Genomic DNA, 72089 nt, shown 5'->3' with positions numbered 1-72089 from the left:
AATATAGTAATTCCTGACCTCTGAAAATGTCAAATCCTAGAAAACGTAGCTTTGTTTTTCTTTTCTTTTCTTTTCTTTTTTTAGATGTAGTCTCTCTCTGTTGCCAGGCTGGAGTGCAGTGGCATGATCTCAGCTCACTGCAACCTCTGCCTCTTGGGTTCAAGCGATTCCCTGGCCTCAGCCTTCCAAGTAGCTGGGACTATAGGCATGCAACACCACGCCTGGCTAATTTTGTTTTTCTATTTTAGTAGAGACAGTGTTTCACCATATTGGCCAGGATGGTCTCCAGGAGAACCGGGAGATGGATCTCCTGACCTCGCGATCCATCCGCCTCGGCCTCCCAAAGTGCTAGTATTACACGCATGAGCCACCGTGCCCGGCTGAAAATGTAGCATTGCTATGAGTGATGTTAACATTGTTTTTGAACAGTTGTTGACCAAAGATTCATTTGATGAATTAGATTTTTTCTGAAATAGATGATTCTAATGATTCAGATGATCCTGATGTTAGTTCTGTTTAGAAATAACTGCAAGAATGGCTTTTGTATTTTATTTTCACATTGAAAATCAGTAGGATTTGCTTCAGCCTCAAAGAGTGTGTTTATGTAAAATTAAATGAGCGCTGGCAGCCAGCTGCACTTTTTTTTTTCCTAAATGGCAAAAGGGTTAAGTGCTGTGACCCTTCCTTTCTTCCTATTTAGCAGGTATCACCAATTGATCTTGACAGTCTCTCCTACTGAACTCAGACAAAACCTCAGAATCCTTCTCAACGCTGCATTCTAGGTCAGAGGTCAGTAGATTATGGCCCATCAGGCTAAATAGTGCTCGCTCCCTGTTTTCATAAATAAAGTTTTATTGGAACACTGCCCATGGTTTATTTGTTTATGGGGCTCTGGCTTTTCACTGGCAGAGTTGAGTAGTTGTGATAGAGATCATATCTCACAAAGCCTAAAATATTTGCCATCTGGCCTTCAGAACAAATTTTGCTGACCTCTACTCTAGGTGGTTATTGAATCTAGAAGAGTTGGCACATATCTATGTTTTATGCTTAGGTTAGGGAGTAATTATTCTTATGATAAAATGATTCTTTCTTTTAGGAAATGATTGTATCCCCAAGAAGGGAGCTCCTTTAGTATATCTGTTATTCATTTAGAAATAATTAACTGTTTCTTTAATTTATTCTTAGCAACAAGCATGGCATAGGATGTTGGGAAACTTTAGGTCAGTATTTACAGAGCTATGGCTTCTAAAAGAAATGAGAAGTTTTACAAGACTTAATTTTTATGAGTCTTTAGAAGTCTTAGAAGTTGTTCATTGAGTTCTGCTAATTGCCAACTTATCTACTCATATTTTATTAAGGAAAGAAACATCTGCTGAAAAAAATATGGAAGCATGTATCATACTGAAGAAAAATTAGTTTCTCCATTTTATATGTAAAGGGTGGCAATTCTTATTTATTTGGATTTCACATTTTCAATGTTTCTTTCAAGTACTCCCCATAAAGCCAAAAGTTCTGTGTGAACTTTTGGCTGGAGGTTCTCCATTCATACTTTCTTCACTGTGCCTTTGAAAAGCCATACTATTTGATTGAACATTGCTCTGCATAATTTCTAGTTAATTGAAAAGTCCCCAAAGAGGTTGAGCTTAGGTGCCTAGGGCAAAGAAAAAAAATCATGTTCAAAATTCAACATCTTTAAAAGAAATTTTCTTACAGAGACACAATCTTGCTCTGTCTCCCAGGCTGGAGTACAGTGGTGCAATCATAGCTCACTGCAGCCCTGAACTTCTGGGGCCAGATGATCCTCTTGCCTCAGCCTCCTGAGTAGCTAGGACTATGGGTGTGTGCCACCACATCCAACTATTTAAAACATCCTTTTTTTGTAGAGACGGTCTTCCTATGTTATCCAGGCTGGTCTCAGATTTCTGGCCTCTAGCAATCCTTCTGCGTCAGCCTTCCAAAGTTCTGGGATTATGCATATGAGCCACATGCCTGGGCCCAAAATCACTTTTTTTATGAAACCCTAACAGCTGTGGGTTGTGGGGTCTGTGTTTTGATTTGCAAATGGGCTAGAAATAAATTGGATGGGGAGCAGAACAATGACTTGAAAACAGATGAGTCAGGACAACTAATAAAGTGGCTCTGTTTTGTCTATCTATGAGTAACCATTTGCTCTTGGCCTTCATGGAAGCTTTAATTGCTTCCCAGACACCGCCCCCCCGCCACACCTTTTTTCTTTTTAGTTATTTCAATAGCTTTTAGGGTACAAGTGGTTTTTTTGTTACAAGGATGAATTACAGAGCAGTAAATTCTGAGATTTTAGTACACTTCTTATCCAAATAGTGTACACTGTACCTAATGTGTAGCTTTTTTTATCCCTAGTCCTTCTCCCACCCTCTTCCTTCTGAATCTCTAAAGTCGATTACATCACTCTATATGCCTTTGCCTACTCATCGCTTCGCTCTTATAAGTGAGAATATACAGTTTTTGGTTTTCCACTCCTGTGTGATTTCACTTAGAATAATGGCCTCCAGCTCCATACAAGTTGCTGCAAGAGACATCACTTTGTTCTTTTTAATGGCCAGGTAGTATTTCATGGTGTATATACCATATTTTTTTACCCACTCACTAGTCGATGGGCACTTAGATTGGTTCCACACCTTTGCAATTGTGAATATGCTGTATAAACATATGTGTGTAAAAGTGTCTTTTTCATATAATGAGTTCTTTTCCTTTGAAAAGATACCAAGTTAGAGGGATTGCTGGATCAAATGGTAGATCTACTTTTAGCTCTTTCAAGACCCCTCAATAGCCTCTTTTTGTGGGCTATGAAGACACACTGTTTTTCATCTTCTTATAGTAGCATTTCACATTTCTTTTGAGAAACCAGCCTCTCCCCTACTAAAATGAACTCTTTTCTCCAAAGGTAGCCAATCAGCGACTCAAACTCCTCTGGCCATGGTGGCCAATTCAGGAGAGACACATGTTCCAGCTTGATATATTTAGAGAGAATCTCAACACTTGTATGGTACCAGCAAGGCAGTCTATTTCCAACTATCTTGAACCTGGATGATGCCAATCTGGGGCCATGGCAGGCCACAGTATGAGGCCTGAGGATAAAACCAATCCATAGAAGCAGAGCTGAAAAGAAGAGGGAAAACCAAGTCCAGATGACAGCTGAATTCTTGATACAGGCACACCTGCAGCCTAGCTTGGATTCTTCAGTTACAAAAACCAGAAAATTATCTTAATTTCTTTTGTACTTAAGTCAGTTGGAACTGACGTTTTTGCTACTTACACTTATAGCAATTCTGAATTCTCCAAGCAAGGAGGGCCAACTTTTTAAAAGTCATGGAAATAAGCCAGGATCTTGGAAAATGTTTTCAGTACCATTTATCTTAGATTTGCACTCTTTACTGAGTTTCCAGGGTATTTTATTAAGTCCATCAGCTCTTTGGTGTCCCCCGTGACAAGATCAAACTGAAAAATATGTGAAAATCCAATACACTAATCAACACTATATAGTTTTTTAACTTGCTGGAAATTTTCTGTGGATCATTAAATTCCTCAAATATGCAACTTCTTCATTGATATGTGGATCATGTAAAATAACCTTGAATACAATTGCTATTTCCATGGTTTCCAGATCCCTGAGGTCCCAGAGAGCATTTGTGCTGGTCATGATAATTTTTCTGTTTCTACCTTTTGCTTAACTCTTTAGCATTGAGTGGTCTACTGCATTTAACTGAATGATTTCTGCAAATCTGTGTGTGAATGTGCATGCAAACACATAGATTTTTTTTGCATTTATAGACTGAATTTCTTTAATACATCAAGTGGCAATCAGAAAAGTGTTTTGCTACAGTTTTTCAGTACCAGAGAAAACATTGATATTCCCCTAGGTTGCTAGGGAGGATACCTCATTCACAGAAGTAATTGCTCTTTGGGGTCTCGGAGAAACCTAAAAAATCCATGATAAAGATAAATCGCTTTTGTAGTAACTTAGGAAATTTTATTATCTTCCAGTATCCACAGAGAAATAGGGAAGGTAGGCAGAATCACACCTTCATTCTGCCTCAAAGTCTGTATCATTTTGAACTAGGAGCAGTCATAAGAAACCCTTTTCCCAATCATCAGCCTGCATTCCTCCACCATTTTAAAGCTCTTTTATGCTCACCATAAGAACCATATTATAGCATTGGAAATAATCATCGGGAAAGATGGAATAAACCTTTTCACAATTGCATCTCTAACTCCTTAACTCTGCAGCTTCCTCTAATCCTTTTGGGATTTCTTGGTATCTTGTGAGATTATCTGTAAGCACCATGGTGGCTTTCTAATATTTTCCTCTCCTAACATTTGCTTTCTCTTATATGGGCAACAGCATCTTTGTAGAGCACCTTTTCCCACACCCTATCCTCCTGGTTGCTGGATAACCCTGCCCCACCGTGGCTTAGATGCCGTCACATGATCAAGGCCTGGCCAATCAGCATATTTCATTCCCTTAGCCAAGATGATTGGTTTAAGGATAGACCCGTGTCCCAAATCACTGCATCAGAGAAAATCCCAGGACTTCTCCTGAAACTACAGGGAAGAATATATACATTCTGGTAGAAATGTAAGCATTAAGTTACCGTAGGCCATTTTGCCACCATCAAAAATATCTGAGAAGTCACCGCAAAGAAAGCAGAACTGAGAGATGGAGATACTAGGTCCTGATTACGTTGTTTGAACCCCTGGTCTTGCTGTTTCTGAAGCCAGACCTATCCCCAGACTTCTTAGGTAGGTGAGTCACCAAATAACTTTTCTTTTTCTGAAGTTAGTCTGAACTGGATTTCTGTAATTTGTGGCAAATAGAGCCCTGAGTTATACAAGCATTCAAAGAACAGAGCTTTATTTGCTAGGTCTCTCACCTGTGTCCAGCATCGATAAGTCAGCAAATGAAATACTCAGGATTACATAGGCATGAACTAGAGGAAAAGTAAAAAGCAATTTAGTACAAAAGGAGTGGAATAACTCCATGAAGGTGGCTCCATTTAATAGATAAGGAAATTCAAGCAGAAGACGTTCATATTGCTTACGTCTAGAGCAATTAGGCTATTAAAGAAATAACTGGGAGATCAGCATATATAAAGATTCTTCCTGACAACATAACAATGCTGAGGTTTTTATTGAAAACCCATGTAAGAAGATGCTTCATTGATAAGACTTTCCAATTCTTTTAGAATAATTGAAATGGCTTTGTCTGTTGGAAGCATATCTTAAATTACCCTCAGCTAGCCTCCACTGGGGACTGAGAGCTCCGGTAAGGTAGGAACCACACCTCACTCACCTTAGTCTACCAGCTGTGCACTCAAGGCCATTATTTAAGAACAACAGCTTGGAAGCCAATAAGACCCAAGTTCAAGTCCTCATTTTGTCACTTGTGGGCTGTAAAACTTAGGGTAAGTCACTTAATAATCCTGAACCTGCTCCCTTCTCTGTGAAATGCAGGTGGTGATACCATCTACTTGATGGCTCATGGTAATAGCTAAATGAGCCAATTTACTCTTTCAGTTTTGGGGGGATACAGGAGTCCAATCTCATCTGAGGTTTCACTTTCCTTGGTTTCAGTTATTGTGATCCACAGAGGTTCAAAAACATTAAGATATTTTGAGGAAGGTAGAGAGAGAGCACGCCCACGAGTCACATAACTTTCATTACAATACATGGTTATACAAGTTCTATTACTAATTGTTGTTAATCTTTTACATACATATGTATCATATGACAAAGTTAAACCTTATCATAAGCATGTATGTATTAAATAACATAGTGTATATAAGGTTTAGAGCTATCCATGGTTTCAGATGTCTACTGGGGGTCTTGGAACATATCCCTTATGTATTGGGGGGGCTACTATACATACAAGATTCTCAAACCATGGCTGGCACAGAAAGACGCCCAATAAATGAATGAAAGAAACTCATTTGATGGCTTTTGGGATTCCATTAACATTTTCAACTTCATCTCTAGCATCCCTTCCTAGTTTGTTTCAATCACTTTAGCTAATAATAATAATTAATATAATGTAAATAATATGAATTAGTACTAATATGGCTTCTGATAATTGAATTCCTACTTTTTTACACACTGCACAACTAATTACATTCCACTCTTACAACAATCTTATGTGGCTCTGCCTTATCAAGTACCATTGCACAGATGAGGAAACAGAAGTTTGGACAGGATAAACGTTTGCTCAAAGTCATATAGCCAAGAAGTGGCAGAAATGGGGTTCAGCCCCAGATCTTCTTGACTTCAGAGCCTGTGACATTTTCAGGATCTAAGCCGTATATTTAAAATGTGACCCCTGGAACAGCAGCATTGGCATTACCTGGCAACTTGTGTGGAATGCAAAATCTTAGGCTCCAACCTGCTGAATTAGGTATTTATTTTAACAAGAACTGTCCCCCATCCCAACCTCTAGGTGATTCCTGTGCACTCTAAGTTTGTGAGGTAGTTTTCTACTCAACCTTTCAACTCTGTGTCAAAATACCTATAAAATGTAGACCATTACAGTATTGCTTTTCACCATGATGTGGGAGTTTGTTGGCAATTTCCGATTATTTTCAAATGGTAGTGACACTGTGCTTGAAAACATATTTAAAAGACATGAGTTTGATGGTTCATTTCTTGATCCTTAAAGGGCTTTTGTTCTAATTGTTTCCACAAATGAGTTGTGTTACTTGGGGGGTGTTCACTGCTTACTGCCCAGTTGGTGACACATCTAGAAACGTAAGATTTTTGACTGTTCTGGGGTTGATCTGGTTCCAACATATAGATGTGGTTTATGGGTCCGAATTTTTGACAGGTTTAGAATTACTTTCATCATGTGAAATCTGAGGCTATTAACTTAATCCAAATCCCCCACAAATGTAAAAATCTTGTTGTTTGGAGAACTCCACACCATTTGGAAATGCCCATATGAAGAGAAAACCCTCTTGATTTATGGAAACCGTTTTTCTTTCCTACTCCCTTATTATTTTTTACTGTTGTAAGTTCTAAAGAGTATTCATGGCTTAGAGACTCCTAGCACAGTCTATCCCTTGAGATATTTAGATGAAAAAAAGGGAAAAAGATAAAAAGTCACCATGAAGTTTGCATCTTAACAAGAAGCTTCAATCTATTAAAGATAAGGCAGTGGGTGAAGGGATGGCTTTTGGTTTTGAAGCAAGCTACCAGGGTCTGACTCTTGTCTTCCCTTTTTAGCAGCTGGGCAAACTGGGGCAGAGGATCTAGACTTTTTTTTTTTTTTGCCTCTGTCTCCCTAAAAGTAAAATGAGCATAACATGCCTCTTAGGGTTGATGGGGAGATCAAAAGATGTTATGAAATGTGTAAGCACTTAGAGAAGCATTGAGTAAATATTAAACCTCATTATTAGGACAAATTCAGGAGGCATCTAACATCGACTCCTGGCGCATCAGACTTCTGATTCTGTCAGCTCGACTCTAGCTCCATTAACAGTCCCTGGAGGATGATCATACTGAATCGGGGAAAGGAAAACTGGTAGCAGCTCCCAAATGTACCTGCAATAGTCAGCTACAAAGCAGCTAAGAGGGCATGCTTTAGATCGAAATGCCTGAGTTTAAATCCTGCCTCTGCCACTCAATTGTCAATTAGTTTTCCAACTGCTGGGCTTCAGTCTCCTCATCCGTCCCTGATGGTAATAGTGCTTATGTGGTAGGGTATTATAAGTGACCTTGACTGTAGCGAGCGTTCACGAAGTGCCAGCTATCATCCTGATTGCTGTTTTTGTTATTAATTACATCCTTTGTGAAATTTTCATCACAGCTAAACTCGTGTCCCCACACTCTGTCAATTCTCATTGGATACAAACTTAAGTGCCAAAAGATTTTACTAGCAAGAACATAAAGATGATAAATGAAAACAAGGCTTAGGAAACACATTACATTTTAATCTTTTTTTGTGGGTTAATTTTTAGTTAACTTTTTCTGTGGATGGAAACTCGTGCGTATAGCAATAAAAGAAGAAACAGGAAATGATAAATGCCCACAAATCAAAGGGAATACAATAAAACGTTCCACAGGGATGGTGATGCTGCTCACCTGCCTTCAGTTTGGCTCCTTCTATTATATGCTTAAACCACATGCATTGGTAAATGGTAAAACTACTAATTACAAACACAAAATAAATTGAGGGAAACCCAATAACTACAAAAGTAAGTCATCTGCAGCCAGTCTCCAAATGTTTTAAGTTCTAAAAGTTTAGGAAATAGTTGAACTCAAGTTGTATCACATAATGTAAGATAACCATAGATGAGTTAAGGTTTTGTGCTATAAACAGACAAAAAAATACAAAACAGAGCAGTGGCCATTGGAAAGGAAGGGTTCCATTTTGGAGAGTGTGGTCTGCCACAGCCTCTCTGAGGAAATGATATTAAGGCGTGGATGATATGAGGAAGTGAGTGGTATAAATGGCTGAGACATCAAGTGCAAAGCCCCTGAGGTAGGACTGTACTTGGAGTGCCTGATAGACATTTAAGAGGCCAAGTCAGCATTAGCAGAGTGGCCAATAGAATCAGTATGGGGTAGTTGAAAGAGCAGGAGTGTGGCAGTCGGACAAACCTTCTTGAATGTTGAGTAATCTGGGCAAGTCACTGAATTCCTCAAAGCCTCTGTTTCTTCATCAGCAAAATGGCGACAATCATGCCAGCATGATTCCCATGAGGAATCAATGAGGTGATTTGTGGAACATGCTTCATAAAGTACCTGCAGGACAGCAGATGCTAAAATATTGTAGATGAAACACAAAACCAAAAGCACGCAGATTTTGAATTCATGAAGCTAGGTAGCCAAAACAAGTTTATTGTTCATTTCATATTTACAATGTGCAAAGTGTGTGGTCAGAAAGGTAGGTTTATGGATGCCTTTATCCTCAAGGGGCTCCCTGTCTAGTAGAGGTGATAAATGGATCAGAGGCTTATCTTTAAAAAATAGGATGTGAGTTCCATTGGGGGGAACTGCAAAGACACTGAAGCCTCTCTTTGTTTCAGGGGTTCCCTTTAATTTCCAGATAACCAAATTATGTAGAAGCTGCTACCGTCATAGGAAACTGAATTTAGGTCTACATGGATTTTGTATCGATGGTTCAGTGATCTGACAAATAACCTTTTTCTTTTCCTATCAGCAACGTGGGAGGAGGAGCACCTACTAATGCTTTCCATTTCCAAGTTTATCATGGAATTAGGTAGAAAAGTCAGAGGCATTGTAATATGACTTGGTGAATAAACAAAAGGATGTTTGAGTGACACCAGAGGAGAACCAGCAAAAAACATTCTGCAGAGCAATATTTAGTATTCATGAATTTCTCCAGTGATCGACGAATGTTCTTAAAAAAGTGCACGTTATCGAGGCTAGGAAATACATTGAGTTCTTCAAAATACCATTGCCTGGGAACATGCAAAGGATGGGAATGTGCTTTGAAAATAAACATTCTCAAAAGGTTTAAGCAGAGAAATCATGCTGTTTCAAATGTCTTCAAATGTATTGCCATTATAGCAATAAGGTGAGATGGTGAAGCAATAGTGCTGATTTTAACAAATATTTCAAAATTCATACATGAAAAATGTGTTGTGCCTATCAGTATAATCTTTGGGGAAAAGAACATCTGCTAACCACCTCTCTCATGGTGTGGTGACTGCATTTAGGGGACCGGTGAGCTCTTGGGTTAGGGTGAATTAAACCATAGGTGAAAGTGCATTTTCTCAGAGGAAATGCCTATAGGTTTTCTTTTTCTTTCTTTCTTTCTTTTTTTTTTGAGACAGACTCTCACTCTGTCACCTAGGCTGGAGTGCAGTGCTGTGATCTGGGCTCACTGCAACCTCCACCTCTTAGGTTCAAGTGATTCTCCTGTCTCAGCCTCCCGAGTAGCTGGGATTACAGGCATGTACCACCAAATTCAGCTAATTTTTTTTGTTTGTTTTGTATTTTTAGTAGAGATGGGGTTTCACCATGTAGGCCAGGCTGGTCTCAAATTCCTGACCTCAAGTGATCCACCTGCCTTGGGCTCTAAAAGTGTGGGGATTACAGGCGTGAGCCACCGTGCCCGGCTAGGTCAAAGATAATGTAAAAATATCAAGAGCTACCAATTTGGAAGCTGAATACTGTCAATGATAGAATTGTTTTCTTTGAAAGTAAATTTGATATCTGGAGAGATTCAGAAGCCATTTAGAATCTTGTTTGATAATCTGAATGCCACTCCAAACTCCACATATCCAAATGGAACTCCAATCCTTCCCACAACACTTGTTTCTCATCTCCATAAAATGGGTCTCTGTCTACCTGGTGGTTACAGTACAAAGCAGGGAGCAGGAAAATACAGGCTTTGAGGGGCCTGAGGTTTATGTAATTTGAGGACTTTCCATTTAGAATATGTGCACAGATACCCCAAGAACTTATTGGTAAGACCTTCACTAAAGCCTTGGTTGGGGTTTCTCTGTAAGGAAGAACCCAAAGCTGAAGCTCCGTGGCTTCATCAGTGATCCACCTTCCCTAGGAGTTATCCTGGCTTCCTCCTTTTCCACTCCCCACCTTCAGCATCCAATTCTGCCTTTTCTAATTCAAAAATCCCTCTCAGATGCATATACTTCTCTCTATGGCTACTACTAGGGTTCTCATCTGAAGGGCAACCGTTTCTTTCCTGGATATCTACTCTTTACTGGTTTCCTCACGTACACTTTTGCCTTTCATTCCTTTTTCTACAGAGCAGCCTTAGTGCCTGTTTGAAATTGTAAGTCCAGGTTTGTCACTCTCCAGCCTAAAACCCTTCAATGGTTTCCCTGTGTACTTAAGAGATTATCATTCTTCACTGACTAAATAGGTGCATCCCTACGGTTATCCTCCATTACTGTACCATGTCCATTTCCTTTGTAGCATTTGTCCCAATGTATGATGATATGTTTATCTACTTTATTTGTTTATTGGTTGTCTTTTTACTACATTGTAAGTGTCAAGATGTCAAGGATCCTGTCTATTTTACTGGAATACATACACAGGCAAGCATAGTTCTTCATACATCACGTGTTTCATTGAATATTGGTTGGAAAAAGAAGGGATTTGGGTGCTCTTGTTGGTAAAAACCAGAGATGCTCACAAGACAATGAGAGGTTTTCCCGAAAGAATGGTTGAAATGAACTGAACTGAAGGCAATCCCCAGACTGAAGTTTCAAGAGTGATTTGATGAATGGTCCTCCCATTTGGAGTAAGTGTGCACTTTCACATGCGACTGCATGGAGGAAAAAAATAATCCAAGTCATATGCTGGTTGGTAGAGAGGTTTTGGTGTAGTTAAAAATTCAGTTTCATGTTTTTGCAGTCACACCATGCATCTTTTGAAGGGTGTTGAAAGGGGTGTGAAACAGGAGACCTAGGACAGGGCAGGTGTTGGGGAGTAGGAGAGGGTTTGTGAGGGGTGATGAATCATAGTTGCAATAAGAATGTTGTATGTTTGAATGCCAACTACATGGTAGGCACTATATTAAGTGCTTTGTCTAATCTTTCCACCAATCCTAGGAAGTAAATATTATTTTCTCCATTTTATGAGGATGCTGAGGCTCAGAAAGCTCAAAGACCTTGTTTAAGGTTACATATGTAGTGAGACACGGAGCCAGAATTTGATCTGCAATCTCCTACAAATACTTTTACTTCCTATAAAGAAATTTACATGAGTTCAGTTAAAAAATATGAACACATAATAAGAATGACTTATCTTGGCTCCATTCAAGTTTTTGAAGAGTTCAGACAAGGCTTTCTCCCTGGGGCAGGATAGGTACAAATGGCTGATGAACCTAATTTCTGAAGTCTACAATTTCCTAGTTATCTTCTTGGCAACTTGTTATTTACATAAAAATATCATGCTCACCAAAACACTGCTGCTCTCTCATTTCCAATGCTGTTAACAAGAAAAATTGGTGCTATTTTAAGAATTTTCTTATAATATTGTCAAGAATTACTGCCTTCCCCTTCGAGATGTAATTTTCTCATTATAAACATCCTTTGATTTTTCTCTCTCTTTCAAACATTCTTCCTTTCAGTCTTGGAATGACAGACACATCATTAATGCTGATGGTAATTATGACATAAGCAGATTGTATCATTGCCTTTAAAAAAGTACAAATGCAGCTAAAACAAAATCAGATATATCCAGGTTTACACTGGCCTTATAACCTTTGTCATCTTAACTCAAGACACTCCAAGTGACCACATCTCTGTTCATGCCAGCGGTCCAAGGAACCCTTGGTCTCTGAAGCAGTTGAAGTTTCTTTTAAGATTGCTTTATGTGAGTGATCACACTGTGAGTTGGATATAGCTTAATTTCTCATTTGGCTATCTGAATTTTTAAAAAGACCCAAATAGAGACAAGAAAGCAAACAAACAAGTTTCCTTTTTATTCCAGAACTTCCATTTCTGGAGTTTCTTTATCAAAAGAGAGACTAGGCATATTATTTTTGTTCAACTTTAGCAGATATAACGGTCAAGGAAGTCTCAACACAGTGGTTTGGCCAGTACAAAGGGAGTGTCAGGCCAATTGGCACCTCGAGAGGTTCTCTCAAAGGTCTTAGCTCTATTTTTTACTGAGGGCTGTAGGCTAAGGACTGTGTCAAAGGTGGTGACCACAATGGTTTGTACTAAATACACACCATAATGTTTTTAGTAAAGTTGACCTTCAACCTACCTTTGATTGGTACTCTTAATCACTTTAAGAACTTTATTTTCGTTTTATTTCTAATTACACCAATAGAAAATAAACATATTTTTCTTGTAAAAGATTCACACAATTCTAAAGTGCCTAGAGAAATACTCTCCTGTACTCCACCTTGGTAGACAGAATAATGGCCCCTCACCCCTAAAGATGTTCACATCCTAATCCCTGAAGCTTGTGACTATATTACTTAAATTGCAGTTTTGTTGATGTCATTAAGTCAAGGATCTTGAGATAGAAAGATTACCTTGAATTATCCAGGTGGATGCGGTATAATCTCAAGGGTCCTTAGAGAAGGGAGGCAGGAGGGTCAGAGTCAGAAAAAGTGACTGGACAATCAAAGCAGAGGCTGGAGTGATGAAGGGGTCATAGTCACGGGATGCGGGTGGCCTCTAGAAGCTGGGAAAAGGTAAGAAAACAGATTCTCCCCCAGAGCCTACAGAGAAAACACAGCTGTATTGAACCATTTTGGACTTCTGACTTCCAGCGCTGTAAGATACTAAATTTGTATTGTTTAAATTCACTAAGTTTGTGGTAATTTATAACAACTATAAGAGAAAACTAATAAAAAACTGCTATCATTAATTTGCTGTTATCTGTGCATACATTTATTGTTTTATATGTGTCTATACATATCCTTCTATAAATTTCTCCTTTCTGAAAATTTAAAGCATAAGTATTTACTTATAATTATATAGTTAAGGGGAAAAACAAGTTAAATAATATGTATAGTATTATTTCATTTACATATTATAACAATAAACTGTCTTAAAGATATTTTTATATAAATGCACAAAAGTCCATTTCATTCTTTCAAAATTCTGTTCCAAAGAATGGAGATTCTGTAAGACATTTAAATATTCCTCTGTAAATGGACTTTATGATTGTTTTCTTTTCTTTTCTTTCTTTTTGTTATTACAAACAACACTGAAGTGAAAATCCTTAACATTCTTCTTTGGAAATGTGACTATGTATTTTTGTCTGTCAACTATTAAGATTTTTTCTTTATCTTTGGTTTTTAGTTGTTGAACTATGATGTACCTATGTGTGATTTTCTTTGTATTTATTCTGATTGGGTTGACATCTTTCAGTAGTTTTGGAATAATGTCATATCTTTTCACATATTGCTATTGCTTCTATTAATTTTTTTTTTCCTGGGTCTCTCATCTGCTTTTTGACTAATCCGACATTTCTCTTATGCTCTGATGTTTTCTTTCTATTTTTTTCTTTCTGTGCTTTAGTTTCAATACTTTCTGCTGACTTGTCTTTCGATTTAATAATACCATCTTCTTTCTTTTTTGAAATTAAATAGTTATTATTATTATTAGTTTTGAGATGGAGTCTTACTCTGTCACCCAGGCTGGAGTGCAGTGGTGTGATCTCGGCTCACTGCAACCTCCTCCTCCCAGGTTCAAGTGATTCTCAGGCCTCAGCCTCCCTAGTAGCTGAGATTACAGGCATCCACAATAAGTGATATATAAAAGTTTATATATAAGTTTAAAATCAGAGCAGCAATTCTAGTAGTAATATGCTGTACCCAAATTTGAGGGTTTCTATGCCCTGTACAAAGAAGTTTGCATTAAATACATAATTTAGTTATAAACTTCAATCAACATGTTAATCAGGCTTTTAAAATACTGTCTTCTTTAATTTCCATTATAGTATAAGTCCATCCAATGAGTTAATTTTAGATATTATGTTTTTATTTCTCTTATTCTTATTGGATTCTTTTGATAGCTTCTGAATCTCTGCCAAAATTCTTCCACATTGTTCATATTTCCTTCTGTTATTTTAAACATATTAATCATAGTTATTTTAAAGTCAGTGTTTGCTAATATCAATATCAAGGTCATCTATGGATCTGTTTCTATTCTTTGTTTTTCTCTTGATAATTACAATACATGGAACCAGTTAGGAAAATGTAAGTCTCAACTTCCAGCTTTTCTTAGATCCTTGGGCACAACTTTATTGCAATTTTGGCAGGTCTTTGTCTCCTCAACCCTGAAAGAGTTGAAGAGCTTCCTTCTAGCCTGAAATTTGAATTCATCAGCTCCTTCTTGCTTCCTAGAAATAAAAACATAATTTTATAATTCATACAATTTTTAAATAGTTATTTTAGTGGGATAACTGGCCTACCATGACCTGCTACATTCTACTTATAAGTGTAAGTTTTCTATTAATTAATGTTTTCCAAGTGTAAATAATGAAAGGAGACATTGCTATGTACTTAAAATTATGGTGTTTGTTGGCAAATTACCCTCCCCCAAAGACTGTAACTTTACACTTTGACCAATAGTATGTAAGAGGATGTCTTTTGTCATAAAACTTTACTGACCCTGGGTAGCATCTATATTTAATATATTTACCAGTTGGATCACTAAAATATATTGTCTCATTGTTTATTTTTTCAAAGATTGGTTGAACACATTTATTTGTATCTATTTCTAGGCACTCCCTTCTGTTTTATTGACCTATGTGCCTATTCTTTCACCAGTACCACACTGTCTCAATTACTGTATTGATTGACATTTCCTTGACTTATTAAAGTAGAATATCTTTTTATATATTTATGGAACATTTGCAATACTTACTCTATGATTATCTGTTCCCATTATTTGCCAATTTTAGCTGAATTATTTGTCTTTTTCTTATTAATTTGTAGATGCTTATTGTATATTATAGACTTTAAACTTTGATATCTAAGTATTTTCTCCCAATATACAATTTGGCTTTTGACTCTATGGTATGTTTTATCATCCAGAAGTTTAAACATTATGTAGTCAAATCTGTCCGTTTTTACATTTTAGGCTCTAGGGTGTACTATTTTGATTAGAAATGGCTTTCATAGACTAGAATGTTAAAGTCAGTATTTTTCAAACATTTTCTTTGTGCCAGTTTCAGTGCTTAATATATGTTGTCGGTCATTTGTTCCGTTAATCCCATGAGGTAGGTACACTTATTATTTTCACTTAAAAATAAAGAAAATGGATGGTTAGATTGGCTAATGGATCCAAGTTTTCATAAGTAATATGTGGGTTCTACTCCAAGCCTCTGATTTCAATGCATGTGCTCTTAAGCATCATGCAATCTCCCTCCTTACTTGTCCTGTGGAATTGGATCCTTTTTGTCTTTTTTCTTCTAATGATACTGTAGGTTCTGTCTAGGCTGTACCAAAAAAGTGTTTTTGAAGTCTGGATAATCTATCATTGTAGACACTCAAACTAGATATCACTGATCCCATATACTTAACAGTTGATTTTGAAATAAAGCAATTATTTGTATATTTTGGATAAAAGTCCTTTATCAGATTATTTTGGAAATATTTTCTCCCAGTCTTATCTTGATATTTAATTTTTAAATGGTGTCTTTCACAGCACATAATATTTTAATTTTAATAAGGTATATCTTACAATTTTTTTATGGATCATGAATCACTGGATCATTTGGTATTGTATCACCTAGATTTTATCCTATCTTTTCAAAAAGTTTTATAAGTTTTATTTTTTATATTTAGGTCTATGATCCATCTTGAGCTAACTCTTGTGAAAAGTATAAAGTCTGTGTCTAGGGTTTTTTATTTCTAAACTTTTTTGCATATGCATATCCAATTGTGTCATTTGCTAAAAGGCTATTGTTTGGCCCATGAATTGCCTTTGCTCCTTTTTCAAAGATTGGTTGATCATATTTATTTGTGTCTATTTCTAGGCAATCCCTTCTGTTTTATTGACCTATGTGCCTATTCTCTCACCAATACCACACTGTCTCAATTACTGTCATTTTGTAGTAAGTCTCGAAATCAAGTAATAGGATGCTTCTAAATTTTTTCTTTCTCTTTAGTATTGCAGGATTTTGTCTTTCCATGTAAACTTTAGAATCAGTCCATCAGTATCTATACAATAGCTTGCTGGGATTTTGATTGGAATGGTATTAAATCTACAGATCAAATTGTTGAAAATGATATCTTAACACCATTGAATCTTCCAATAATATAAACTGAATGTTTGTGTCACCCCCAAATTCCTGTGTTGAAGTTCTAACCTCCATTATGATGGTATTAGGAAGTGGAACCTTTGGGAGGTAATTAGTTATAAAGGTGGAGCCCTCATGAATGGGATTAGTTCCATTATAAGACAAGACCAAACAGAGCTTGATTCCCCTCCCTGTTCTCTACCATGTGAAGGTACAGCAAGAAGATGGCCGTCTGCAAATCAGAATGTCAGTCCTCAGAGACACTCCATCTGATAGCACCTTAATCTTGGACTGAGGCAGAAATTAAAGAAATAAAGGGAAATAAAATTTAAAAGGAAAAAGAAATAAATTTTCCTGTATTAGGCTGACTTATCCCAGAGGCAGCAACAGGCACAGCCCAGACCCAGGAAAAGCCTTGATAAACACTATCTAAGAAGCTAGGACAAAAAGGAATGTGCTCTGGAGACTCCCAGCACTCCCTCAACATAAGGATAAGAAAAAGTAAAGTTCCCCCTCGAATCCTGCCCCTCTCCATGTGACTGTACCTTTGCAAGTTTTATGAGTTTATAGATTCCTGTTCTCTGTAACTAGTAACTTCAAGTATTCTGTTTTATCTAAGAAATACAGTGAAGGTCAGGAGAAGCCTGAGCAAGCCTAGATAACAGCCGTCTGGGTTGCATGGCAATGGTCATATGTAATCCTGAGTTATGCACCTGTCACAATTTGATTAACTGCCTTTGTTCTGCCATAGTATCCTTGTCTTCACACCACTACGCTTCGTGCCACTGTAAGCTTGTTTCAGGCTAGCCCACCCCCTTTTAGAAGTGCATATAAAACTCAAGTGTTGTCTTTGTTCTGGGCCCAGTCTCAGGATGTTAATCCACTGAGTCTGAGTGCACTCAATAAAATCTTCCTGCTTTACCCTGAGGTCTCTCTGGTCCCTCTGATTCCTGCAACAGGACTTTCCAGCCTTCAGAACGGTGATAAATAAATGTTTGCTGTTTAAGGTACTCTGCCTATGGCAATTTGTTATAGCAGCCCAAACTGAACTAAGACGTAATTCATGAACATGGAATATTTCTTCATTTATTTATATTTTCTTTATTTTATAACATTAATCCCTAAGTATTTTATTTATTTGGGGGCACAATTATAAATGGTGTTGTCTTTTAATTTCAACTTTTAATTGGTATTTGCTGTTCTTTAAAAAAGGAATTAGACTTTTTGTATATTGACCAGTCTCTATACTGTAACGTCTCTATACTTGCTTCTTAGTTCCAGGAGGGGTCTCTTTTCTGTCAAAGTTTTGACTTTTACATAGACAGTCATGTTTTTTTGTGAATAAGACAGTTTTTATTTTTTCTTTTTCAATCCATATGGCTTTTGCTTCTTTTTCTTGCCTTATTGCACTAGCTAAGACTTGCAGTATGATGTTGAAAGAGAGTAATAAGAGAGGACAATCTTGCTTTGTTCTCAACCTTTAGGGTAAAAGCATCCACTTTGTCACCACTAAGCATGGTGTCAGCTGTAGATTTTCTGTAGGTTTTCTTTATCAAGTTGGGAAGATTCCCCCACTATCTCTAATTTACTGAAAATAATGATAATGAATGAGTGCTGGATTTTTCAATATTTTTCTGCTTCAGTTGATATAATTATATGAATTTTCATTTTTAGCCTGTTGGTGTGCTGCCTTACATTGATTTCCAAGTGTTAAATCAGCCTTATGCACCTTTAGTAAATCATACTCAGTCATGGTATTCTTTTTATACATTGTTAAATTTAATTTGCTAATATTTGTTGAGGATTTGTGCATGTATGCTCAGTAGTGATATTGGTATGTAGTTTTTCTTTCTTAGAATTTCTTTATCTAGTTTTGGTACAAGGGCAATGCTGTACTCATATGATGAGTTAGGAAGTATTCCCTCCACTTCTATTTTCTTGAATAGATTTGGTATCATTTCTTCCTTAAGTATTAGAATTCACCAGTGAAACCACCTGGGCCTTGGTGTTTTCTTTTTTAGAAGGTTATTAGTTGTTGATTCAGTTAATAGATATATGCCTATTTAATTTATCTCTTTCTCATTGTATGAAGTGGTAGTTTGTGTCTTTCAAGAAATTCGCTCAGGCCAGGCACGGTGGCTCACACCTGTAATTCCAGCACTTTGGGATGTGGAGGCTGGCGCATCACTTGTCAGGAGTTCAAGACCAGCCTGGCCAACATGGCAAAACGCTGTCTCCACTAAAAAAAAAAAAAAAATTAGTTGGGTGTGGTGTCATGCACCAATGGTCCCAGACTACTCAGAAGGCTGAGGTAGGAGAATCACTTGAACCCAGGTGGCAAAGGTTGCAGTCAGCCAAGATCACGCCACTGCACTCCAGCCTGGGTGACAAAGCACAACTCCATCTCAAAAAAAGGGCTTATTTTACATAAGTTATGAAATTTTTGAGTATCTAGTTGTTCAAATAGGAAGTCACATTTTTTCCACAGTTAATTTTGAGTTGATGTTTAACTATTTTCTAGTCTAAATGCATACCTTTTGTTTTTTAAAATTTTACTTTTTTTTTTTTATTCAACTAGTCATCATAAAAAAGAATAGGATTTGAGAAATTGCTGATACAGGGGTAGAAGACAGAGAAACTATTCAGCAAAGATATTGAAGGTCCAAAGTGGTGTGAGTTTGGAAAAGGAAATTCTTATTAGGATAAAACCCTACATTTGGAAATTAGCAAGTTTTTTCCCATAATCTTCTCTGTCTCTTTTGTTCTCTGTTAAAAATATTTTAAAAATTCCCTTTATTTATAATATTTTTTGAAAGCACAGGGCATAAGAAGAGTGTCCTGTGAATAACCTAGTTGTTTTACAAGCTGTAGATTTAGCTTGGATTAGCTACTATTTTGAACTCATACAGAATATCAATGAAACATGCAAATAAACCTAAATGCACAAGCAATGCACTTATTGTCATATTCATTCAGCTTTTGTTTTTGACATCTCTGTGGCTGCTCTGTGAACTCTGTCTTATCCTCTGAAACCATTTGTGAAGTTTTTATTTGGCATAAAGTAACTTAGGAAACTACTCATCAAGAAATAACTTAGGCCAGAGAGAATTTGATTTGGTGGAATATAAGGTAAAGACATTTATTCCTCACTTCTGAGTATACTGTTACCTTCCCTTCATACCTGCCTACCCCCACTCCTAGATCTATAAAACAAGTTTAAAAAATGAATGAAGAAATTTATAAATATTATCAACAAGAAATAATAGCTAGTATTTGTTGAGTATGTACCAGGCTTTGTGACATGTACTTTATGTGTTATCTCATTTGATATTCACAACAACATTTAGGCAGGTTGTATATTATTATATTTTATAAATTGTGAAAATAAATAACAGATGAAGTAGTTAAATTATTCAGAGTCACACAGCTAGAAAATGGTTGACTAGGATGAATATTAATCTCTTATAGTTGTGCTTGATTGCAAAAATGACTCTAACCCGTCTTTTCTCTGTATTCACACCATCCATTGTGACTTTGAAACTTGGTTCATCATGGGGTGGAGTGTGTTTTTCCACTGTGAATCAAGGCCTGCTATGTGGCTTGCTTTGGCTAATAGGATGTGATGAGTGTGACTGTGTGTCACTTCAAGCTTGGGCTGCAAGAGGTATTGCACATTTTCAACTCAGGCTTTTGGGACCCTACCTCTGCCATGAGAACAAGCCAAGGTTAGCCTACGAGAAGGTAAATGTCCATATAAAAGCAAGTTCAGTTGTTCTGTTTAAAGTCATCCTAAATCATATATATTATAAGATCTCAGTCAAATAGTACCGCCCATGTAAAGTTCAACTGATCTCAGAAGCGTCATGAAGCACATTACAGACCAAACTTCTAAGCTGACCCTTAGATACATAAGCAATAGTAAATGCTTATTCAAAGCCACTGATATATGGGGAGGTTTGTTACCCAGCAATAGCTAACTGATGCAACAGACTTTTTAAGGTAGTGTTATTACTTAAGGGTGAGTAAAGGTGAAACAGATTGATTTCTCAAGATAATCTCATAAATCATCACAGATAGATAGCTCCAGAGTAAACATCTCTCTGGCTTTGCATTTTTTGTAACCATTCACAAATCTGAATTGTATGGTCTTTAGGAATTAAATTGTGTATATGCTATTAGAGTCATACTTGGATAAAATAAAGCCTTTAAGTTGTTTGAGTTAATTTTGAGGATTGTCATAATATTTAATCAGACCCTTAGGTTTCATATGCTTTTTTAAGTTTCTACTTCATGTTACATTTAAAACTAAAAGAACGGCCAGGTGTGGTGGCTCATGCCTGACAACCCAGGCTTTAGGAGGCCAAGGCGGGTGGATCACCTGAGGTCAGGAGTTCAAGACTAGCCTGGCCAACATGGTAAAACCCCGTGTCTACTGAAAATATAAAAATTAGCTGGGCATGGTGGCAGGTGCCGTAATCCAGCTACTTGGGAGGCTGAAGCAGGAGAATCGCTTGAATTCAGGAGGCAGAAGTTGCAGTGAGCCAAGATGGCGCCACCACACTCCAGCCTGGGTGTGACAGAGTGAGACTCTATCTCAAAAACAAACAAACAAAACCCCCCAAAACCTAAAAGAACTCTTTACGTTTTCAACGAATAGACTGTACTAACCTTTGAATTATATTCCCGAACCCTGGAAGTTTGAATTCCTACTATTTATTTCAAATTACTTACAGCCATTAGGTAGAAAATCTTACAGACACAGGGAATATTTAGTTGCGAGGAACAGAAACTCAATTAGATTAGCTTATGGGAAGCTGAGCTACCTTAAAGATTCAGTAGATACTTAAAAATCCAATTTTAGGGAAGAGTTAGCAAAACATTAGGCAGTCTGTCTGTCTCTGTTTCCTTCTCTCACTTGAGATACATGGGTTCCTGCAGTTGCCATGCATCTGCTTAGTTCTCTCTATGCAAGTTTCTTTCAGGTCTTTTAAGCAGATCCTATAGTGGATTCTGTGGTATATCACCCAGATCCTTCTTTCAGGACTGAAGCATTCTTTTTTCAGCTCCTGAGAGGGTTACTGATTGATGGCTCCTAGTTGGATTGCTCTCTGGAAATTTCCTTTGGCTACAGAGAGCCTCCTTGTCCTGGAAGTAGCCTGCATTCAATGACTTATCAAGGAGGTATAAAGACTTGACTCCCTTTTATCAAGGTGGGAAACTGAATAAACACCAGAGCTTTCAGCATTGAGTAGGATTGATAGCAGAAAAGGGCTCTGCAGAAGTCCAGACTGAAATGCAATTGGTCCTGCTGCTTGGACATATGACCTGAAAGCTCAAATGGCATTGGAAGTATCTGATGGGAAAGATGCAGAATGTAGTTTATGGCAAACTCCAGTTGGAAAATAATGTAGAGCCCTAGGTTTCTGGAATGCAGCCATGCCATCTGTAGCAGATAATTGTATGCCATTTTAAAAGCAGCTCCTGGCATTCCAGTGGCCTTTGTAGAGATGGAGTCCCTGACCATGGAATATCAAGTGACCATGTGACCCAGAATGATGTAGGATCTATCAGGCCCAGCAGCAATGCATGGAGAGATGTACATGGCGCATCTGGTATTGGGAAGAAGCGAGGCTGGAGAGCACAAGTCAGCTCCATGAACAGGTGATCCAGAGCCCCATGTCATTCCCCAGGGCCATATGATTGCTTATCTATTAGTACACACATGAGGCCACATGAGGGTTCCCTTATGACCACCCGAAAAAGAATGAAAGGGACCACATTTGTTGCATGGATGGGTTGGCTTGGTATGTGAGCTCAAGCTATTGCACTCAGGGATGTCCCAGAAAAGAACAGAGAAGAGAAATTCTCCCAATGGCAGAACTTTAGGCAGTGCTCCCAGCCATACACTGTGTGTGAAAAGAGATGAGCCCTAAGAATAGAATATAGACTCACAGGCTGTGGGGATTGCTCAGATGATTGGTTGGGGACCTAAAAAAAGAAAGGGCTTTGGAAGAATGGGATCAAGATGGTTTGAGGAAATAGCATGTGGATGAACTATGTGAGTAGGCACAAGGTGTGAACCTCTTTGTGTTGAATTTCAATGCCCACCAGAGAGCAACCACCAGAGAAGAAGCACTAAATAATCAAGGAGACAGAATAACGTGACTAGCTGATTGTGGCCAGTATCTGTCATTGGCCAGTCAATGCTGGCACAGCAAGTGGATGATGCAGTAGCTATGGCAGCAGGGATGGAAGATGTGCATGGCCCAGTAGCAAGGAGTTTTCAATCACCAAGTCTTGTCTAGCTACTGCTAGTGCTGGTTATCCAACCTGCCAGCTACAGAATGTGTGCCAAGCATGTGGTAGGACACTATTCCCTAAGGAGTCCAGTCAGTCACTTGGTGGCAAATTGATTACATCAATCTCCTTTCCACTCGCAAGGCACAACGCTTTATCTTGAGTCGTGTCAATACCTATGCCAGCTGAGTTTTCCTGTCCTTCTCGCAGGGCCTCTGCCAGTACCATGTTCCAAGACTCTACAGTATTTGATCTATCTGCACAGAATCTGGCATAAAATTGTGTTCAATCACTTTATAGTAAAGGAAATGTGGCCGTGGGCACATGGGTCCTACCACTTTGTGGAGACTCTGAAGCAGCCAGCCTGAGCAACAGAATGGCTTTTTGGAGGTGCAGCAGAGGCAAAGCTTGGAGATGCTTTCCTTAGAGGATGCAGTGCCATCCTCTAGGTTCTAACACACAGCCCCAGTCAAGTTGGTTATATGATTCTGTGTCTCCAGTAGGTAGAAAATGTGAATTTTTGGAACCCTGTGGTAGAAGAATAAGTGTGCCTATTTGCTGTCATTTCCAATGATCTGCACAAAAAAATTCTGGTTTCATATTACCTACTTTGAGTTCTTCCTGAGAGTTAAGGGCCTCCTAATACATATATACATAAATAGATGTATAAACATATACATATATGTATATATGTATATATACATATATGTATAAATATATATTTTATCCTGGGAACCTCACCACATCCTGGCCCCAGCCCTGGTCTACATATTCACACAGCTCATATTTTTACTGTTAACTAACCCATACTCTGTTTTCCTGTCCTAAATTCCCAAGACCATAAGATTGACCTGGGGTAGTATCTATCAGGAGCTAGAAAAACCTGGTTCCACTCTCAGCTTTCCACATGAATTGTTGGCTTTTGGACTTGCTTCTTAGTTCTTCAGCCAATAATCTTCTCTAAAATGAAAGTAATTATCATTCTTGTAGTGTAGGTTTGCTGAGAGGTGTTAAATGAGGTAATTCATATAACAAGCTTATCACAGTGCCGGGCCCAATATGTACTCAGAAATTGCTATATTTTATTTTTATTGTTATTACCACTACATCAGTTACCACAACTACTACCACCATATCCACATCTTTAGGTTACTGGGAGAATAGAGTAGGATTATGTATAGCTGGCACTTAGTAGGTTCTTGATAGTTGGTAGTTATTAAATTCAACACAAATGTTATTATAAAAGGTAGCTCCTTAAACTTACTGGCAACGTTGTCTGTTTTACAGTGTTGAAAAACTGTAGGTCCAGTACTTACTGGGCTTTCATGCACAGATTTGTAGTATTTCTTCTTTGACCCACTGTTATCATTGTCACAATAGTCAGTATTCTTTGAGCACTTTGTGTTGAGTACTCTACGGTATTACCTCATTTCATTCTGACACCAACGGCAAAGCAGGTACTACTATTATTCCTCTTTTACGGTTGAGGAAGCTAAGGTAGAAAGAGGTTAAGTTTAAACATAAACAGGCCGGGCGCGGTGGCTCAAGCCTGTAATCCCAGCACTTTGGGAGGCCGAGACGGGTGGATCACGAGGTCAGGAGATCGAGACCATCCTGGCTAACACGGTGAAACCCCGTCTCTACTAAAAAATACAAAAAAATTAGCCGGGCGAGGTGGTGGGCGCCTGTAGTCCCAGCTACTCGGGAGGCTGAGGCAGGAGAATGGCGTGAACCCGGGAGGCGGAGCTTGCAGTGAGCTGAGATCTGGCCACAGCACTCCAGCCTGGGCGGCAGAGCGAGACTCCGTCTCAAAAAAAAAAAAAAAAAACATAAACAGCTCCTCCAGTGCCTGTGCATTTAACCGCTGTGCTATGCTGTCTTTGCTGTCTGCATGATGACTTCGTTGCCATGGATTGTTTATTAAGCATTGGCCTTGGGCAAAGAGGAGGGAAGAACCTTAGCATGGCTGGGGCAATATGGGAAGAAGGATAACTCTTAGGCTAGGTCCAGAAGATGACTATAACTTTCCTAAATTCTGAATCTTAACAATAGATGATTAAGCCAGTATTGTACACAAGACTCTTGCCAAGTTTAAATTGGCTATAAACTTTTCAATTTCAATGTAAACCTTCCATCATTCTATTTTTTATACAATTCATTTGACAACTCGGCCAGATGAACCCTTCTGTGCTTTTGGTATGGTTTACTTTGTTCTGAAAGGAGAGTATGTGATGAGAAAACCACAAAAGTTATTACCCAAAGTAATAAGAAGTAAAAAGATAATTACAAATTTATATTAAATCTCTCTGATCCATATTTTATTAGTTGCTAGATTGCATAAATCAGGGACAGAGTGATTACCAGGAGTGTCTCTCACATTTTGAGACCTCAGATTTTAACTTTGAGTCGGAAAAGCTTTTCATTCCTGAAAAAAATGTAAATGGTCACCTCAATGAATTGTTTCAATAGTCAAATATGGACTGTACAGATTCTGTGTGTCTTAATGAAGTGGCAGGACTGTGCTCTGATAAAATTTCATGGCATATTTGACCTTCCAACCATAAATTACTGCCATTTTCTTAGATGCTTTAGAAAAAGTCATTACGGGAACAAAATAGTCTCAAGTAATGTCTAGAACTTTCCACCTCACTCCACATTTCTGTAATTTCTTATTTAGTGGTGAAATCTACAAAATGTTTAAGCTTGAAGGGACTCACAGACCTTTATTGATAAAGAAATCGAGGTTTAGAGATGTGCAGTGATTTTCTGGTCACACAGCCAGTCTCATTTCATTGATTCACTCATTCAGAAACATTCTTGTCTACTACATGTTAGCACTTGTGCTATGCCCTACGGATCAATATGGAACAAAACAGACCTGACCCCTGACTTTAGGGAAATTGTTGACTAATTGGGGAAACTGAAGATAAACAATCATATGATGAACAGATGGAATTTATATAGGAAGTCCTATGATTAAAAAGCATAGGACGGGTGGGTGCCTGTAGTCTCAACTACTTGGGAGACTGAGGCAGGAGCATGGCATGAACTCGGGAGGCGGAGCTTGCAGTGAGCCGAGATCGCACCACCACACTCCAAGCCTGGGCGACAGAGCGAGACTCCGTCTCAAAATCAAAAAACAAAAAACAAATAAAAAATCAGGTGACAAATCAATATGTATACATCATTCCATTTCTGAAACACACAGGACTAAGATATAATATTTACCTCAACTTAGAGGGTGAGGAAAGACATTTAAGCTGAATTCTAGAGCTGCGCTATCCAATAAGGCAACCAGATGTGGGTGTTTATTTATTTTTATTATTTTTATTTTTTTTGAGATGGAGTCTCACTCTGTCACCCAGACTGGAGTACATTGGCCCTATCTCAGCTCACTGTAACCTCTGCCTCCCAGGTTCAAGCGATTCTTCTGCCTCAGCCTCCTGAGTAGCTGGGATTACAGGCGTGCGCCACCACGCCCAGCTAACTTTTATATTTTTGGTAGAAACCGGGTTTCACCATGTTGGCCGGGATGGCCTCAAACTCCTGACCTCAGGTGATCCGCCCATCTCAGCCTCCGTAAGTGCTGTGATTACAGGCATGAGCCACTGCACCTGGCCTTTGTTTGTTTAATTTTATTTTAAGCTCGGGGGTACTTGTACAGGTTTGTTATATAGGTAAACTCATGTCATGGGGGTTTGTTTTACAGATTATTTTGTCACTGAGGTATTAAGCCTAGTACCTATTAGTTATTTTCCCTGGTCCTCTCCCTCCTCAGCCCCTTTACCCTCCAGTAGGCCCCAGTGTCTGCTGTTCCCAACTGTGTGTCTGTGTGTTCTCATCCGTTGGCTCCCACTTATAAGTGAGAACACGTGGTATTTGGTGCCTGCATTAGTTTTCTAAGGATAATGGCCTCCAGCTCCATCCATGTTCCTGCAAAGGATATGATTTTATTCTTTTTTATGGCTACATGGTATTCCATGGCATATATGTGCCACATTTTCTTTATCTAGTCTTCCATTGATGGGCATTTAGGTTGATTCCATGTCTTTGCTATTGTGAAGAGTGCTACAATGAACATTCATGTGCACGTGTCTTTATGGTAGAATTATTTATATTCCTGGGTATATACCCAATAATGGGATTGCTGGGCCGAGTGGTAGTTCTATTTTCAGGTCTTTGAGGAATTGCCATACTGCTCTCTACAATAGTTGAACTAATTTATATTCCTACCAACCATGCATAAGCATTCCCTTTTCTGTGCAACCTCACCAATATCTGCTGTTTTTTGACTTTTTAACCATTCTGACTAGTGTGAGATGGCGTCTCATTGTGGTTTTGATTTGCATTTCTCTAATGATCAGTGATGTTGAGCTTTTTTTACATGCTTATGGGTATTTACATTTATTATAGTGAAATAAGCTTTTAAATTCCATTCTTCGTCACACTGGACACATCTCAAGTCCTCAGTGGCCACTATTGGCTTCTGGCTGCTGTATTGGGTGAGGCAGATCTAGGGCATTCCCATCATCACAGAAAGTTCTGGTGGAAAGCAGCCCTCTGAAGAATGAAGGTGATTTAACTCCATGAGGCGGGAGATGGCTAGAATAAGGGATTATTTCATGTGAAGTTCCCGTGGCAACAAGGGACATGGCTCACGTGGGGACCTCACGGGAGTCCACATGTGACTGAAGGGCCATGTAGTTCAGCACAAGAGTGGAGGGGAGGACAGGAGCCAGCTCTGCAAAGCCTTGGAGAGGTGGGGCCAGGACTTTCTTCTAAAAGAAACAGGAACTGTGGCATGGTTCTGCATAGGGGAAGAGCACGATAGTATTTGGTTTTTAAAACACACTCTTTGTTGACAATGAGAAGAACAGACTTCAGGAGGCAAGAGTACAGGGCATGCTGTGATACCTGATAGTTGCTAAACAAATAAAGGGCAAATGTTGACTATGTAGCTTGAATGAATGGATGCTCTAAAGTGAATTATGTGGGCCCCAAGCCAATCACATCTCTGTTTTGATCAACATTGTCATTTCATTTTCATTAATTCAATGTACATTATGTGTCTATCATAATGAAAATACCTCCAGAATGTTAGCAACATATACAGTAAAGTACTTGGTAGAGGTAGGACTTTACCTATTCATAAAGTTGGGGAACCAATGATTAAAAAGTGAGGTATACTTTTTTTTCTAGTGGCAGAAGCCTTTATTACTCCTTTGGAAGACTCCTTCTTTATATCTTGAAAAATAGTAAATTGAGCTCTTTCATTACACAAATGAAAAACAAACACTGAACCATTGTTCTGGAATGAAGGTTTCATGGAACATATGGACTATATTTTCACTGCAACTTTGAGGTTTATGGGGAGGTGTTAGAGCAATATGCATAAGACCACGGGGGCATTCTAAGAAGATTTGACTCCTTTACTTGTAGTTTAAAATTATTAAAACATTTGCCATAACGTTGTGTGGCCTTGATCAAGACTGGGTGGCAGATAGGACAAAAGGCCCCACAGATAAAAATCACGTTAGAAAAGATGGAATTTGAAATGGTGACCTTGACCTAACTCAAACCTAAGTTATTGGAAAGGAGGGCTATTTTGGGGATGTTATGTGGATGATAGTGAAACTCTTTTTGACCCTGTGTCTTAGGAGGAAATAGCTCTATGTATCTAAGCAGAAAGAACAGATGAATGAATTGAGTTTGAGGGTCCAGGCTGTTTTTGGTAAGGTTTATTCATGGCTATAGTAAGAACTGCAAAAAGGTGCCTGCTCCTCTGCACCCCAAGGAACCAGCATGAGGATCAACCACAATGGCAGTAGCAGAAGGAGAAGAGCAAGATTCCATCAACAGCACTGTTCTTTTGGGTAACAGTTGCCATAGCCCTGGACTGTTGCCATAGCCTGTCTGGACTGTCCAACTGTGGAAGCGTTTTCCACAACAAGCTTGTCCGCAGAAAGGACCCTTCAAACTGGACAAATCCTCCTAGAATTCCTAAACATACCATAGAGGACTCTCCAAGGGAAAGAGAGAAAGACTAGACTTGCTGCTCATCTAACTGTGTGGGAGTTTGATATTAAATAACATACAGCCTTGGGTTATATAGGTGATTTTGCAGAGCATGTTGCAATTCATAAATTATTGGTACAAGTTTCTTACACAACCACTCAATGAATTCCATGTGAGAGATTCAGGTTCAATTTTCCGTGTGTCAAACACTGAGCTTCTTGTGATAGGGAGGAGATACAGATGTGATGGAGAGGGCCTCAACAGTGCTCCTGGGCTAGCCAGGAAGACCCAAGAGATAACTCAAACCTGGGGCAGAATGTGCTGAGTGCAGTAGAAGAGGTGCTTGCAGTTGCTGTTCAGCCATTGGAGGAGGAGAGATGAATTATGGCTGAAGGAATCAAGAAAACCACAGCAAGGCCAGGCACATTACCTCATGCCTGTAATCCCAGCACTTTGGGAGGCTGAAGTGGGTAGATCACCTGAGGTTAGGAGTTCGAGACCAACCTGGCAAACATGGCGAAACCCCGTCTCTACTAAAAATATAAAAATTAGCTGGGTGTGGTGGTGGGCTCCTGTAGTCCCAGCTACTCAGGAGATTGAAGCAGGAGACTCGCTTGAACCCGGGAGGCAGAGGTTGCAGTGAGCTGAGATTGCACCACTGCCTGGGCCACAGAAAACCACAGCAAGTTAAGTCCAGCCTAATGTGGCTCCTCTGAGCTAACACTTAAGTCCCCAAAGCATGTTCTGGGATCTGAGTGAATACCATGCTCCAGTTTGAATACTCTCCATTCCTGGAGTCAGTTCTCACCTGCCTGTCACAAAGATCTTCTGCCCTTATGAATGGACTACATTCGTTGCCCCATTCTCCCTTTGAATCCCCGATCTTGTATCGAAGTTGTGCCCTGTGATCCTTCTTCCATGACCTTAGCTTCCCTTGTTAAGGTGAAGTTTGCTTGCTTGCTTGCTTTCTTTCTTTCTTTCTTTCTTTCTTTCTTTCTTTCTTTTTCTTTCTTTCTCTCTCTCTCTCTCTCTCCTCTCTCTCTCTCTCTTTCTTTCTTTCTTCTTTCTTTCTTTCTTTCTTTTTTTTTTTTTTTGAGACGGAGTCTGGCTCTGTCGCCCAGGCTGGAATGCAGTGGCCGGATCTCAGCTCACTGCAAGCTCCGCCTCCCGGGTTCACACCATTCTCCTGCCTCAGCCTCCCGAGTAGCTGGGACTACAGGCACCCGCCATCTCGCCCGACTAGTTTTTTGTATTTTTTAGTAGCGACGGGGTTTCACCGTGTAGGCCAGGATGGTCTCGATCTCCTGACCTCGTGATTCACCCGTCTCGGCCTCCCAAAGTGCTGGGATTACAGGCTTGAGCCACCGCGCCCGGCCACGTCAAGTTTGCTTTCTAACCCCAGCAGAATTCTTCAGACTTTCTTGGGCAACAACTCCTGAGTGGCTCCTGGAATCTTTCGTTCTCAGTTCTAAAGTCCATTTCCCAAGATAACTTCTCCTCCTTGCTTATTCTCCCTGCCTACCTTTTCCTGCCACCACCTTGAGGGTAGAGGCTTGGACCGTATTTAATTTGGGAGCTAAAAGACATTTACATTTTAGCAGAGATCTGGTTTAGGACACTTACCATCATGCAGATTTATATTTGTGCAGTACAATCTACAACACAACAGGCAGACAAGCCAAGAGATTCTTCCTTAAGTGATTTACAGTCTAAGGTGCCAATTTCTAGGATCTAATAATTAATTCATCCATTCATTCCACAAAATATATTGAATTTTTCTTATGTACTAGGCACCATGCTGGGTATAGGAATTATACTTCTGAACAAGACTGTTATGATCATAGGTCTCATGGAGTTTATAAACTATCAGAAAAGACAACATATTGGTTAATGGTAATTGTGATAACTAACAACAACAACAACAACAACAACACACAACAACAGTGTGTCTGGGAGGTGAGGGCATGCTAAGACATTCTAGGTGAGGACTTGATGAGGGAGTGGTGTTCAAGCAGCCCTGAAGAAGTGTAGGAGGGAGCTAAGGTGGGGATAAGGGTGGGGAGGAGTCATTTTAGGCAGAGGGATCTGCACAGGCCTGAGATGGAAACAGTCAAGGCTAAATGTGAAGGGCTACAATGGACTTCCACGGCTAGAGCGAGGCTAGCAGAAAACAAAGAGGAGGCTGGACTGTGCTGAGACTGGGGAGGAAGGCGAGGGGAACATCATACAACAGTAAGGACTTTGGGTTTGATGGAAATGGGAAACTAATGAGTCATTTCCATCAGGGGAATGATACGGTCATCTTTGAAGTTTAAAAATCATTCTGGCATCAGTGAGAGACTGGAAAAGAAGAGGGTCCCTGGATTCAGAGTGAGCAGTTAGAAAATGCTCCAGGACCGCGGTGGGAGACGATGGTGGTCAGACCAGAGTGATGGTGGTGAAGATGCTGTGGAAGTGGAAGCTGTCAGATTTCTAAAAGAAATTCTGGGAGGTCATTAGCGAAGAACTCCGACTTCTAGATAAGGCAAATCTTCTGTGTTTCTGCCAACTTTTCAATATAGACTGTGTTGCAAAAATATTATACTGATGCCTTATTTGTTGCCAAGAAAGTTACAATTTCAGAACTTTCTGACCAAAGGGAAATAAAGGAAAGGGAGCTTCAAGCACTTGAGAGGAAGGGGATGTTCAAGGTGATGAGGCGAGTATTGAAAACCCAGGAAAGGGAATCAGGAGGGGAAACTAAAAGAGCAATAAAGCTTTATGACACTTCTCTTTTCCATGTTTCATCTATCAAACAAGATCTCCTTACCCTAGGACCAAAGCAAAATGACTTCTGTAGGTCCTTTTTATGAAGACGTTTCCAAAAATTTCCTTTGGAAAAAGCCTTCTAATGCAAATCTGCAGTCAAGAGGATGAGCATATGCTGGCTTTTTCCCGCACGTGTGTGTGTGTGTGTGTGTGGTGTGTGTGTGTATGTGTGTGTGTATATGTGTGTGTACAAACACACACATGCTCACACACATGCAGATCCAACAGTTTGCACAGAATTTGAGAATAACTTCTGTTATTTTTTTGTTTGGAATGACAGTGTTTCCATAGCAATGTGGACTTGTGTTTTTGAGAGGCTATTTTAATGGGCCTTTGGCAAGCCATGTACAATCATTACTTGCACATGAATCTGGCTTCTTTGGCACTAGTTTGTTATAAAGGAAATTCTAGGGACACTGGATTGGTGGGCTTTGGGTAAAACCTTTAAGTCCCACCTACATCACGTATCTGTGATGAAACACATCCCGCCTTCCTTTCAGTATTTGTAGCTTAGCTGCCTCTCTGTGCCTGCCTACTCCTGACCACAGAACAGCTGGAGGTACTGGTAGCATATATTTAATTTTTTGGTCAACAGTGTGGGTAACAAAATTACTTGCTGGGCTTGCTGTTGTTTACATTTTACTATTTAAACGGTCTTCACGAAGGGCATTTGTTCCCAGCTCATTTGGTCCAAAGTCCCTATTTGGTTGTCTGAAAAAGTCACTTTGAACCTTCACAGTCCTTCCGTGTCACTACATCAATTCAGACTGGCTTCTTTATTCATGCTTTCTTGTGAGCTAAATCAACTCCTGCTTTTGGTTAGAGCTGAGAATATTAAAAAAGTGATTAGGCAAATGCCCATTTTGTGCTGATTCACCTTACCGAAAATCAGAAAATTCATTTGTCCCTGTATTTTTTCACTGTTTTCTATTCAAAACAAAATACACTCCTTTAGGCTAGAGGTTTTGATTGCAAGGGGAAGAAATCCAACTTGAACCACTTCAAATATAAAAAGCGTATGGGCTCCCTTTTGGCAAAGTCCAGATATGGAGGGGGCTTTGTGTATGAGTGGGCAAAGACATTGTAAGAAAAATATCACCTTTCTCTCTCTGTTTCTTATCCATCCTTCTTTATCTTGGCATCATTCTCTAATACTGCTGACAAAGAAAATTATATCTGCTGGCCTCAATTTCTGCCCTGAAGGCAAAGGCAGGATCTGTTCTCTTCTGCCTCTAAATATAAAATCCTACTAGAATAACTTTAACTGGTTTTGCTTGGGTGATGTGTTCGCCTCTAGAGCAAACACCATGACCAGAGGATGGGGCAATATGACTTGGCTAGGCCAGCATCACATGCTCATTCCTGGGACCAGGAAGAGGGTGCTGTGATCAACATTGTCCCTGTCAGTCATGAGATTTGAGTGAAGTGGGAGAAACTTTTCAATGGAAAGGCATGTGCTTGCATGCAGAAACAAGATGTTCATTGTACTAATAAACCTTGATTTTATCCAAGGAGCCATCCCCGTCTTCAAAATGGAAAGATTTCTACACCAGGATGAGCATTAAAATTACCAAAAAAGCTTTCAAATACAGATACCAGGACCTCCTCCTTAGAATATTTAATCCAGTAGGTCTGGGCTTATAACTTTTTAAATGCTTCCTTGGCTGTCCTAATAAAGAACCTACTTTGGGAGGAGGGCATGGGCAACTGTCCATCCTAGTACCCAACAATTTTCTATTAAAGCTTTAAGGTATCTGATGTGGTTTGGCTGTGTCCCCACCCAAATCTCATCTTGAATTGTGGTGTTCATCATCCCCACATGTTGTGGGAGGGACCTAGTGGGAGGTAATTGAATTGTGGGGGTGGGTCTTTCCCTTGCTGTTCTCATGATAGTGAATAAGTCTCATGAGATCTGATGGTTTTATAAAGGGCAGTTCCCCTGCAAACACTCTCTTGCCTGCCACCATGTAAGATGTGCCTTTGCTCCTCTTTTGCCTTCCACCTGATTGTGAAGCCTTCCCAGTCATGTGGAACAGTTAGTCCATTAAACCTCTTTTTCTTTTTAAATTGCTCAGTCTTGAGTATTTCTTCATAGCAGTATGAAAATGGATTAATACAGTATCTGATTTGATTGTAAAATGTCGAGCTCAGATCAGGCATGGTGGCTTATACCTGTAATCACAGCACTTTGGGAGGCCAAGGCAGATGGATCACTTGAGGTCAAGAGTTTGAGACCAGCCAGGCCAACATGGTGAAACCCTGTCTCTACTAAAAGTACAAAAATTAGCTGGGCATGGTGGTGCATGCCTGTAGTCCGAGCTACTTGGGAGGTTGAGGCAGGAGGATGGCTTGAACCTGGGAGGGAGAGGTTGCAGTGAGCTGAGATCATGCTACTGCACTCCAACCTGGCTGACAGTGAGATTCTGTCTCCAAAAAAAAAAGAAAAAAAAAAAATGGAGAGCATAAATGAGACCTACAAAAGTTACTACAAAGAAATCTCTGTGTTACAGGTCTCCGGAAATGCTCTTTAAAAGTAAAACCAAGTCCTAAAGAGGTGGCAAATTGGCAGTCCTAGAGCTATATGTAACCCAAAATCATGTTTAAGGTAACCCACAAACATTTTTGAATTACTTGCTAACATCTAAAAGTTGGCAAACAATCTGAATTTATTTTCCTATTGAAAAGCCAAGTATCTGGTATTACCGGATGCACACTGTTCATGGTGTAACAGCAGCCACCTGCTGGAGGTGAGGCAGAGATGCTTGCTCCCTCTTTCACAGTTGTCTTCTACCAGTGTCTCCTGTTTGGCCTCATTATCCATCTGGACTCTTATTTGCAAGCAGCAAAAGTTGACTGACAAATTTCAGTAGAAAGGGAATTTATTTAAGTGTATTCTGTGGTTTAAGAGTATCTTAGAGGACTGGAGAACTGGGTTGCAGTGAAGCAGAGAGGAATGACATCCCAGCTCCTGCTGCAGCACCAGGATCACCAGGACAGATGGTTTGGCTGCATAGCACAGACCTCAGAGCCTGCTACACCTGCATCACTCACCCTGGATGCTTGATGCTGGTGCCTGTCCCAGACCATGAAACCTGCTGCCATCTTCCATGGTAAGCTTTCTGTGAGGTTCCTGCTCCCTCTCAGGCTTCTAATTCAACCTCTGGGGTGGGTATGTTTGCAGAGGATGGGTCACGTGCTTGTCCTCTTATGGCAAGAGAAGCTGGAAAATGAGTATCTGGTATTTGATGCTTCTTTAGTGAGAGAGGGGCTCTGCTTGATGAGAAGGAAGAACCTGCAGACGTAGAAAGGATACCAAAAGGGTGACCAAAAGGATAGGAGATGCCCACCACAGTCCCCAAAGGCATTGGAGTTTGCTACGCTGACCCAGTACATACTAAGTCCTAATTGAATATTGGTTGGAGTGTAAAACTGGGAACTTTAGGGAAAAAAATAGGAAAGAGGTAGAAAAGAAGAAGAAAAGCAGAGGAATCATGGAAAGGTGAAAAAGAAAAAGAATAAAATAAAGTAAAATAAAAGCAATAAAGGGGAACAATTCAGAATTTCTCTGGTCTTAAAAACCATTAGCTCTGAAACATAGTCCGTCTCTTTCCTGAATTATTTTGATTTCTCTATTTGGCCTTATGAAGACTGCAAACCCATACAAAACCCCATAAAATTCATTCTGTGTGTGTGTGGTAAGGGAATATCGGGTCCAGCCCAGAAGGGCTTCAGCTCAGTCAGTTGCCAAACACCAGCTGCGTAAGTGATGATTTGATCTATCCAAGAGGTAGTTATTTAGCCAACAGACAGATGGTCAAGAAAGTCAAGTTACTTGGTACATTGTGTGTCATTCAGGAGGCCCTTGGCCAGCTGAAAGAGCTGGAAGCCAGTGGATTCTGAAGCCATGGCCCACCCCATTAGACTTGCTTCTGGAATCTCCCCAGTCCCAATTAGCAGCAAAGGACAAAGCAGGGCAGCTTTTGCTTCATGGAGCCTACAACCTAGCGAAGAGGAGCTACTCTGCTAACCCCAGTGGTAGATAAGAAAGTGGCTGAGCTGGTAGCTTGGCCAAAGCTAAGATACTCATAATCCAGTGTGAGGAATGTGAAAACAAGGAACAGCTGTGATCATGGGCATCCAGGGAAAGGAAGGGCTACTTACAACACTTTTTCCAGAAGCACATTCAATTTCCAAGTAAAGAAGGATGGGTTATTATACATCATAAATAATTGGTGAGAATTAGAGAAAACATAAGCGAATTTTTGAGACTATCTAGTTATAATTGGAAATACGCTTGAAAAAGGTAGCCAAAGTTAGAATCTATGCAGCATCATTGTATTCATTACTTCAACAAACACTTAGTATACCTGTACCATGTGTCAGGGACTAGCCTGGGCAACCTCTGCCCTCATGGAGCTTATTATTGGCTAGGAAGATTCTTTTAGTTAAATAAGACAAATAAATGTAACATCTCAACACTGGTAACCACTAGGAATGAAAGGCACATAAAACCATGAGAAGATCATAGGAGAATTTAACCACTTATCATCTTAGAATAATCTCATTACATTTAATATATCAAATCTAATTATAATTGAATTGCATTTAGTATATTAAATATTTTAATATGTATACATATGTGTGTAATAAAAACATATATTCCTCCACCTTGGTTTATAGTCAGTAGCCTTTATTAAAAATTTTGTGATATGAAGCCTGTCTTCTTCCTCTGAACTTTGTCAGTTGCACATTATTGACATTAATTATTCTTGGAATACATTCAGTTTTTCCTCTGAATTTGGTGTCATCCACTACAAAATAATGAGTTCTGAGCATTCTAGGAGCTCCTTGTATTTTTGTTTCAACTTTTCTCATGCGGTCTAGGGAAAGACTTCTGGATATAAGACAGATGTCCAGTCATGAAATCTAACCCTGTTTGTTGGCAGTAGTTTTTCAGATGCTGTATTTCCTTATCTGTAAAATGGTGGCAAAAAGATCTACCTCTCACATGAGTGGTGGGAATTCAGTGGGAGAGATTATCAGCAATTGGGATTACCCCAAACAAAACAAAATGTAGTTGCATTGCATTCCGGGGTTAGATTCTAAAATTAGTACACAAGGAAAAAATTTCCTAGAGTCAAACTTACCTTGAAAATCCTTTTGAAGTTCTTACCATGGTGTCTGGTACACCAGCTCTCAGAGAGCTCCCCACAGCCAGTTTTCCTTTCAGTGTCAAAACAGATTGCTGTTTCTTCAGCTGAACACCAGATTAAGTGGTTGGCTTGTTTTAGTGGCCATGTTGTAGGAAAATATTTCCCTTTAAGCACTAAAATCACACCCAACGGTGCAAGATGCTCATATGTGAGAGGCAGCAGGAATGGAGCCTATCACAGCAGCAACAGCAGATCCGCACTTCCCATCTCATGCTTACCAAGGACAGATGTTCACTGAATGCCCTGGCGAGGAGAGTTGCCTATTGGACTGAAGCTGTTTTTCTCTCTTCCCGCAAACCACATGCTGCTAAAGTCAGGAAAGTTAAAACTGTCTGGGACTCTCCACAGTTGGCATACTAGCTCCTAAGATGTCCGTGTTGGCTCCTAGATATTTAACAACTGCTGCATTATTCTCTGGTATCTACCTGGCTTTCTGCATTCCTGTTTCTGTGGTGACTGTTTCTGACCAGCTGTTCTTGACTTTCTGTATAATTTCCACTTTGAAGAATCCATCTATTTCCACTCAATGCTTCTTTCAGATGAGACATAATGATTGAGAGTATGGGAAGAAAGAAATAAAAATAAAATTAAACCTGTTGTCCGTCTCCTGTAGGGAGCTCACAAACATGCCCAGTGTCTTAGCTTCATTCAAGAGCCTTAGCTCTGCATAATGATAAGCATTGATCTATCGGCAATGGCTGGCCCTGCAAACTCAGGTTTGATTATTTCCTGGGCATCTGAACCTGGATCGGCTCTCACACTTGGGCACACTTCATTTTCCCCTATTCTAATATATGTGAGGTTAAGTGGGGCTGTTGTTTACCAATAGTTAATAGGCCTTGGCTTAGCATGCGGTGGTTTGACACCTTTAGTCATTAGTAGAGTCTACAGATTAATGATAACAATTGCTACCCTTAATTGAGCCTTTCCTGTGTGCCAGATGCAGAGCTAAATGCTCTGCCCACATTTCCCCCACTCAGTTCTCAAAAGAAGCTATGGACTGAATATGATTTTCATGATTGCAATTTTCTTGGATGAAGGAAGGTTTGTAACTTGCTGTATGGTCATAAAACTAGTAGGAGGTAGAGCTGACTGTAAACACCCTGTTTTTAACCATAGAGCTAAAAAACCCGAATGCAAATGGACTCTTGTGACATCACACCAGTGGCGTCTACAAAGTCAAAGCACCATCTACTTCAGATTTACCTGGGTGCTGGTTAAGTAAACCTTCCCAGTTCATGGGCAGAGCCATTATCTCAGAATAAGGCCAGAGCGTCTATGTTGGAAAGAAGCCTCCCAACTGACTCTTACAAATAGGAGCCATTGGTTTGGACCCCACATTTAGACCATTCTTATCTATGCAACATAAATACAAGTGACCAGGCACATATCATGCACCCAGCACTGAGCTGTGGCTTTCCTGGATGCTAACATACTATATAGAGAAAGTCAAGTTGAATAAAATGTAGCCAGAGATTTTGATAGTATGCATCAGTGTTACCCACTGCAATATAATTTTTGTTTTCTTAAACATATACTGTGAGGCTTTCTATATCAGAGCATCTTTCTAAACTTGGAGTGAGTGATTTTTAGAGTTGGATCAATATAACAAAAGAAGGCAGATTGCTGTTCAATCAATGCCACTTTTAAACTTTAATTAAGAGTAAATTATGGAGAAAAAATGTGAACGTGATAGATCACTACTGGATGATCTACTCAGAATCCGTTTCTTTTTTAAAAAATATTTTAAATATCAATAACAATGTAATACACAATGGCTGTGAGCACATATATAATAAGGAAACATCTGAAATACAATTAATAGTGTTTCCATCGATTCCATTCCTTTAAATTTGACAAGTTATTGCCAACTTTTCATATTTTTCCTCTGTGTATTGAAACACACACATACCTGTACACACTTGCAGGGAACTAACTTGGAATCACACAACACAAATTAGTCTGCCTCTTGCTCTTCTTCCCTTTGCCACATATTGCTGATACAACCTTTCTAGGATTTTTCCTTTTCCCGTGCCCCACCGCAATTTTCTACCCACCTCATTGCTGGGAAATCATTTGTGTGTGCAGCATAATTCTGCTTCTACGCCAAGGTCATTGGTTTGGGATTGGGCATCTGAACCCAGATGGCCACAGTGCATCTCTTCTCCGGGATTTGGGGGCATCTCTGGGTGGATGGCTTTGTTACGTGTGAAATCTGGAAGTATCAGCTGCCATTTTCCCTCACGTCGGCCTCAGAGAATGGTAGATTGCAGTGAGCCAAAGAATAATGAAGATGTGCCCGGGAGAGGGAAAGAGAGAGAGGGACACACACACACACACACAGAGAGAGAGAGAGAGAGAGAGAGAGACAGAGGGAATTTTTTAGGTTCTCTCTAAGGTTTTACTACAGTCTTAAGGTTCACCTCAACACATTTCAAGATGTGGCCCTTTCCACAAAGCCTTTTCTCACTGGGCTTCCATTCTTAGTAACTAAAGTAGACTTGACGTTTTAAGCCCCCAACCTTTCTGAAATAATTTTACTTTTCCTATCATACTTAGATCATAGTGATTAAATGTTATATTGCTTCCCTTATGAGAAATAAAACCAATGATGTTACTTTATTCAGTAAACTTTATTTATGCATATCTACTCTCTGCTAAATTTTGTGCTCCTGAAGAGTTAATAGTCCAGGGAAAACACAACAAATAAATCGACTAAAATCATTATAATAAATATAATGACTAGAACATGCTCAGGGTATCATGCGAAGCCAAAAAGGGGCATCAAAATCTGTCTGCAGCCACGACCAAGAAGTCTCACTGCTCACTAATATCTTAGACACGTACCTTATTTGCCAGTGGGGTGAATGGAATAAACTGTCTAGAGAAACTGTCCCAAACAATTTTCAAATTCTAAAACCAATTGAAAAGTGTTTTTTACAGTATCCGTCTATTTTTTCCCACAATACCATCATCATAGGAAACAAGTCTGTCATTTGGCTGTCTTCAGAAGGAGCTATGAAGATTTACTCAACACGACTCTGGAACTTTCCAGACTACGTAAGTTCTCACATATTGGTTGTTCATGGAGACTTTTTCTTCTTAAGCTACTTACTCTCCCTCAAAAAAGATCATTTGCTTGGGCTGGTAACTATCATTATAAAGAGCAAAGGGTAATTAAGCAACTCAGTGGACCTTTGTCTGGGTATGATGCAAGCCTCACTGCTCTCTCTCTCTCTCGGTTTTCCATCTTCTGCACGACTGACCTGCGGCTGTCTCTGCTACATGATGCATGGATTCTGCTTTCATTCAACCACAGTGAGGCCCTTAGAGCTGAATACCTTGTGTGTGTCTGTCTTTGCCTTCTTAGAAACATTTTCTTCACAATCAGAAAATAGCTCATAGATCCTTACTGTCTTGGGCTTGCTTAAAACTTGGTTTCGCTAAAGGATAACTGGACAAGCAGTCATTGAATTTACTGACCTCAGAAGTATTGCTTTCCTATGCAAGGATAGTTTAGATTCTAATTTACTTTAAAGTTAAGCCCAGCTGCAGAGAACTGAAATGCATTTCTGCCTCATTTCTAAAGGTCTAGCAAAAAAAAAAAAAAAATAAATCCTAGGCATCAAATACAATATGGGAATCTCAGAAAGGGAAAATATTTGGGTCACAGCTAGGTCTTCTAATAGCATATTTTCAACTGGAAAAATACGAGAAAAAGAAAAAGAAAAAAGAAACAGATCTATGCTGTGATTGGAGAGAAACTTAAACTTGATCTTGTTTCTTTTCTCCTAGGGATGCTGGGGCTGGAGTAGGGGGTGAGGAGCAGGTGATGCCTCCTTTCCCAAAAGGTTGGAAAAGAATTTCCTACAGGAGGAGATTGGATTTGTTAGCCTTTTAGTAAGGCTTTTGTGGTATGGTTTCTGGGACAATGTTCTCATGAGGATTCTGGATGACAGGGAGCAGCATGTTACTAAAACTAGCTCAAGGGAATTGGGTTTTTATTTCAAAGACATAGGAGGATACCAAGGAACCCAAGGTTAGGAGAAAATGTTTCTGGAACTCTTGTAAGTAAGAGTTCAGAAATGGCGATTCACTATTCACTCCCTCTACTTCTCAGAAGTGCTCATGCTCCAGAATTGGCTTCTTTCTACAAGTGTGGCCAGTCCTCTGGTTTATTCCAATACCTCTTCTGCTTCAGCTTGCAGGTGACTCCTACGTGGCCACATCAGTTTGGGAGACTACAGACCTTTTCTCTGCAACATGTAGTGCTTACTGGAAGCTATCTTGATGTCTCATTAAGATTGTAGAGAGAAAATCTGGCAGCCCCAAGTCATCTGGCCAAGTTGGGCCATACAAGTCTTGGACTTCTGGTATCAAATGCATTGACGGTCCTAGAACCCAGGGGCTATTCATGTTTAATCAACTATTGTGGGAATAAGAGTCAGGACCCTCTGAACATCAGATAATTTCTCTTAGCAGGGGCCCACAGAAAACGCTGTGTTCCTCATCTTCAGAACACTTTGAATAGCAGAACATCCTTTGGTAAGGAACCAAGACCCTTATCCCCAATTACTGAGGAGGCTTTGATTTTAAATTTTACTGAGAGAGACTCATTTAAAGCAGTTTATACTATAATATGAATGATAATTACCTTCTATCAGGAAGCATTCAGTCATTTCTCAATCAGTTATTGAGTCTTTACTATGGTCACTATGCAGATTTTGGGACTAAAAATGAGTATTTTTGGTGAGAGAAGGAACAAGTTTCTTCAAATCTCAGTTCTTGCTGGCAGGAAGTGCCCGGATAAGAAAAGGATGTAGAGAGAATATATTGGAATTGGTGAGGAAGATAGCTTATTTTCTATTTAACAATTCAACAGAGTCTTTTAGTCTTTTTTTTTTTTTTTTTTTTTTTTGTCAAACTTCTCCCAGCCTGAAATTGAACAACCAAAGTTCTAGTTATTCAACAACTGTCCCAGACAAGGAAGGCAGGGTGCTTACCCCTACAGGAAATAAAAGGAACTAGATTAAACTCAGCACCCGCCCTCAAAAGACTGCATCAAATGAGAAGAAATTGCGCTGTTACCCAGGCAGACATCCCTGAAAGCCAGAAGAGAGTTACAAAGTGCAGAGTGGGATCAGGTGAAGATTGTGCTGGGCTTAGGGTGGGGCATCAAAGCTGGGTAAATGGTGACCATCTTCAGAAGGCACTAGTTCACCTTGTTTGGTTGTAGCTTAGATTGGTAACATTCAACGTTTTAACAAATAGCATGGCACTAGCACCTGCCAGTCAGAGCTGTTACTGGCCTGTAGTCTCAGCTACTGGGGAGGCTGAGGTAGTAGAATCGCTTGAGCCCAGTAATTTTGAATCCAGCCTGGGCAATATAGCGATACCACTCCCCACCACAAATAAAATAAAATCATAAAATCAAAACACCTGATACTGGCCCCACTGGAGCAGAATCTGAAGGCCCCTGTGGCACCAAGTATTAACACTTTAGTTGAGAGATTATAGGGAGGTGAGGGTGAGGGTGTTCCTCGTAGTGTCTTCAATTTTAACAGTTGGAGCTAGTGCTTATAGCTCAATGCCAGGCCCTTCTGAAGGAAGGGAAAACGGCTGGAGACGAGGTTCACCTTATGTTGTGGAGGGCTGGAATGCCACGCTCATGAGAGCATCCTTCACTCAGGAAGGAATGGGAGCCGTCCCGTCCATCCCAAGGACCTCCCTCAACAAACATCCCGTCCTTTCATAACTAGCCAATGCAATTTTAGGAGCTCCGAATGCCTGGAGGGGATACTGTTTTGATTAAAGAAACCATACGGTGTCTGCCCTCTGGCAGCTGGAAGTCTAGAAGAAATTGAGGAGGGGGCGCCATGATCCCAAAGCATCACAGAAGTGGAAAGCTGGCGGGGTAGGGGTAGGGAGGACCTTAGTTAACACCGTGCAGCCCTCTCAGAGAGGGTTAGTGACTGGGCCAAGTTCACACAGCCGGGTCCAGACAGAGACAAACCTTCCTTCCCCGTGGTAGCTGCGGAAGAGGAAGGGAACTCTTGCAAATCAGAGGCCAAGATGGCAGTGGAGTGGCACAGGGGGCGGGAGGCGCATCCAAAGGGGAGAAAAATGCTGTATTCTTAGGAGTGGGTTTGGCTTTATTTTATTTTTTTTTAAATTGTTGTTGGCACGGTTTCGGAGGACTTATTCTTGCTGAGTTAACTCCTTCTCTCACTCTTTTTTTTGGCCATGCCTGGGGAGGATTCGCGGTGTTGGGGGAAGGCGCGCCCCTGCGGCTTCTCAGGCTCATCTTCCCGGAGCGGAAGGAAGGAATCAGGCACCTCCTCCCAGCCGCCCCCACCGACTCTAGTCCGCCCCGAGGCTTCCCTAAGCTCACCAGGCCCCAGGGCTGTGTGGGGCGGGCTCCCGGCCAGGCGCGGTCGGGACGCCCGCCGTTCCCCAGGTTTGGGGCAGCGCGCAGCGCGGGTCCGCGGCGGCTCATCCATCTTCGCGACCCGGCCTGGCAGCGCCGCGCTCTGCTCGGAGGGCACTCGGCGGCAGAGTCCCGCGATAGGGAGGGGCGAGGGGACCCACCGCCCCCTCCGAGGACCCAGATCGAGCAGGAGAGAGCGGGCGCCGAGCTGGGGCCCGCGCAGGGTCGTGGGCTCCTCTCTGGGCACACATCCTTTACGCCACGCGCTCTCAGGGGCTGAGTGGCCTCGAACCTTGCCAATCAGCAGTGCTGGGCACCCCGCTTGCTCTGGGGTGCGTTAAACGTCAGGAGAGAGCTGCGCAGATGGGGTCACCAGACGCCTTCTCCCCCTTTTCCCGGAGCCCGAGGGTTGCGCGATAAGCCAACCCCAGCTGGACGCTGTGCTCCTATAAATAGAGCGCGTGTGCCGGCTTCGCGCTCTCCGAGCTGCGCGCGAGGAACGAGAAAGTTGTGCGCAGGGACTGGGGGCGGGAGGCCAGGTAGGAGAGGACCTCGCCGGACCAGCCGCCCTGCATGCTACGCCCGGCGCCCTGGACTTGATCCTGTGAATCTGCGCTTTCTGTGCGAGGGACCTGGCTAGCCGCTGCCTCCCTCCCTACCTCTGGGTGACACCAGGTTTGGGGGAATTTTTTACCAAGAGAAAGTGGGAGTCGCTGGCGTCCTGGCCATGAACATAGCCTCTCGTTCTTCTCAGCCTGGGAAACACCTTCTGCCTCTGTAACTCGTCCCTGCCGCAAGCCAGACAGGACTGGCACCCGCGCCGCTGGGCAACCGCCACCCTTGTGGCTTCTCTTTGAGTCCTCTCTTTTTGTTCCTGCTCCGTGGTTTACCTGGTGGTGCTTGAGTTTGGGGTGAGAATTTATTATTATTATTTTTGCTTTGAGGTGTGGATGTGAGGATCATTGATGACTTTTAGATGTCTAGGAACAAGATTGGGTGCAGGGGCCCCAGGCAGGGCTGATTCTTGGGCGGAGGAGGGTAGGGTAAGGGGTTCTGCATGAGCTCCTTAAAGGACAAAGGTAACAGAGCCAGCGAGAGAGCTCGAGGGGAGACTTTGACTTCAAGCCACAGAATTGGTGGAAGTGTGCGCGCCGCCGCAGGCGCCGTCGCTCCTGCAGCGCTGTCGACCTAGCCGCTAGCATCTTCCCGAGCACCGGGATCCCGGGGTAGGAGGCGACGCGGGCGAGCACCAGCGCCAGCCGGCTGCAGCTGCCTACGCGGCTCACCATGGGCTCCCGGCGCCGGGCGCTGTCCGCGGTGCCGGCCATGCTGCTGGTCCTCACGCTGCCGGGGCTGCCCGTCTGGGCACAGAACGACACGGAGCCCATCGTGCTGGAGGGCAAGTGTCTGGTGGTGTGCGACTCGAACCCGGCCACGGACTCCAAAGGCTCCTCTTCCTCCCCGCTGGGGATATCGGTCCGGGCGGCCAACTCCAAGGTCGCCTTCTCGGCGGTGCGGAGCACCAACCACGAGCCATCCGAGATGAGCAACAAGACGCGCATCATTTACTTCGATCAGGTCAGACCTGGGGGGACGCGAGCACCTAGGGGGACGCGAGCACCTAGGGGACGGGCGGTCTCCAGGCACCTCAGCCCGAGGCTGCCTGCCCAGACTAAGCTGCACCGGTTGGGAAATGGGGAATCATGTGAAGCACTCGCCTTCCCAAACATGCCTGGGTCTGAAACTTCTACCGTCTCTCTTCCTACCCCTCTCACCAGCCCCGGCTCCTATTCCTTCCGGGCCCCTAAAAGAGGCTGCTACGACCCGAGGGGAGAGGCTTGGGAGCCCAGAGCCGGGCAGCGAGAGCTCAGGGCAAGTTTCGAGCAACAGGTCGGCGGGAGCCGAAGGGCACCTGGTCCCTGGACGTCGTGATCTCTTGAGCAGATCTTGGTCCCCTGGCTCAGACTCCTCTACGGGTGCCGCTGAGGCTGCTCCCTGGGTACCTTTGCGGGACAGGATAAATGTTTGATTTGTTTCTCCCAGGTAGAGAAGCTTCTCTCCAAAGAGAGCCCCGGGCTTCTATACTCTGCAGAGATCGGGCTGGTGGCCGCGGAGGCCGGGAGGGCAGGGCCGGGGGTCAGATCTCGCTTGCAGGTTCCACTGTTCGCGTGCCAGGCGCCGCTGCCACTGCCGCTGCCTCTGCCTTGGAGTAGAGGCAAGCCCTTCTCTGGTACTTAGAGAAAAGTTGCGGAGGAGGGAAGGAAAAGGAATTTGGCAACTGCGCTGAGCTCCCGTAGGAAAGCCCTTGGGAGCCGGTTCTCCCTTCCCAGGCTCCTGTCCTTTCAGAGAATTGCAAATAACTGGGGAAAGACGGACTTTGAGGTTGATGAGAGTAGGGGAAGAACTGACGGGAGCTGTAGCTGCTGTTTAGCGACATAGTGCTCCGTGTTTGGCATGATGAGAAACCCCAGGATATCAGCTTACATTTAGCAAGGGGTCTTAACGAAGAAAACTGTCCTGGGAGTTTTAATTTCAGCCCCAACAGTATCTAGAGTCTTTTTAAATTCCAAATTCACAGTTCACAGTTGTATGCAAAGCTACAATGTGCAGGGGGCACAGGTTAAGTGGTGCTGCAGGATGTGCCAGGGAAAGCACGAGGTGACATCTGTATTCCTTGCTTAATTTTTCCTAACTAATGCACTCTCCAGCTGGCCAAAGACAGAGAATGCCTCTCTAGGGGCTTAGTATTTGATAGCCATAATTTTTAAAGAATTAAGTAGCCCCCTGTGGGGTTTCGGTGCAGTATTTTCCATCTTGATGGAAATAAAGTCTAGCACCACCCCTAGTTTGTATTTCAACACTTTAATTAAATGTTGGAATACTATGGGCATTGTACTATCCTCTATACAGGGTGTTCTTTTCAATGACCTTTCCATCAATTAGAAGAGGAAAAGGGTTTGTTCTTCTGTTCAGTGAGCCCTGCATCTTAGAGACAAGAAGACACATTTGGTTATAAATCTTGATGTACCTGGATGCTCCAATTACAAATATAGAGTCAACATCCAGTTTTACAGGTAGCCAACACTCATTAGCTATTTTCATTATTGCTAGTGAATTATGCTACTTGTATCTGAACCAGGAAGTTACCACTAAGCACCTCAAATTATTTTAATTGTGCTTGAAAAAAATTTCCTTGCAAAGCCTCTGTTGGGGATTATTGCACAGCTGGTGACTTGTTGAAAGACCATCTATCATCAGGTCACAAAAAAATCTGATGCTTAGTTGGAAGAAGGCAACATCTCAGAATGAAATTACACACGTACATGTATTTTAAGTTAGGTGTTGACGCTGATACATCTGCTTGACTGTCGCTACATTCTGGTATGTTGCCCAGAGGTAATAGGACATTTTTAGGGAATTATGCAAGAGGCTTGCAAGTGTGTTCATATGGGCAAGAATGCAGTGTTTGAAAGAGATAGTAGCAGATTGCCATTGATATATGAGAAGTATATCTTTTTAAGGACATCTTATTATTGCCAAATGCCACTTACAGGCGTATTTCTTGGAGAGAAATGGAAGAAACCCTAGTTATTTTAACATCCATCCTCCATCCCAATCCCTCTTTCTCATAGAAAGAGATTTACCCATGTGACATTGCAAATTTAGCTTAAGAGGTCACTTATTAAAATTTACAGTTAATTTTGTAACCAATAGAACTAGGCTGAATGTTTTGGAATACAAAATGCATTGTTGCTTTCTTGGAAACAGTTTCTATTTTCACTTTTGAACCTTGAACTTCAAATAAAGAGCAGATGATTGATAGGAGGTTAATGGACAGCCCTGACAGGAACAGGGAAAGCCACCTATTTCATAGTTTATCCTTCTTTATGCTCTCCTCTTTGGCAGCCCCCAAGGGCTGACTCATTGCCACATTATTGTAATTAAGGCCTAGCTGGCATAGGAATGAAAAAAAAAATGGCCACAGATCTTAGGAGAGGGGCGGCTCAGAGAAGGGCCAGGCATTCAGATCACTTTTTGTACCAGCTATTCAGTGTCAAGGATTGTGTTACATGGTGGAGGGGGTACCCATGCCTCTGAGGTGTGTCCAGGGATGCTGCGGAGAGCTCACCGATGCTGATTGGCTGGCTTGGAAACGTCACCTCTGGACATTGCAAAGGCTTGTAGAAGGTGGGAATGTAAACACATGGCAGATGCCTTTTATCCATTTCTCAAGGTAAAGCTAATATTTATAAGCCCTCAAATGTTAGCTCGATGTTTCCAGAGCCATTGGGCCTTGCTGGAAATTGAGACATGAATACAAAGTAGTTACTTTATTTATTCTTATATCATTTAAAAGACAGAAGAACCTTCCGATATTCAAGTCAATTTTTCAAATCAGTTAAGAGGAAAGAAATAGAACTAGATATTTTATTTTCTATGATTTCTTAAGCTAGTTGCCAAGAATGAATGAATGAACAAAAGAAAAAAAGGAAAGAAAGAGGAAGGAAGGAATGAAGGAAGGAGGGAAAGAAGGAAGAGGAAAGGAAGAGAGTGAGAGGAAGAAAATTCATTTTAGTTACAGAAGAAAATATAATAACTTATTGTTATTTATTATTTTTATTTGTAGATCCTGGTGAATGTGGGTAATTTTTTCACATTGGAGTCTGTCTTTGTAGCACCAAGAAAAGGAATTTACAGTTTCAGTTTTCACGTGATTAAAGTCTACCAGAGCCAAACTATCCAGGTGTGTGTTTTGACCCCTTCCATCCATACTCCCAACCAACTGTGCTTATCTTTAGTGGGTTATGTATTTAAATATTTATCCAAAGTTGTCTTTCCACAATAGACATAAACAGCCATCTTTATCATTTATTTTAAAACCTTAATTTCCAATTTTTTTCTTTGTAGCATCCATTAAGATGTGACAAAAAGCATATAGAAAAATAAACAATTGAAGTTATTACCTTAATAACGATCATTTTTAAAAAATCCATGGTTTAGTAAAAATTCAGTGACACAAATCTCTTTGTAAAATCATGCTTTCATTTAATGCATGTACAAAAATTATTTGAATTTGTAAGGAAAAAAAACTTGTAAGACGGGTAGAGCTTTTCAAGTACATACTAAATAAAGAAAACATTTGCTATTTTTTAAAATTATGAGATACAGCTAATGAGTAAGAATAAGTCTATGAAGGAGCAACTATTCAAAATACTTTTTTAAGAAAGGGTGTTCTATGCATATGCTTGAGTTTATCCTCAGTTACTCTGATGGTAGTGAATTCTTACCAATTACAGTTCCACAGTTAAAAATATATTTTGTATTCTGCTTTCTAAGACAATGGGCTTGACCTTACACTCAAAAGCAACAGTGGAGCTAGTTCTGACAATATTCCAAAATGCTAATACCAAATGACACAATACATGTGTATGGAATTCTAGGATAACCTTTTATCTTATGCTCAGTATTTATGTTATACATTATGTCAATGTGAATGATAGATTACTCACTTATCTATTAATACTTTTACATGTCCTAGTAAATGGATGAATGGATCAGCCTCAGATTTAAGTTATTCCATATGACTTTTAACCTAAAAAAAAGTCTAGAAAATAAACTTACTTCCGTGGAAAAGCTTTTCCCAACCTCCAGTATTTAGAAATGTATGCAGTGCTTGACACAGTGTAATCAAAATTGTAGAATAGCAAATAGTTAATACAGTTTTGAGTTGATTCTAATTATCACTAAAATCTCTAGTGATAGTGGTGATTATTATTTTTTATTTTTTCGTTTTCCTCTGAGATAGGGTCTTATTCTTTCACCCAGGCTGGAATGCAGTGGCACAACCATTGTTCACTGCAACCTCAAACCCCTGAGTTCAAGCGATCCTCCTGCCTCAGCCTTTTGAGAAGCTAGGACTACAGGTGCATGTGACCAACCAGGCTAATTTTTAAATTTGTTTTGTTTGTTTTAGAGATGGGGTCCTGCTATGTTGCCCAGACTGGTCTTGAACTCCTAGCTTCAAATGATCCTCCTGCCTTGGTCTCCCAAAGTGTTGTAATTACAAGCATGAGTCACTATGCCTGGCCTGATGATTATTTTTAATGCTTGTTTCCTATCAGGGAAAACAGAAAAAGAAATCAACACACACACACACAGACACGTATACACATACTTCATTATTTCAAATGATTTTCAGTAGTATGCATGTTACAGCTGCACAAAAACTCGCAAGGATGTTGGTAGGATTGGGTTGTATCTGGGTTTCTTAGGTCAGTGGGCACAAGGTCTCTTTTACAAATGTACTGGGAAGCCACAAGCCTGCTTTATTTCCAAAAGATTGTTGTTGGGTGGAAGAGGTAAGTAAAGCAGTAAGCTTAATTTATGTGCTGAAGGGAAGCTAGTTTTCACTAGGTTGCTCTCCATAGATGTTATTCTTTTGTAGGAATTTGAGGAAATTCCAATGAGAAAAAAAAATTTTAAATCAGTTCAGCAGACATGCAAAGTATGGCCCCCACAATTGGCTAATTTGAAAGGAAGGGAATATATTTCCTGAACATCAGGTATTTTACTGGGACTGTCATCTTAGACATTATTTATTCTCCCCAGTAGATGTTTTGATTTTAAAGAGAACTTTTCAATTACTATTATTTTTCTTCTTCTAGGTTAACTTGATGTTAAATGGAAAACCAGTAATATCTGCCTTTGCAGGGGACAAAGATGTTACTCGTGAAGCTGCCACTAATGGTGTCCTACTCTACTTAGATAAAGAGGATAAGGTTTACCTAAAACTGGAGAAAGGTAATTTGGTTGGAGGCTGGCAGTATTCCACATTTTCGGGCTTTCTGGTGTTCCCTCTATAGGATTCAATTTCTCCGTGATGTTTATCCAGGTGAGGGATGACCCACTCCTGAGTTACTGGAAGATCATTTTTTCATCATTGGATTGATGTCTTTTATTGGTTTCTCATGGGTGGATATGGATTCTAAGGATTCTAGGCCTGTCTGAACCAATACAAAATTTCACAGATTATTTGTGTGTGTCTGTTTCAGTATATTTGGATTGGGACTCTAAGCAGATAATACCTATGCTTAAATGTAACAGTCAAAAGCTGTCTGCAAGATTTACTCTGAATTTCATTTCCCGGGATTACTGAATTTGTTACAGATGTGGAATTTTATTTGTTTAGTTTTAAAAGACTGGCAACTGGGTCTAAGCATTAGAAAACTCTAAAGTTCTGACTTCAATCAACGGTTAGTGTGATACTGCCAAAGAACTGTATGCTGTGTATTGATTATATTTGTTTTTATTCCTTTGGAATTAGTTTGTTTGGTTCTTGTAAAAAACTGGGATTTTTTTTTTCAGTAACTGGCATTATGTGTTCTCTTAAAATAAGGTAATGAATGGCTTGCCCACAAATTTACCTTGACAATGATATCATCAACATGACTTATCTCAAAAAAAAAGAATGCTTCATAGTTGTATTTTAATTGTATATGTGAAAGAGTCATATTTTCCAAATTATATTTTCTAAGAGGAAGAACAGATCATAAATCTGACAAGGAAAAAGTTGCTTACCCGAAATCTAAGTGCTCAATCCCCGAGCCTTGGCAAAATAGCTCCCCTCCGAGGGAAATCTTATACTTTATTGCTCAACTTTAATTAAAATGATTGATAATAACCACTTTATGAAAAACCTAAGGTTTTTTTTTCCTTAGACATGACCACTTTCTTAACTGGTGGTGGGATGCTGTTGTTTCTAATTATGCCTATTTTTCAAGACTTCTGTTGTATTTGGAGTATCATCTGGTTTTGCCTTAACTCTTTAAATTGTATATATTTATCTGTTTAGCTAATATTAAATTCAAATATCCCATATCTAAATTTAGTGCAATATCTTATTTTGTCTTTTGTATAGGTCATATGAATTCATAAAATTATTTATGTCTGTTATAGAATAAAGATTAATATATGTTAGTTGAATTGTTTTTTTTCTTTCTGTTTTGGAAGTATGTATTCTACATGATTTATTTCCTCTTACTTTATCTCTTCCTAACCCTTTCTTCCTTCTTTGCTCCCTTTTCTTTCTTACTTCCTTCTTGCCTTCCTTTCATCCTTTCATCCTCTCATTTCTTTTTTCCAGAAGTTTAAGAAAAGCTTTCTGAATTTTCAGGTAATGTCCTCTGAGCTGATATAGGAAATCTTTACTGTGTTTAATTTGTTCAAATGTAGGAATTGCAAGCTTGCCAAAAGAGAATCAATGAACTTAGTAAACTCTTCTTTCAGAAGGGCTGATTGTTAAAAAGTTAAAAAAGATCCCCTAAAATATCAGGAGGATGCTCAAGGTATGAATGAGTAGTGATGAGTTTAAAGACCAATATTTTCATACTGAAGATTTGAGGAAAAGTTCTGCCCTTTTTTCAACACTAAAAGACAAACAGAGGATCACAGGCCTCTTCTTAGGAGAAATTATTATTACACCTGCCTTGTTTGGAGATTTGGCTCAATTTCCTGGTCTTTAGTCATTAAAACAATTTTGGGGGGTGGGGCAGGAGGCTTTTGTACTTAGTGGCAACAAGCAAGGTGTTACAGGGAGACACATGCAGGCATGTCTTCCAGTATAATGGTGTTAATTGCCACGTCAAAATATTCATTCATCACCAGGAAGACTCCTCTTTCTCTGAAAAAAATTATCTGCAGATGCTGGCAATGGATCCTCAATGTTTTGCTTGGCAAGTTGTCTTCTGCTGGCTTCCTGTCAAAAACCTTTCCTCCTGTGTGATTTTATAATGTAAAAAAAAAAAAAAAAGTATTGTGCAGAGAAACTAAATAAAAGGGGCATTTTCTAAATGTGAGTGGAATTCTCTTTAAATGGACCTGCTCTAATGTAGACTTGTACCAGGTTCTCTGTGTGCAGAATTTGTATGTATGCATCGCAACGGGTGAATCCTGCTTGAATAAATACAGTTGGCCCTCTATGTCCGCAGGTTCTGCATCTGAGATTCAACCAACTGAATATCAAAAATATTTGGGGAAAAAAGTAAAAACAATGTAACAGTAAAAATAGTACAAATAAAAACCAACATAGTATAACAACTATTTACACAGCAGTACATTGTATTAGGCATTATAAGTAATCTAGAGATGATTTAAAGTATAATTTACATAGACTATGTGCACATAATACTATGCCATTTTCTATAAGGAATTTGAGCATCTGCAGATTTTGGTGACCTCAGGGGGTTCTGGAACTAATTCCCTGCAGGTACCAAAGGATGGCTGTAGACTATCAGTCATTGTTTTGGCAAAATGGCCCCAAAGTATTTACCAACAGAAACCTATGATGAGAGAGATAAAGTATGGTGATTATCAAAACAGATCAATACAGAATTGTTTTTTATAAACATGATTGTGGCCATCCTTTGGGGTTTGCCCTTTTTTAATTGATTTTTTTCTTAACATAAAAGAAAATTGGCAAAGGGCTTGTCTCTAATTCCTAAGCTTTAGTGTACATATTTTTAAACACAAAATCCATTTGAAACTTTCAAGAGAACTCCATTTGAAAAGGCACTGGGGCCGTGGCTATAAAATGTGGAAGGAAACCTGCCTTAGTGTGTCCCAGGTGGAGAGATGAAGTGAGAATGAGATCCTGAGATACACGCTCTAAGCTGGTTCCAGGAAGTGAGAGCCACCACTGAACATAGTGGCTGGAAAAGATAAGACTGAGGGAGAGAGTAAAAGCTACAAGAGCCGCGCGCGGTGGCTCACCCTGTCATCCCAGCACTTTGGGAGGCCGAGGCGGGCGGATCACGAGGTCAGGAGATCCAGATCACGGTGAAACCCCGTCTCTACTAAAGACACAAAAAATTAGCCGGGCGAGGTGGCCGGCGCCTGTAGTCCCGGCTACGGGAGGCTGAGGCAGGCGAATGGCGTGAACCCGGGAGGTGGAGCTTGCAAGTGAGCCGAGATCTTGCCACTGCACTCCACACTCCAGCCTAGGCGACGGAGCAAGACTCCGTCTCAAAAAAAAGCCACAAGGCACAGAAGGATTTGGCCAGGATGCATGGATTTTGGACAGACATAAGATAGAATCCTACATTATTTATTTGCCAGCTCTGTAACCTTGGGCAGGTTCCTTCATCTCTCTGAGCTTTAGTTACTTCATTTGCAAACAGCAGGTAGTTGGTTGTTACCATGAAATAAGACATGTGAAGGGCACACAGTAGAAACTCAACTAAGGGCCTACTGTGATTACTAAAATTTAGAGGTCTCATACGGGCCAAGCAGGAAATAGACCTGCAGGAAGGCATTAAGATTGGCGTGAGGAAGGGAAGAAAGTTAAATTTGAGTAGGATACATTAAAGAGAAGGAGGCAGTGGTGTCAGAAGTATTTCCAGAAATGGAGCCAGATGCTCCCTGCGTATTCTATGACTCGAAAATAGTTTTCAGAAATTGCTGGGTCCACAAAAATGCTAATTGAACACAGTATTTGCATTGGCCCTATCTGCTTTTGTCAATGCCAGTACCATCCCTTCCTTAGATGGTCCCTACCTCCTTTGACTCTTCCTTGATCTATTGATCAACAAATGCAAGCAATTGTCTGTAGCAAGCAGTTTCTTCCTGCCAGAAGCTCATGAAAACAAAACTGAAGGAAATAAAGAGCTTGTACATAGGGTATCACTGATTCTAATAGCTTTCCAGACGTTTTCTGTGATCCCAGATTCTATTAGACCCTGATTATCTATTATCTAATTAGATTTGTGTTTTAGTTTTTTCCTTTTTTTTTTTTTTTTGAGACGGAGTCTCGCTCTGTCGCCCAGGCTGGAGTGCAGTGGCCGGATCTCAGCTCACTGCAAGCTCCGCCTCCCGGGTTCCCGCCATTCTCCTGCCTCAGCCTCCCGAGTAGCTGGGACTACAGGCGCCCGCCAACGCGCCCGGCTAGTTTTTTGTATTTTTTTAGTAGAGACGGGGTTTCACCGTATTAGCCAGGATGGTCTCGATCTCCTGACCTCGTGATCCGCCCGTCTCGGCCTCCCAAAGTGCTGGGATTACAGGCTTGAGCCACCGCGCCCGGCCTTTTTTTTTTGACTTAAGGTTGTTTCCCCTTCCTTTCTGGATAGTTGGTCCTGCATGTCTTCATTTTGCTTCTTTACTTATTTTTATTATTATTTTTTTTGAGGCAGGTTCTTTCTGTGTTGCCTAGGCTGGAGTGACTATGGCTCACTGCAGCCTTGACCTCCTGGGCTCAAGAGATCCTCTTGCCTCAGCCTCACAAGTAGCTGGGACCACAGGGGCACACCACTACACCCAGGTAATTTTTTTTTTTTTTTTTTTTTTTTTAAGATCAGGGTTTTGGTATGTTGTCCAGGCCAGCCTTGAAGTCCTGGGCTCAAGTGATCCTCCCATGTTGGCCTCCCAAAGTGCTGGGATTATATGCATATTTTCTTTTAGCCTCGACTTTTTAGCAAGTTACTATTTAAATCTTGATATAAACATCTTAGCTAACGTCAATTAAATTATCCTTATTAATGTGTCATGCACTTTGCAAGGTACAGAGTTTACGGAAATGGCGACATCTCTGTTTTCCAGATATCCCTAAATGTCAAAGAAAGCTTGAATCTTCACAAGGAGCAACAGACGTTCAAATGTATGGTTTCACCTCCCCGTCTGATGGAAGGCACTAGGCTTTATCAATTCATCTTTACTATTTAAGCCACCTGTCCTTTGGGTATAGCAAAGTCCCCAAATTGGTTGATCTAATGACGTGAGAAGTAATGAAAACAGAGAAGGGTGAAAGCATGTAATAGCTGCTCACATTCAGAGTTGTGGCACTAAAAACATTGAACTCTTGTCCTAAATGGTTTCCTTTGGTAGAGAGGAGGCTGAGATTTAAGAAGCTGGCTGCTCAGTAGGTTACTCTGTCTTCTAATATAGACCTGCCTTTAACAGGGATTTCAAATATCTGAGAATCAAAATGTGCCTTTTATTTATTTATTTATTTTTGCCACCTCTGACCTTTCTGATAGAAAACAATTTCTTGGTGAATTTTACCCTGAAGTTCTATGTCAGCTTCTTAAATGAATATGCTTAAGAATCATCTGAGAATCTTGATAGAATGCAGACGCCAATGCAGTAAGCCTAGGGTGGAACCTGACAGCCTGCATTTCTTTTTTTTTTTTTTTTTTGAGACGGAGTCTCGCTCTGTCGCCCGGGCTGGAGTGCAGTGGCCGGATCTCAGCTCACTGCAAGCTCCACCTCCCGGGTTTACGCCATTCTCCTGCCTCAGCCTCCCGAGTAGCTGGGACTACAGGCGCCCGCCACCTCGCCCGGCTAGTTTTTTGTATTTTTTTTTTAGTAGAGACGGGGTTTCACCGTATTAGCCAGGATGGTCTCGATCTCCTGACCTCGTGATCCGCCCGTCTCGGCCTCCCAAAGTGCTGGGATTACAGGCTTGAGCCACCGCGCCCGGCCGACAGCCTGCCTTTCTAACGAGTTCTCAGGTGCTGCTGTGCCGCTGACCTGGGTCACACACGTTCAATAGCAAGGACTTCCGTCCCTGTTCCTTAAACCTTGTTACTCAAAGTGTAATCTGTGGAAGGTAGCGTCCACATTACCTGGGGGCCTGTTGGAAACCTCAGGTAGGGTGTAGAGTCACTGAGACCTACTGAGTTGGAATCTGCATTTAACAGGATCCTCTGCTCGCCCTGTGATTCTTAGGCATTGTGAAGTTCACAAAGTTCTGTCTTCAAGTAAAACTCGAAGATGACCACCTGCCTCAGAATCACCCATTCAGAATCACTGAAACTTCAGTCAGGCCGCGGCTGCTAAGCAAAGTCTCCAGGTGATTCTTAGAACCTAAATCTAAGCAGATGCATGTTGTTTTCTTTGCGGTGACCCAGGAATACAAGTGCTTCTATTTTCGCTCCTATTTTAAACTCACCCAGCCAAAGGCAATTAGCTGGAGGCTTTAATGCTGGTAAGCATGAGACTTATTGTTGCTGTTGTTCTGGGATGAGAAAAGGCTCTAGGGAATCTTGCTCGTGTGTGCAGAGGACAGACTGCAGGAAGACGCTAACTACACAAAAGATTTGGGAAACCCTCACATGGAAACACAGGTAAGTCACTCACAGAAAGTGACCATCTTGTGAAGAAAGAAAATCCTTAGTGACATGCCTCATTTTGTCAGCATTTGTTCTGAAATAAAGATTCAGGCATATTTTGCTTTTCTTTGTAATTAAAATGCCCCTCCTCCAGGGACTGGTATACCTTTATCTTAGAACACTTGGCATTTGGCTTCAGAAGACATTGCTCAGTTGACAAAAGGGTGTGTGCGTGTGTGTTGTATGTGTGAGTGTGTGTGTGAGAGAGAGGGAGAGAATATATTTAGAAGGATTGGTGACACCAGCAATTTCTCGGCAGCCAGTCTGTATGTTTAAAATTCATCTAAGGGCAGAAGCCTTTCTTGATATTTTTTAGGACAATTGGTGATAATTTACAATAAGAAAGTACATTGTCATAGGTTCTGAACGAAGACGGTTTTTATTTCCGATGAGGTTACCTTTAGAACATTCACTTTGACTTTCTGATTTTCCGAGAACTGGGAGTTTTGAGGAAACCCTGGCAGACACTGGTCTGGTCATTCCCAGGGAGGCTGAGGGACTCCTGCCAATAAATACTTTACGCTCATAGTTTGGAATAAGGGAAGCAAGTTTCATGTCTCTCTCTTTTCTCTTTCTGCTGTTTTTCTATTTTTGTCATGTTTCAGCTTTGATGTCAAAATGTAATCAATAAGTAGAGGAAAATGTAGGGAAATTAATGCAGATTGGGTGACGTTTTTCACAATCCTTAAAAGAAAATCTTTAGGACAAGTGGGAAAAAAAAATGGCTTAAAATGACCTGTCCACTCAGTGGAATCATTTTATGGTTTTCTTTCATAGCATTCCAGAGAGAGGGAAAATGAAAAAGCAAGAAGCGGCTGGGCACGGTGGCTCATGCCTGTAATCCCAGCACTTTGGGAGACCGAGGCGGGTGGATCACCTGAGTTGGGGAGTTTGAGACCAGCCTGGATAACATGGAGAAACCCCGTCTCTAGTAAAAATACAGAATTAGGCCGGGCGCGGTGGCTCAAGCCTGTAATCCCAGCACTTTGGGAGGCCGAGACGGGCGGATCACGAGGTCAGGAGATCGAGACCATCCTGGCTAACATGGTGAAACCCCGTCTCTACTAAAAAAATACAAAAAATTAGCCGGGCGAGGTGGCGGGCGCCTGTAGTCCCAGCTACTCGGGAGGCTGAGGCAGGAGAATGGCCTAAACCCGGGAGGCGGAGCTTGCAGTGAGCTGAGATCCGGCCACAGCACTCCAGCCTGGGCGACAGAGCGAGACTCCGTCTCAAAAAAAAAAAAAAAAAAAAAAAAAAAAAATACAGAATTAGCTGGGCATGGTGGCACATGCCCGTAATCCCAGCTACTTGGGAGGCTGAGGCAGGAGAATCACTTGAACCCAGGAGGCAGAGGTTGCCATGAGCCAAGATGGCGCCATTGCACTCCAGCCTGGGCAACAAGAGTGAAACTCTGTCTCAAGAAATAAAAAGAAGCAAGAAGCAGATATAGAACCCCCTTTGGGGTGGGAATATGGTGAGGGGTGTGCACCCAATGGGGCTAAATGTGGTTAACTTGGAAACAGACTGTGGTGTGTGTGAAGGTGGCCATCCAATAACAAGGCTATATTGTCCTGGTGACAGTGTTACCACACAGGAAAAAGAATTGCTTACCGCTGGTCAAGCAATCTAAGAAATGTGTCTTCAGATAAGAAAAATCTTTAGGCCCTTAGTCATACAAAAACCTCTTCTTATATTCTGTAGTCCACTGTTTTGACTGGACAGTTACCCTGTTTAATCAATAATGAGGGCCAGTCTGAATGATTCAGCTCTCAGGATGGAGTCGGGGGACTTTGATTATTTTCTGTATTTCCACAGATGGATCCACCTTCCTTTTTCTGTGTCATGTGAGGCTATTTTCTTCTACATTCCTTTGCCTTAGCTATTCAAATTACATAAACAGTCACGAGTGATTCTTTTAAAACAGCTTTTACTTTGAGTGTTGTTAGCATTTTTAACACCACAGTGAAAAACTCATGATTTTTTCCTCCAATGTAAAAAAAAAAAAAAGAGTAAATACTAACATAAGAAGCATTTAATCAGAAAAGTCACGTACAAAGATACAAAAGAAATTCCACAAAAAAACCCAGAAAAATAGTAATGATAAAACTTCACTGATATCTGACATGAAAATTCAATGGAAAGGAGTGAAATTGATTCTGGTTCTGTGGGATTTTTTTTTCCTTCATTCTCTCTGAGTGTTAAGGTCAGTTCTCTGCAGGTAAAAGGATGCTGTAGCACAAGCAAAGATTTCAGCTGTTCTTCATTAGGGTGACTTTATGAACCACGGGTGGCATCAGAAAGTGTATTAGATTCTGCCTTTCCATTTTGTGGCTAGCCTGATTGGAAGGAAAAATGCTGCTGAAATAGTCTGGTAACTTCTCTCCAGGGAGAGGAACGGCCCACATTGCTTTAACTCAAGGAAGCTGTTTCTGAGCTTGGAACGAGGCCACATCTAGCGCTCTCTGCCCGAGGAGAGATGCTCAGAATGGAAGCCTCTAGAGGCTTCAAGATTTAGGAGCAATATCAGAAGCACCTGGGGCTGGTCTCAGAGGAGACAGGACTTCATTTGCCATTTTTCCTTCTCAGGAGAAGATCAGACAGAAATACGGAGTCCATAAGAGCCATTAAAACAGTCCTGTTTTGCAAGATTTCCTTTTCTTTGATTGAATTGGTTGTTAAAAGGAAGAAGTTCTTTTTTATTACTACAACTTGGCGCAATGCCATGAGTTAAAGTTGAACAAGAATCACAAAGTCATCAATGGTTTTTTAAGAGTTCGAGTCCAAGACTTAGGAGTGAAATAAGTCAAGAACCTTCTCCTGGCATTTGGGTGCATTTTTTTAAACTAAAGAAACTATTACACACATATTGTGCACCTACTATATGCCCCATCCTCTGGAGAGTTTGAAGTTCGAGTCTGCTTTTTCATCATTCCCAACCTCTTTATAAGTGCCTCTTCACTGTGTGGGTGGAAGTTATGAAAAATTTAGAAAACAGAGCATGGTATTAGTGTTCACTGAACCCAGTGATCTCAGCGTTTTGAAACAACCTGCTTGCTGTAAGTGACCTCCTCACTGCTTTCACCAGTGTCCTTTTAGCATCAAGCTTTGCTAAAACAGTAAAGAATGATACAGAGCTGCCATGTACAGTTGTGGGTGTTGTACAGTGCATTATTCCAGGGGTGTGTTATTTCTTTCATAGACACTAGAGACTTTGTATATTTGCTATCATGATTTTCTAGAAGAATCCATCAAATTGTCATATTCTAGTAAGCGTATTATGACCAGCTTCTGACGGATGAAATTATCTTTAGTAAGGAGCTCCCTTTCCTCATTTGCACAAGTGCCTCAAGAATTAGTGGTAGTGTGGTGTGAAGGTAGAGTTCTGCTTTGCTAGTCCAGTTCATTGTGTCTGATTTCTAAATAATGCCTTTATTTATGGGAAGTTGGGGCATCAGACCTGTAGACCACTGGGTCTGTGTACCCGTCAAAGTTCACCTAAGCCAGTTTGGGGCTCAGGTCTCCCGTCCAATCCAATCCACAGAAAGCCCCCCTGCCCTACCTTGATACCAGGAGCTACAAAGTGAAGAGAGCTATTTAATATTTCTCCTTGTGAATCAACCCACCCCTTGTGAGCCAAGAACACAGCTTCCTTAAAAGTTCAGCAGGTTAAGTATTAATTCATAAATTTAGGTTTGCAAGGAAAATAAAGTTTAAAAAATTATGTATAACTCAATTTTATTTCTGCCTCTAAGCCCCCCAAACCCTGCACCCAAATTTAGACTGGCTGATAGAAAATTTCTCCTTAGTTATTATTGCTTCCAGTCCATTCCCCCACAGATTTGGATAACAGTTCTGGGATTGTAGGGATTGTGAGTCCGGGAGAGGCACACTTGGTTATGGGTTTAAGTAGATTATGGCTGAGGGGGCCGGAAGTCTTATCGTCTATTTGCTTTCTGCCACACATTTCTCTTGAGCTGAGGACAAAGCTGCCTGCTTGAAACATTGGGGAGGAAAAGGGGAGAAGGAGCATGTTTACTTTATCATATTACAGTATTCTCTCATCACATCGGCTTGTTGCCAGCCCTTGGGGCTGTTTTGGTGGGTGTGGACAGTCCTGGCCGTATGTCACACACCTGTGCACCCATTTTCCAACTTCCCAGCCCATTTCCAAGCCTTGGGGCTCCCTGTTGTGCTTCCTGCTTTGTGCACATCCATATCTCTTTACTGCTAGCATCTGGGCTCACTGAAGTGAGGTGATGAGGGGTTAAGTTGCCTTGCAGAGCCCTCGTTTCAGAAAACGGTGCTCAATGCAACTGAAAGGACTTCCCTTCTAATCCCAAGGAGGAACACGGCTTCTGGAAGAATTGGACTCATGCTGGTCTTCCATCACTTGAATGAAGCTGCAGGGAGAGATAGGCAGATTTTCTAGGACCTGCTTCTAGAATGTTCACAAGGAATCGTGCTGCTGTTGTGGCTTTGCAGGTTCTTGGAAAGTGGGGAGGAGTGAAGGTTCCTCCAGTTCACTCCTAAGGCAAGTAAACTGTTGGATGGTGGTATCTGCTTTGTCTATCTAACAGGATTAGCATGCTCTTTAGGCCACTGTGATGGCCCAAGCCTGCAATCTCAATACTTTGGGAGGCAAAGGAAGGAGGATTGCTTGAGGCCAGGAGTTTGAGACCAGCCTGGGCAACACAGAACCCCATCTCTACAAAAGAAATTTTTTAAACAATGTTCTTTAGTTGTTTTTAAACTTGACTGTGCATGAGAATTGTCTCTTGCTATCTCCAGAATTTCTGCTTCTATAAGCCTAAGATGGGTCCCCGGAAATCTGCATTTTTTTTCCCAGCACCACAGGATTCTCACATTAGTGGTTTCTATACTACTCTTTGAGAGTTAATATTTAAGTCAAAATGCATGCTGGGGCTTTGCAAACTATAAAGCACCACCCTTATGTGAAGAAGGCCGTTTTTAATATTATAATTGGGAATGATTGGCTTTTCCTTGCTCATTGTCTTTTTAATACAGCCACCAAGTTTGAACTAAACAGATGAGTCTGAGCATGAGGTTGCTCTTTACATTTCTAACCTAAAAAGTCACATCTGTTGGAACAATTTTCATGATAGTTTATTTTTTCCTCCTTATGTTTTCTGAATTAACAAATTAATGTATGTTTGCTTAAAAAATTGCAAACCATACTGCCACGTGTGGGTCAAAAGCAGAAAGGTTATTCTCACTCTTCCTGCTGATTCCTGTGGGCTTGCTGACTTACTGCGTCCGTAGGGTGGGGGTCTGGGCCCTCAAATCTGTTCTAGTTTTCGGTTTATCCAGATAACTTCAGAGACCAGCTAGAAAGATGCTAGAGGTGTTCTCGAGTGCATTTTCAAATACTGCCATTATTCAGTCCCAAACAAGAATTTGACTTTATCTTTCATTTAAAATTCATTTTAAAAATCTGCTTCAAATTCCACATAGGAATGATGAAACACTTGCTACAGTGTTGTCAATAAAAGCCTCTTGGTGCTGACGGGTTTCCTGATGGGTAAGCCCCAGAGAGCACCTGCTGCACATTTGGAATCTCAGCCAAATCTTTCTCCCTAGCCCACCTGTCTGATTATGAGTGTTGGGACAAGAGAGGCTTGTTAAAAGTTCCTAGTCCTCAGCCCTGGAGAACAGACTGGAGGCCCTGAAAGGGTACCCAACCCCCTGGCTTCCGACCCGCTAGAAGTTCTTGCTGAACACACATACAAGCCTTAAATTGCCCCGAGGATGGCCAGGAAAGTCAGTCTAGGCTGCCAGTGATTAATGCTGGCAATATATGCAGCAGCCTGCTCATTGTGAGGTTAAGCGTGCGAGAGCTTCTCCTTGGGGGATTCTCAAGATGTCTTCTGGGTAACAGGCAAAATTAGGCAAACCCAATGCCCTAAGATGTGCAGAGTCACGCTCTTTCCCATGGATTACCCTGTCCTGATCTTGCTAGCCGTGTGAAGCTCTTCAAGGCTGTGGCTGAAGAATCAAGATGCTGGGAGAACCCAAAAATTCATTGAAAACAAACAAGCCAATTAACTCCTTTTGCAACACTTTCTCATCACAATTGGAATACCTGGTCATGATAGTGAATTTTAGATAATAAGACAGAAACAAAATTGTGGTCATACTTTCAGCTCTGTAACTTTTCTTCTGTTAATACATTCATATATTTTGTATCTTTTTTAGTGCAATACAACTTTTATTTCTTTTGTTATTTTGAAGCCATAAAAAAACTTATAAAGATTTCACTTATCGTGCTGTATTTTTTCCCTGAACCATTTAAAGGTGTGGCCCCTTGTTCTCCAACTTTAGTATGTATGTATGTATGTATGTATTTATTTATTTATTTTTTAATTTTTTAATTTTTAATTTTTAATTTTTTTTATTATACTTTAAGTTCTAGGGTACATGTGCCTGACGTTTATATCATGTATAACTCCCCAATGCAATCCCTCCCTCCTCCCCCCTCCCCATGATAGGCCCCAGTGTGTGATGTTCCCCTTCCCGAGTCCAAGTGATCTCATTGTTCAGTTCCCACCTATGAGTGAGAACATGAGGTGTTTGGTTTTCTCTTCTTGTGATAGTTTGCTAAGAATGATGGTTTCCAGCTGCATCCATGTCCCTACAAAGGACGCAAACTCATCCTTTTTGATGGCTGCATAGTATTCCATGGTGTATATGTGCCACATTTTCTTAATCCAGTCTGTCACAGATGGACATTTGGGTTGATTCCAAGTCTTTGCTATTGTGAATAGTGCCGCAATAAACATACATGTGCATGTGTCTTTGTAGTAGAGTAATTTATAATCCTTTGGGTATATACCCAGTAGTGGGATGGCTGGGTCATATGGTACATCTAGTTCTAGATCCTTGAGGAATCGCCATACTGTTTTCCATAATGGTTGAACTAGTTTACAATCCCACCAACAGTGTAAAAGTGTTCCTATTTCTCCACATCTTCTCCAACACCTGTTGTTTCCTGACTTCTAATGATTGCCATTCTAACTGGTGTGAGATGGTATCTCATTGTGGTTTTGATTTGCATTTCTCTGATGGCGAGTGATGACGAGCATTTTTTCATGTGTCTGTTGGCTGTATGGATGTCTTCTTTTGAGAAATGTCTGTTCATATCCTTTGCCCACTTTTTGATGGGGTTGTTTGTTTTTTTCTTGTATATTTGTTTGAGTTCTTTGTAGATTCTGGATATTAGCCCTTTGTCAGATGAGTAGGTTGCAAAAATTTTCTCCCATTCTGTAGGTTGCCTGTTCACTCTGATGGTAGTTTCTTTTGCTGTGCAAAAGCTCTTTAGTTTAATTAGATCTCATGTGTCAATTTTTGCTTTTGCTGCCGTTGCTTTTGGTGTTTTAGACATGAAGTCCTTGCCCATGCCTATGTCCTGAATGGTACTACCTAGATTTTCTTCTAGGGTTTTTATGGTATTAGGTCTAACATTTAAGTCTCTGATCCATCTAGAATTAATTTTCGTATAAGGGGTAAGGAAAGGATCCAGTTTCAGCTTTCTACTTATGGCTAGCCAATTTTCCCAGCACCATTTATTAAATAGGGAATCCTTTCCCCATTTCTTGTTTCTCTCAGGTTTGTCAAAGATCAGATGGCTGTAGATGTGTGGTATTATTTCTGAGGACTCTGTTCTGTTCCATTGGTCTATATCTCTGTTGTGGTACCAGCACCATGCTGTTTTGGTTACTGTAGCCTTGTAGTATAGTTTGAAGTCAGGTAGCGTGACGCCTCCAGCTTTGTCCTTTTGACTTAGGATTGTCTTGGCAATGCGGGCTCTTTTTTGGTTCCATATGAACTTTAAAGCAGTTTTTTCCAATTCTGTGAAGAAAGTCATTGGTAGCTTGATGGGGATGGCATTGAATCTATAAATCACCTTGGGCAGTATGGCCATTTTCACGATATTGATTCTTCCTATCCATGAGCATGGTGTGTTCTTCCATTTGTTTGTGTCCTCTTTGATTTCACTGAGCAGTGGTTTGTAGTTCTCCTTGAAGAGGTCCTTTACATCCCTTGTAAGCTGGATTCCTAGGTATTTTATTCTCTTTGAAGCAATTGTGAATGGAAGTTCATTCCTGATTTGGCTCTCTGTTTGTCTGTTACTGGTGTATAAGAATGCTTGTGATTTTTGCACATTAATTTTGTATCCTGAGACTTTGCTGAAGTTGCTTATCAGCTTAAGGAGATTTTGGGCTGAGACAATGGGGTTTTCTAAATATACAATCATGTCATCTGCAAACAGGGACAATTTGACTTCTTCTTTTCCTAACTGGATACCCTTGATTTCTTTCTCTTGCCTGATTGCCCTAGCCAGAACTTCCAACACTATGTTGAATAGGAGTGGTGAGAGAGGGCATCCCTGTCTTGTGCCAGTTTTCAAAGGGAATTTTTCCAGTTTTTGCCCATTCAGTATGATATTAGCTGTGGGTTTGTCATAAATAGCTCTTATTATTTTGAGGTACGTTCCATCAATACCGAATTTATTGAGCGTTTTTAGCATAAAGGGCTGTTGAATTTTGTCAAAAGCCTTTTCTGCATCTATTGAGATAATCATGTGGTTCTTGTCTTTGGTTCTGTTTATATGCTGGATTACATTTATTGATTTGCGAATGTTGAACCAGCCTTGCATCCCAGGGATGAAGCCCACTTGATCATGGTGGATAAGCTTTTTGATGTGCTGCTGAATCCGGTTTGCCAGTATTTTATTGAGGATTTTTGCACCGATTGTCCGGCACTCCCTAGAGAGATGACCCCAGTACCTCAGTTGAAAATGCAGAAATCACTGGTCTTCTGTGTCGCTGGCGCTGGGAGTTGGAGACTGGAGCTGTTCCTATTCGGCCATCTTGCTCCGCCCCCCTTTTTTTCAGTATGTATTTCTTACAAGAAGGTTCATCTACAGAGCGATGATGCAACCACAAATATCAGGAAATTTACATTGATGCATTACTACCGTCTAGTCCTCAGACTTGATTCCAATTTTACTGATTGTCCTAATAATGTCCTTTATAGCCAAAGGCTCCAGGTTCAATCATGTGCTGCATTCTGTTGTCATGCCTCTCAGCTTCCTTCAGTCCAGGACATTTTCTCTGTCTTTGACTGACACTTGTGACCTTGACACTTTTGAGGGCTTCAGGCCAGGGTTTTATTTTGTACTACATCCCTCACTTTGGATGTTTTCTTATGATTGATTTCAGGTTATTTGTCTTTGCCAGGGATGTAGCAGAAGTGATGCTGGCTTGCATCGTAGCAGGTGGTACACAATTTAAATGTGTCTGCATTACTGATAATGTTCCCTGTGATCATTAGATTAAAGTGATGCCTACCAGGCTGGTTCACGATACTTAACTTTTGATCCTTTCAGAATTAAGAGGTATTTCATGGGAAGAAGATTTGTGATTATGTGACTATCCCATGAAATACTCTTACAGATCTTTTTTTTATGCCTGTATGGACTTCTGGTTTTTTAGTTTTATTCATTGGGTTTTAATGCATTGCTGTCATTATTTACTGAAATGCTCAAATTGTCTCCTGTTCCGTCATGTTTTTTAAAACATGTTTCCATCACTTTTTGAGCACTTTGTTGCTTTTTTGCATGAAACAATGTTCTGGGTTCAGCTTGTACCTTTTCTTCCCCAGCATGAGAAAGAGCCATCTCCAAGGCTCTGGGTTTTTTTGTTTGTTTTGTTGTTGTTTGTTTTTTGTTTTTGGTTTTTAGTAGGTATCAGTATTTAGAAGCCAAGATCTGGGAGCTAGGTGTGCTTACTGCTACCGGTATTGGTGTTGCTAAGCATTCTCAGAAGACAAGCATATACAGAATATAAACATTTATAACATATCGATATATCTATCAAAAAGTATGAATTTATTGTGATAACCTTCAATTCCAGTCAAACAACACAAGTTTTATTTTCATTTTCTCCTTTTCCATGCTGTATCTCACTTCACTGAGAATGAAAAATCTGGCTATCGTGGTTCTTAATTTACTTATTGATTATTCCTGGATCTAACCAGTCTCCTGCTGCTTCTACTGCCTATTTCCCTGTGTGGATGGCTTTCTTCCTTCACTCAGAATCTGACGTCTCATGCTGGGCTGTCCCCCCAACTCCCCATACCAGTGTGGAAGTCTTTGCTGCCCCACTCGGACTCCACACCTGGCATGCGGTTGCTTCCCCCGTGTGAGCTCTCTTCCCACCCTTGGACTTCTTAGGCTTCTTGTCCATGTGGATGCCTTCCTTACCCTGCTTGGGCACCAACAATACAGTGGCCCATCGCACACACCCACGCTCAAACCCCTCCACACCTACCATGCTTGTCTCAGTCTCCTTGCTGTGTCTGAGTGATAAATGCCTAAATCATCGTTCATGTGACTTGGTTCAGAGGCCAGATGGTCACAACTCATGCTGCTGGCTTATTTGACCAATCTCTTTAGATTTAAGTCTCATAACACCTCATAATGCTTCTATTAACTGGCTTATTTATCTATTGATTGACTTTCTTTTATCTGTCTCCCCCTTTTAAATATAACCTCCACCATCAAGTGACCTTGTTTTTCTTGTCACTGCATGTCTTGATATAATAGGGAGTTATATCTGTCAGGATTCTCCAGAGAAACATATCAAGAGATTTACTTATTGTAAGATACTGGCACATATGATTATGGAGGCTGAAAAGTCTCATGATTAGCCATCTGCAAGCTGGAGACGTGGGAAGCTGGTGGTGTAGTTAGAAGGCCCTGAGAGCTGGAGAGCTGATGTCAATTCCACTCTGAGTGTAAAAACCTGAGAACAGGAGCATGGAGGGCAGGAGAAGATCAATGAGTAAATTCAACCTTCCTTTACCTTTTTGTTCTGTTCAGGCACTGAATGGATTGGATGAGGCTTATCCACATGGCAAAGGGCCATCTATTCTACTCTGTCCACCAATCCAAATGTTAATCTCTTCTAGAAACACCCTCACAGGCATGCAGAAATAATGTTTAACCAGATAACTGGGCATCCAAGTTGACACATCAAATTAATCATCACAGAAGTCAGTAAATACCTATGATTTGAAGGGATGGTATGTTGAAGCCATTTGGCCACTTTCACAGAGTCATGTTCTTATTAGGTGGCCTTTGAGAATGAGACTGACATCTGCCATTTGCAGTAGGTTTCTTTCTCATGGCAATCATTCATGCTATTCACCAAATACTTCTGGTTCTCTACCTCCCAGGAACACAGATAGGTCATATGATAAATTATGATCAAACGACATGCCAATAAAATGAGAGCAGAGGCATGGTGTGCTGCTTCCAGGAAGACGTGTGCAATTTGCCTTGTTCCCATCCCTTTCTTGTGACCATAGGACATACTACAATATCCTTCATCAGTCTGGGGATCTGAGTGATGGTAAACACAGTCTTCACTGCTGACTTGTGTTGGGCAGGAAGTGTGAGAAAGAAACAAACATCTGATCTGTCCAACACTGAGATTTAGATTTTGTTGCTGCTGCTGCATGTCCTATGCAATCCCAATGACTATTTCTTGAAACAAAAACAAATAAGGAATCTTATTTTAGTGTTACACTTGACTTCTGCCTGTAAGAAAGTTCACAGATGTGAAGAGCAGAATTTGAACTATGACCTTTGCAGGAGAGAGGAGCAAAGGAACAAGGGTGAACTGACACCCACTTATCTCAAGGCACAAAGATAATTTTGACTAGGGAGTGCCATAAAACCTTACAAAAGATACACTAGAGACCTGTTCAATATAGGCACATGATGGACTTGATGACCTGCCAAGCCTCTCATTTCCTCCTCTAATTTCTGTGATTATCAAAATGATGAAGTACTGCCAGTTCATTAAAATCCTACTTTGAAGGCTGACCTGCAGTGCTTTGCACATGTCTGTCTCCTTGCTGTGCCTGAGTGATAAATGCCAAAATCATCATTTACGTGACTTGGCTCAAAGGCCAAACAATCACACCTCATGCTGCTGGCTTATTTGGCCAACCTCTTTAGCTTGAAGTCTCATCTCAGGGTTCTTTCACATATTCACTTATTTGTGCAACCAACATTTGAAGGAGCCGTGGCAACTAGATGAACATGACAAGACCTGTCTGAAAGTAGGAAAGCCCAGGCTGGTGGGTGGGACAGGGAAGTTGTGCTTGAATGAGAAACTGCTCCAGGACTTTTGCCTCGATCACTAGTTGGGCTGTGCTGGTCACCTTTCTTTGTGTATCATACCTTTTCTCCAAAATCAAATATTTACATTTTCTAATCAATAAGGGTAGAACTGGGAGGCTTTGTTCTTTTCCTTAAGCTTTCTTATCCCATGTATAAGCTATGTTCACTCAGTCAACAGGGATGGGTCTAGCCCTTCTCATATGCTTAGGTGATACAGTTGTGGGGAGCTACTGATTACTAGAACAGTGCTTATTAACTTGGATGTTGTATTAGTCTGTTCTCACCCTGCTATAAAGATACTACCTGGGACTGGGTAATTTATAAACAAAAGAGATTTAATTGGCTCATGGTTCTGCATGGCTGGAGAGGCCTCAGGAAACTTACAATCATGGTGGAAGGCGAAGGGGAAGCAGGCACCTTCTTCACAAGGCAATAGGAGAGAGAGACAGACAGAGAGTGCAAAGTGGGAAGTACCACACTTACAAACCATCAGATCTCCTGAGAACTCCCTCACTACCACAAGAACAGCATGGGGGAAAATGCCCCCATGATCCAATCAACTCCCACCAGATCCCTCCCTCAACACACGGGATTTGCAGTAGGAGATGAGATGTGAGTGGGGACACAGAACCAAACCATATCAGATGTGTCCCAGCTAAAATTCAGATTCTGGCTCAGTTGTTCTGTAGTGAGGCCTGAGATTCACCATCACCAACAAAATCCACCCACTGACACCAATGTTGGTAATTCTTAGACCATAACTGAATAGCAAGAAGCTAGAAGGAGTAGTCCCTGCTCTGATGGATGTTATCATCTGGAGGAAGAGGTAAAGTAAGGTCAGAAAATTGGAAACAGAACCGCATAGGTAGAAACAGAAACAGAAGCAAACACTGCTAAGCATTTTCACATTTTATCCTAAAGAATCACATTTTCAATAGAGGTTCTCTCAGTGATGTCACAACTTGGATCTCAGGAAGTGGATGCTGAGACAGAGTGGGGGGTATAAAACATTTGAGAGATCAACATGTGTAAAGGAAGGGAGAGGAAGCAGGAATGGGCAGAAAGAAAAGCCAAACTGAGATGCAGGTCAACAAAGCTTCTTTTATTCCAGTGGTGGACTCTGGAGTAAATATGGCCCCTCAGAATATTTTGCATTTGAGCCAAATGGCCAGGCCTTCTATACTTTCTTCTCCACCTTGTTCATCTACCAAATGCAGGTTGCCCCAGGAAGAGCATGGCCTTGGAAAGAGGAAGACCCTGAAGGAGCTGACAGCTGGAGTCTGATGTTCATGAGTTCTCTGCAGTTGAGAAACAAGCCCTTCCTTGAAGAGGGTGGGAGGTCTGGGTGGTTCACTTTAGTATCCACTATGCTGTTATGTGAACAGTTCAGGCAGAACTCCTTTCCTAAGGTTAGAAACTGAAATATCAAAGGGCTAGCTTTGTATGGTTGCTTTGGAGCTGATCAATACAGCAATTGATAAATGGATTCCCAAAGTAGGTTCTTTCCATAAGGCATGGCTCCTCAAAACCTTAATCATGCAGATTTCTTGGGGGATGAAGGTTTCCATTTATTTGTAAGAAGTGAAAGAGTGATTCAGGCAGGCAGACCACTTGCAGAAAGGGATCTCCACCTATGAGTATAATCTTGAAGGAAAGGCAGGTCCATAAGGACCTCAGCAACTTGCTTAGGAAAGACTAGCAGCTTAAATAAAATCTGGAAAAATAAGGGTGTACATAAAGCCTTCACAGAAGGATTTCAGAAATCATTAATCTTTTTAGTTTTGAGCTTCTCAGAACTTCAGTAAAATACTGTAGGCTTTATGGAAGTTACCAGTGATTCATTTTGTGGCATTCAACTTCTACATGTGTGTTGTTCAGAATAAGTGATATAAGGAGAAAGATACTTCCTTTTGACTTTTAATTATGAGTGATAAAGCTATCAACAGAGTAGAAGTCAAGCATTTCTAGTTAGGCTACTGGTGAGCCAGATATGGGGATGATGAATTAGTTACCTACTGCCACAAAACAAATTACCATAAAACTTAAGGGCTTAAAACAACACACTTATAAACAAATCTGACAGTTTCTCCGAGCCAGGAATCTGAGGATAGTTTAGCTGGGTATCTCAGGCTCAAGGTCTCTCACAAGGCTGTAATTAAGGTGTCAGCCAAGGCCATGGTCTCATCTGAAGGCTCCACTGGGGAAGAATTAACCTCCATGCTCACCTGAGTGGTGACTGGCAGGATTCATTGCCTTGAGGGTTTATGGATTGAGAGCCTCAGTTCTTTCCTGATGGCTGACTATGAGCTGCCTATGCTTCTTTACTACCTCTTCAACAGGGCAGTTGACCTCATCGAAATGTGTGTGCTGAAAGCTGCAAAGATGTGGAACCAGACTAAGTGCCCACTGGTCAATGAGTAGATAAAGAAAATGTGGTATCTAAACACCATGGAATACTAGTCAGCCATAAAAAGGATTGAAATAATGATTTTTGCAGCAACTTGGATGGAGCTGGAGGCCATTATGCTAAGTAACTCAGGAAGGGAAAACCAAGTATGATATGATCTCACTTATTAGTGGAAGCTAAGCTATGAGGACACAAAGGCATAAGAGTGATATAATGACTTTTGGGGACTCAGGAAGATTGGGGAGGGTAAGGGATAAAAGACTGTGTTGGGTACAGTGTACACTGCTCAGGTGACAGGTGCACTAAAATCCCAGAAATCGCCACTAGAGAACTTATCCACATAACCAAAAACCATCTGTAATTCAAACATTGTTGAAGTAAAAAATGTGCATGCCAAAATAGCAATAGAATGTCACGCAAGATGGAAATCAGTCTTTGCGGTGTCAGAAGTGACAGCCCATCATTGTTGCCACACTTTTCCACTGGAAACAAGTCACTAGTACCAGCCCTCATTGTAAGGATGAGGTTACACAAGAGAACACCCGTAGGTAGAGATCCCTGGGGGCTATTAATAAAGATTTATTGATTAATAAGGACAAACTGAAAAGCAGACATTTTAGAAAACTGTCTACATCTAAGGTAAACCATCGAAAGAGAATTCTGATTAATTCAAAGTTAATGGTAACTGGCATAAAAAGTTGGTCATAGGCCAGGTGCAGTGGCTTGTACCTGTAATCCCAGCACTTTGGGAGGCCAAAGTGGGAGGATTGCTTGAGACTAGGAGTTCAAGACCAGCCTGGGCAACATAGTGAGACCCCATTTCTAA

At 40.9% G+C, this 72089-nt stretch overlaps 1 protein-coding gene across 1 annotated transcript; it reads left to right on the top strand.

The window, feature by feature from the left end:
• Nucleotides 1-43650: 43650 nt before the first annotated feature.
• Nucleotides 43651-52285, top strand: CBLN4 (cerebellin 4 precursor). Its single transcript, XM_033186792.1, has 3 exons — nt 43651-45066; nt 48116-48232; nt 50154-52285. The coding sequence occupies exons 1-3, from the start codon at nt 44776-44778 to the stop codon at nt 50349-50351; spliced, it is 606 nt and encodes a 201-aa protein (XP_033042683.1). The 5' UTR covers nt 43651-44775; the 3' UTR covers nt 50352-52285.
• Nucleotides 52286-72089: the final 19804 nt, after the last annotated feature.

This window comes from Trachypithecus francoisi, unplaced genomic scaffold, assembly GCF_009764315.1.
Source record: "Trachypithecus francoisi isolate TF-2019V2 unplaced genomic scaffold, Tfra_2.0 Lachesis_group21, whole genome shotgun sequence".
NCBI lineage: Eukaryota > Metazoa > Chordata > Mammalia > Primates > Cercopithecidae > Trachypithecus > Trachypithecus francoisi.
This window is presented reverse-complemented; position numbering and strand designations above follow the sequence as displayed.

Excerpts from the sequence above, each read along its gene's own strand:
- CBLN4 (XM_033186792.1), top strand. The coding sequence starts at position 44,776 with ATGGGCTCCCGGCGCCGGGCGCTGTCCGCGGTGCCGGCCATGCTGCTG. Across the intron at positions 45,067-48,115 it reads GCATCATTTACTTCGATCAG|ATCCTGGTGAATGTGGGTAA; the intron begins GTCAGACCTGGG and ends TTTTATTTGTAG. Across the intron at positions 48,233-50,153 it reads ACCAGAGCCAAACTATCCAG|GTTAACTTGATGTTAAATGG; the intron begins GTGTGTGTTTTG and ends TTCTTCTTCTAG.